Source organism: Poromitra crassiceps (assembly GCF_964638095.1).
Source record: "Poromitra crassiceps genome assembly, chromosome: 8".
NCBI classification, from domain to species: domain Eukaryota; kingdom Metazoa; phylum Chordata; class Actinopteri; order Beryciformes; family Melamphaidae; genus Poromitra; species Poromitra crassiceps.
Genome location: NC_139629.1, coordinates 54,190,661 through 54,262,749, shown reverse-complemented (window position 1 = coordinate 54,262,749; position 72,089 = coordinate 54,190,661). Strand labels below are relative to the sequence as shown.

At 42.7% G+C, this 72,089-nt stretch overlaps 1 protein-coding gene across 1 annotated transcript; it reads right to left on the bottom strand.

The window, feature by feature from the left end:
• Positions 1-31,798: 31,798 nt before the first annotated feature.
• Positions 31,799-60,767, bottom strand: LOC310781611 (uncharacterized protein; the record flags this gene model as incomplete). Its single annotated transcript, XM_083642215.1, has 5 exons — positions 31,799-31,827; positions 56,698-56,989; positions 57,154-57,226; positions 58,914-59,502; positions 60,716-60,767. The coding sequence occupies 5 exons, from the start codon at positions 60,765-60,767 to the stop codon at positions 31,799-31,801; spliced, it is 1,035 nt and encodes a 344-aa protein (XP_083498341.1).
• Between the last annotated feature and the right edge of the window lie 11,322 nt (positions 60,768-72,089).

The following is a 72,089-nucleotide window of genomic DNA, read 5'->3' as shown; positions in this document are numbered from 1 at the left end:
GGCGGAGTGACCATGGGAGTGACGGACGGACATATGGACGGACCGGACCCGGACCGGATTCAGCGTCGGACAAGATGGCGGCCAGCTAATAATACCAATTCCCGATTCATCACGCTATTGTTTACAACTGTAATTGACCAACAACAGAAGACGCTGTATGAATGAATGATATTACCACGAATATATCAACAGGAGACGAGGCTCCGTTTAGCACTGAGAGAGGAAGAAGAAGCTCGTCTCTCTTGGACTCAGATGAACGGTTTGGTTAGCTGTGAAGCTAATGGAGCTAACGTTTGTTTGAGCTTTGAAGAACAACTTTTGCCAGTAAAACGTTCAGGAGGAAAAGTTCCCGTGTCACTGTATGCCTGTATGGAAATGTCTAATGTCCAAAACCGGACAGGTTTGGTGAATTATCTTAGCGACTAACTGTGGCTGTTGAAGAGATATTTGAGCTGTTTGAAAGAAGATAGCAGTACAAGGAGGAAGCTTCTCTGTCTGAGTCCAGATCTTCAGATCTTCCCACTCCACTGATTTGACTGCTTCTGAAGAAGAAATGGAGTGTAACAAGTTAACAATTCAGTCTGATATCAGGCTAGAATCTTCTTCCAAAAAGAACAAGCAACAACGAAAGCTGTTTGACACGGTTTTAAATCCTGTAGTGCGGTTACATAGAATAGACGTACGTCCAGACTTCCAGCAGCGTTTGGAAGAAGTTCCTCCTGAACTGCAGAAGTGGAGCCCCAGTCTGGACCAGGAGGACCCAGAGCCCCCACACATTAAAGAGGAACAGGAGGAACTCTGTACGAGTCGGGAGGGAGAGCAGCTTCAGGAGGACCCAGAGCCCACACACATTAAAGAGGAACAGGAGGAACTCTGTACGAGTCGGGAGGGAGAGCAGCTTCAGGAGGACCCAGAGCACGCACACATTAAAGAAGAACTCTGGACCAGTCGGGGTGGAGAGCAGCTTCAGGAGGGCCCAGAGCCCCCACACATTAAAGAGGAACAGGAGGAACTCTGGACCAGTCGGGGGGGAGAGCAGTTTCAGGAGGACCCAGAACCCCCACACATTAAAGAGGAACTCTGGAGCAGTCAGGAGGGAGAGCAGCTTCAAGAGGACCCAGAACCCCCACACATTAAAGAGGAACAGGAGGAACTCTGGAGCAGTCAGGAGGGAGAGCAGCTTCAAGAGGACCCAGAGACTGCACACACTAGAGGAACAGAGAAGAGCAGAACATATGGAGCTAAGTAAGTGGTTGTGTTCACACACACACACACACACACACACACACACACACACACACACACACACACACACACACAGGTGAAAGTGGACCACCACAACAACACTTAAGCCCTTTTCCCACATGCGCTTTGTACCGCTAAATGACCGGAACGTGGTCTAATGCCTGCATGTGAGAAAGTCGTCGTGCCGGTATAAGCGCGAGCCCGTCATCGCGGAGATTTCACCAGTTTCGAGGCAGTCAGAACAGCGTTATGCGCGATAGCGGACTTAAGTGTAGAACGGGTCCAGTCATTTCCCGCGACACTCATGGGCGAGGTGTACACACGTTGCTTAATGTTCCAGCGGGCATAATCTAATCATTCGCGCACATTAAAGCAAACTGGCGAAATGATCTTGTGATAATAATGTGTGGGCGTGCTGATTTTCCCCTCTCTCCTCTCCTCTCTGCTGCCTGCTCGCTCTCTCTGGCCACAGTCCGTCCTCCTCCTTCAGTCACAGCCCGACAGGGACACAGACGAAGCAAATGCACGAAGCGAAATGTGGAAGTATTTTGCTTACGTTGCCGACAGCGAAGGCAAGCCCGGACACATCAAACGAAGCCAGTCTGTAAAAAGTGCTTCAACGCGACGCAGGTGAACGGATAAACAAGCAAACTTATTTCACCATTCGGAGTTTTGCCGACACGTCACTCCCCACCCGCTCTGTAGTCCCGCCCCGCCCCCCAACATACAGGCAAATTCGCTGATAGATTCCCACATGCGCGAGCCGAAGTGTAAAGGGAAATGTCCGATATTGACTTACAGGTAATTTTCCGGTACGCATGTGGGAAAACGGCTTTACTGTAATGCAGCCTTTAGAACCAGGAAAAGACAACATTTGTGCCATATCGCCATATTACCATATCCAAAATCTAAGACCATATATCAGGCATGTCCAAAGTCCAGCCACATGCGGGCCATGGCTCATCTCTCAAAATATACTACAGTACTGTTTCAGGAAGCAAGTTCAGTTTGACAGCACTATTATACAGTTTGTAGACAAGCACCAAGTAGGAACAATGCAGGCAAAACTAATGTTTTCAGACCGTAAACTAAATCCTTAGAGAACAGTTGTAGGTGTGTTCGGAAATAGCACTCCGAGCGCCCAGAGCGCACACTGGACCGTTTGTAAATAGGGAGCACCATTATAATGTAATGTACCTTCACGCTCTTATTTCAGTGTAGAGCGTCAAGAGTGGATTTACGAACGCACCCTGTATTGTATTTTTTTTTATAACCCATATGAAGCGAAAAGTAGCTGGCCCCCAGATATTTTCACATTATCAAATCTGGCCCCCATTCAAAAGGTTTGGACAGCCTTGCCATATATAGTCTCATATCACAATATTGATATAAAATTGATATACTGCCCCCCCGTTAATATTGAGTCCCAGAATCAACCTCCCAATGATGCAATTTGCAGACAAACATTCGATTTCATTGATTATCAATCACTGCTTTCAATGTCTTTCTGGTGTAAATGTTTTATTTTTACAACCAGATCACCCTATTAAATAAACAGTGTCATGACTCAATAACGTTACTTGGCAGAGGGTTGCTGAGCACATTTCCTTGTGAAAATGTTTGCTTGTCACAAAATAACACTCGTTTGACGACTTATTTGATGGAATGTGATTATGTTATCGATCACATCCGCTAACCTGTTGCTCTTTGAAGTCGGGATGTTTCTCTGCGTTTAGTCAGCTGAGCTCCCTTCACCTCTGCACTTTTAAACATCATTTACAGACAGGCTATGTAGTGTCCGTCCCCTTAGTGTCAGCAACGTAACGTAAGCAAAAATAATTCCATATTTCGCTCTCTGTGCATTGTTGTGTTGTTGTGTTAAAGCTCTGAATGAGTGAAAGAGAGGAGGGGGGGACGCCCGCGGCTGGGAGTTAAATCAGAGCACCACTTGGAGCACTCGGCGCACCCCCCCCCCCCCCCACGGACACACTGTCACATGATGCATGTAAGGTTACATTATTTCTCTTAAAAGCATGCACATTATTTTTAATTCAGCGTAAATGAACGTCATGAAAACATATCTATTCACATCGAAAAAATAACACATTTAAGTTGATACCAATCTACCAAATTCCAGCGATACAACCAACACCTCATTTCCCGTTTTTCTAACCATCCACACCACTGGGCCAATTCCTGAAATTTGGCCCAATGAACAGATGAGCCTCTTCAGGGGCAATAGGCTTGAACCCCTGGTATTGCCGCTTGCGGCTATATTTCTGATTAGTATTGTTGTTTTTGTGGGTGTTCCCTGTCTTACCTTCTGTCTCTGTTTGATGATGTCAGAGCTGTCTTACCTTCTGTCTCTGTTTGATGATGTCAGAGCTGAACGGCTGTCTTACCTTCTGTCTCTGTTTGATGATGTCAGAGCTGAACGGCGGGAGGAGAGACATCTGGCAGAGGAGGTGAGGAACGCTGTCAAGATGACTTCTTCAGAGGAGGTGAAGAAATATCACTGTTGTTGTTGTCGCACTGATGTTGCAACACAAACACACACACACACACACACACACACACACACACACACACACACACACACAGTCCTGATTCTTTCTTTATATCTTTCTCCATGGTAACAGGGAGACACCAGCGTACCCAGACATCACCGCTGTGATCAGTGTGACAAAACATTCACAAGACTTCACAACTTAAAGCAACATCAGAGTGTTCACTCAGGGGAGAAGCCTTACTCCTGTCAGGAGTGTGGAAGCTGTTTCAAACGGTCAGGTCCCCTAAGAAACCACCAACGCATTCACAGTGGAGAGAAGCCCCACTGCTGTGAAGAATGTGGGAGCAGGTTCAGTCGGTTAAATTCCCTAAAAATACATAAACGCATCCACACTGGAGCTAAACCCTACAGCTGTGACCAATGTGGGAACAGGTTCAGTGAGTTATCTAACCTAAAAAAACATAAACGCATCCACACTGGAGCTAAACCCTACAGCTGTGAGGAATGTGGGAGCAGGTTCAGTCAGTTAAGTAACCTAACAACACATAAACGCATTCACACTGGAGTTAAACCCTACAGCTGTGACCAATGTGAGAGCAGGTTCTGTCATTTAGGTGCCCTAACAACACATAAACGCATTCACACTGGAGTTAAACCCTACAGCTGTGACCAATGTGGGAGCAGGTTCAGTCAGTTAGGTAGCCTAACAACACATAAACACATTCACACTGGAGTTAAACCCTCCAGCTGTGACCAATGTGGGAGCAGGTTCAGTCTGTTAACTTCCCTAAAAATACATAAACGAATCCACACTGGAGCTAAACCCTACAGCTGTGACCAATGTGGGAGCAGGTTCAGTCTGTTAAATTCCCTAAAAACACATAAACGAATCCACACTGGAATTAAACCCTACAGCTGTGGCCGCTGTAACAAAGTGTTCAGACACTTAAATACTCTGAAGAAACACCGCTGCATCTAACTTGCTGAAGAGCGCCTCCACTGTCTGCAGCGGGAACAAGCTCCTCTCTGTCAAATAGGACATGCAGTATATACTATACACCAAGGTTATATAAGGTTTTCATTCGTTTTTATTTTTATTAGTTTAGACTTGTTTTCCATTTCAGTTAAGTTTTAATTAATTTTTAAAGCCTGTTTGCTAGTTTAGTTTAGTTTTAATATTTTGAAAATGCATGGTTTCTATGAGTTTTAGTGTTTTCACTTTTGTTTTTTCTTTCTTGTAATGTGATATTTGTCAGGGGTGAGAATTCAAAAATGTTAAAAAAAAGTATTGTGTAATACAAATTCAACAAAACATACCGTACTATAAAGATTTCTTCACTTATCTTTACAGAACAATGACTGGGAGTAGACCAGGGTAAACCAGGCTTTTCTTTGGCTATTACAGAGAGTGTGTGTAGCTACATTGCCACTAGGTGGCTTTAGAGTGGCACAAATTGTGATGCTTTTGGAAGCTATAGAACGTGGAACGTCACTTCCTGCTTCAGCACTGTACCAGAAATTTTCGTCCGCCATTTATTTTCCCATAGACATTTTGTAAAGTGCTTATAAAAATAGTTGTACTTGTTCAAACTAAACAGTTCAGATATATTTAGAAACAGGAGAGATTGCATAACATTTAACTCGTTTAACTAAAATGTTAAAAAAAATATGGGTTTCATTTTTTATTTAATTTTTATTTTTGGTCTGAGTGAAATGTTCTATGGTCTCTCCCAATTCTAAATAAGCATTTTACGCAATGTCTATGGGGAAATGAATGGTGGAAGAAAATCTCTGGTACAGTGCTGAAGCAGGAAGTAACGTTCACTTTGCCTCTCTATTGTATTCAGAAGCCCTAACAAAGGTCATTCTAGAAAGGAAACCAATGAAGAAAGATGCATTTTATTTGAAACTCTGGTCAACAGGCAGGAAGCCCCTCACCCCACACACACACGCACAAGACATGACGATTTCTCGACAATATTCCTATGATATAATATTCCTATATTATAGGCTAGATACTGAAAGCTTTATTTAACTTCCAGGCAGAGATGGGGACTTGGACTACTTAAGTCCTCAAAGACTTGAGTCTTGACTTGGATTTGAGACTTGTGAACACTCCTTATTTTTGTATGTATTAACATTAAGGAATGGTCTAATCAAAATAATGTCAACTAATCAATGCTGATACTGTATTCTAATAGGTAAGGAGCAGTGTTGGGCAAGTTACTTTCAAAATCTAATATACTACATATTACTAGTTACTTTAATTTGAAAGTAATCAGGTACTTTACAATATTACTGTCTGTGTAGAGTACAAAAGTACAATACTTTTGCATTACTTTCACCAAAATAACTGCAGTAGCAGAATGACATCGCTGTCCCAGAACCATCCTGAAATATAATTTAAACCATCAGTGTAAACCATCCAAAATTCTAAATGTCATCCTTTTTCTTTATTGTCATCTATAGTGGTTAATTGCATAAAAACACAATTTCATTAGGAAATGATTGTATCTTCATTTTTAAATAGTGCTTTGAAAATGTAACTCAATTTGTAACTTGTGTTACTTGACAAAGTAACTGGTATAATATTACTGAAGTCCTATTGGTAATAAGTTATATTACTCAGTTACTGCTAAAAGTAATATATCACATGTAATATATTACTTTTGTAATGAGTTACCCGCAACACTGATAAGGAGTGAGGATAATACAGTACATGCTTTGAATTCCTTAGTTTTAGCTATGCAGTGTTCTAAGCAGATCGGATAGCATGCAGCAGATGATAAAACCTAGTTAAATTTCATATGAAAAGTCATAGGTTTTGTTTGGCATACCTGACTGGTTCCACTTCCTGTAGTCTTCCTCATGTACTGTGACATGTCCTATGGCTATGTTTGTGTTTAAAAAGGCTAAGACTCAATACACTTTGTTAGTTTGTTTTTGTATCTCTGATGTCTGTCAAATGTTTTTTTTATCATGTAGGTGATTGTTGTTAATACGACTTGTATTACATTTTGATATTACATTGCATAAAATGTTCACCTATATACTATATTCGTCATGTACATGTCTGTTCTCAATTAGACTTGACAGGTATTAAAGTAATGATTTCATAACCAAATGGTTCAAATTTCACCAGCTCACAATTTAAACTGCATAATTTTGGTGAGGACCAGTTGGTGCTTTATTCTGTTAATAAGGTGATACTCAACTTGACTTTAGACACAAAAATGGTAACTAATGGTAAGATAATCATGAAGTAGCGATGCATACCATGAACAACTCTAGTGGTTATTTGTCAGTTAGGACGTGATGTCCCTCTGCTTGCTGGTGGTTGGGGTCGTTATGGTGATGAGTGCACCTGGGTGTACTCCTTGTCTTTAAAGGCTTTCAGACATTCAGCAGTGTCTCTCCCTCCTCACCCCCCATACGTTACAACCCAGCTCAAGGAAGTAACAAAAAAATCACGTTTAAATAAAAGTTCAAACAATCATTTATGAACTAAAACTAAGGGGAAATATAAACTAGACGACAAAAAATGACATTAAACAAAAGAACAGGTCAAAAGGTGCATCGGTGAGGAGGGAGAGAGACTGAATGGTATGAAGTTCTTCTGGGCCCAGGTGCACCCAATCAGCCTAACAACTCACAGGGTCATCACAAGGGTGATGCTTACTTGAGGGGGACACAAAGATGGTAACTGATGGTAAGAGAATCACAAAATAAGGATACATTCTTAGTAGCAACTCAGTATGATGCACTACTTAAGGCTACTCAGTATGATGCACTACTTCAGGCTACTCAGTATGATGCACTACTTCAGGCTACTCAGTATGATGCACTACTTCAGGCTACTCAGTATGATGCACTACTTCAGGCTACTCAGTATGATGCACTACTTCAGGCTACTCAGTATGATGCACTACTTCAGGCTACTCGAGACAAAAATAGTAACTAATATGGGCTCAACAAGGAAGTAATGATTACATGCTACTTAGTATCTTATTCAGAGCTAATCATGAATGATACATTGAGTAAGTGGCCATTATAGCATTCAGATATCCAGGAAGTAATCGTTAGATACTGGTATCAATACTGCTATGTAATAGTCTGTTCATAATGTCAGTACGTATAATGTCATTACGTAGCCAACTATCATAGGTCTACTTGATTTCAGTCATTCAGGAAATCCCGGTTAACTATTCATTACAGTTCATTGCTGATTTGTTGCTTACTCGTTCCTTGGTAACTAAGCACATTTTTGTGGAACCTTATTGTAAAGTGTTAGCACACTTTGTTATGACTTTTGATCGTCGTGGAGATTATAATTATCCTTTGTGTGTTTACATAAATACAACACAGGAAAGGAAAGGAAAGGAAAGATGGGCTTGTGAACCTTTAAGAAAAGCTCCCCCACACCCACATATCCAACATCTATGAACAACGTTCTCCTGTGTCCTGTGCATCTCCTGAATGAACCTTATGTGTTATCAATGGCCTACTTCACCCTGTCTCCTCTCCATCTCTGCAGAGCTGCAGCCAGCTGCTTGCTTAGCTGGCTGTCTGGATGACTGGCTGAGGTAGGACAGCAGCAGATGATGATGATGATGATGTGTGTATTATCTGTATGATCCATCCACACTCATTAGATCACAGGATCTCTCCCCAGGTGATAGGCTGTCTGTATGAGAAGGACATGGAGGATCAAATGGTCTGTTCCTGCTCCGTGCCAACACATGTTATCATCCACAGCTGATATAATACAAACACATAGAGGCTACATTCAATGTGTTAGCTTCACTCTCATCTTTCAGCTAATAAAGGTTTTGAAACCCAGGGGGAATCTCTGGTAATTTATCTTAATTTATCCCAAATCAGGGGTGTTGGGGGGCAGGGGGGACTCTTTTCAACACTTTTTTATGCAGGTTTTTGATATTTTACATTCCACCAGTGGCCTGCACAGCTGGACCTTTCTCCACTCTTGCTCTCAATGCCCCACCTTGTGGCCAAATTCTGACGCTGCATATCTTATTTGACTCAGAGACAGAGAAGACTGGCTTGCAATCACTGGTGGGCAGATGAGTGCCATAATACATCATCACATGAACAGCTCCAGAAACCAATTCAGACTGTTCCTTCCACTCACTGTATTGATATGAGCTCCATGGGCATTTCATATTTTCAATAGCCTATCTAACATTTTTGAGCACCCATTGTGTGAAAAGCATAATTGCATGCATGAATTCAAACTTCTGTAGCTAGAATGATCACTTTTACCCACCACCACCACCGAAGAAAAAACAATCCACACTTACCAGAGCATCCGTGACAAAGACAAAGGAACTGGTTGTGGACCTGAGGAGCCAGGAGGGCCAAGTCACCACGGTGACCTGGTTGTGGACCTGAGGAGCCAGGAGGGCCAAGTCACCACGGTGACCCCTGTCTCCATCCATCATGGGGTGGACATTGTGGAGGACTACATTACCTGGAAGTGTACATTGATAATAAACTGGACTGAGCAAAGAACACTGAAGCCCCGCCTCTAGAAGAAGGGACGAAGCTACTTTCTACTTTCTGAGAAGGCTGAGGTCCTTCAACATCTGCCGGACACAATGAGGATGTTTTATGAGTCTGTGCTGATCAGTGCTTTCCTGTTTGCTGTTGTTGTATGCTGGGGCAGCAGGAGGAGGGCAGTGGATCCCAACAGACTCAAACTGATCCACAAGGCCAGGGACGTTGTGGGGCTGGAGCTGGGCTCTCTGATCATTGTTGACGTTGTCCATCATGGACAACGTCTCCCACCCACTCCATGATGAGCTGGTCGAACACAGCTAGGAGCACTTTCAGGGCAAGACTGATTCCACAGATGCACACAGAGCACCACAGGAAGGCCTGTGGCCATCAAACTCTTTAACTCCTCCCTCAGAGCGTCAGACTCTCCACCCGTCCACAAATCAAAAACCGACTTTTGATCATCTGATTGTGAAATACAACTCAATGTGCAATAAGTGCTAAATACTGCAATTTGGGAAATAATCAAATTATCCAGACTGTTATTGTTCATGTCACTGCTCATTTTACTGATCGACCTAATCCACCTTACTCTTTATTATTATTATTATTATTAATTACTATCACTCACACTGCTGTATTTAAGAAAATATTATGCACCTGTATAAGAAGATATTACATAGGCCTACCTCATATTTCACCTTTTGCTAAATGGTAGGCTACTTGATAAGGATTGTAGGAGAAGGCACATAGCCTATTTGTGACACTTTATATACAGTATAGCTACATAACTTCTATTTTATTGTTTTATGGTATATGTGTAGGCCTCTATATGCCTCTGATAATGTTTCAATGTTTATATTTCCCTAGTACCAAGTTTGAGTAGCCTGGTAGCCTATTACTGTAGCATGACTCAATTTTCCCTCTGGGATCAATAAAGTTTAAAAAAAATGGGGAAGAGTTTTCCATCAGTGTTCAAGATGCAAAATTCTAACCCATTTATCCTATTAAATATAAATATAAGTCTATTGTTATAATGGGTGGTGCATGCCCTTTTAAAAGGACAGATCACATAGTAACTTAACTTCCACCTAAATAAACCTAGTTTATGAAATAAATAAATTGCATTAAAAGAGAGGTACCGCACAGGATGCCAGATAGTCGCAGTGTTGTGCGTCTTTTCACAGATAAACTTGTAAACAGCTTGTTTGATTGGCCGCTGGCGCACACGTGAAAGGAATTCCATGCTAACGATGCGTGAGCTGAGTAGGACCAAAGATTGGGGGCGGAGTGACCATGGGAGTGACGGACGGACCTATGGACGGACCGGACCCGGACCGGATTCAGCGTCGGACAAGATGGCGGCCAGCTAATAATACCGATTCCCACCTTTTACCACGCTATTGTTTACAACTGTAATTGACCAACAACAGAAGAAGACGCTGTATGTATGAATGATATTACCACGAATATATCAACAGGAGACGAGGCTCCGTTTAGCACTGAGAGAGGAAGAAGAAGCTCGTCTCTCTTGGACTCAGATGAACGGTTTGGTTAGCTGTGAAGCTAATGGAGCTAACTTTTGTTTGAGCTTTGAAGAACAACTTTTGCCAGTAAAACGTTCAGGAGGAAAAGTTCCCGTGTCACTGTATGCCTGTATGGAAATGTCTAATGTCCAAAACCGGACAGGTTTGGTGAATTATCTTAGCGACTAACTGTGGCTGTTGAAGAGATATTTGAGCTGTTTGAAAGAAGATAGCAGTACAAGGAGGAAGCTTCTCTGTCTGAGTCCAGATCTTCAGATCTTCCCACTCCACTGATTTGACTGCTTCTGAAGAAGAAATGGAGTGTAACAAGTTAACAATTCAGTCTGATATCAGGCTAGAATCTTCTTCCAAAAAGAACAAGCAACAACGAAAGCTGTTTGACACGGTTTTAAATCCTGTAGTGCGGTTACATAGAATAGACGTACGTCCAGACTTCCAGCAGCGTTTGGAAGAAGTTCCTCCTGAACTGCAGAAGTGGAGCCCCAGTCTGGACCAGGAGGACCCAGAGCCCCCACACATTAAAGAGGAACAGGAGGAACTCTGTACGAGTCGGGAGGGAGAGCAGCTTCAGGAGGACCCAGAGCCCACACACATTAAAGAGGAACAGGAGGAACTCTGTACGAGTCGGGAGGGAGAGCAGCTTCAGGAGGACCCAGAGCACGCACACATTAAAGAAGAACTCTGGACCAGTCGGGAGGGAGAGCAGCTTCAGGAGGACCCAGAGCCCCCACACATTAAAGAGGAACAGGAGGAACTCTGGACCAGTCGGGGTGGAGAGCAGCTTCAGGAGGGCCCAGAGCCCCCACACATTAAAGAGGAACAGGAGGAACTCTGGACCAGTCGGGGGGGAGAGCAGTTTCAGGAGGACCCAGAACCCCCACACATTAAAGAGGAACTCTGGAGCAGTCAGGAGGGAGAGCAGCTTCAAGAGGACCCAGAACCCCCACACATTAAAGAGGAACAGGAGGAACTCTGGAGCAGTCAGGAGGGAGAGCAGCTTCAAGAGGACCCAGAGACTGCACACACTAGAGGAACAGAGAAGAGCAGAACATATGGAGCTAAGTAAGTGGTTGTGTTCACACACACACACACACACACACACACACACACACACACACACACAGGTGACAGTGGACCACCACAACAACACTTAAGCCCTTTTCCCACATGCGCTTTGTACCGCTAAATGACCGGAACGTGGTCTAATGCCTGCATGTGAGAAAGTCGTCGTGCCGGTATAAGCGCGAGCCCGTCATCGCGGAGATTTCACCAGTTTCGAGGCAGTCAGAACAGCGTTATGCGCGATAGCGGACTTAAGTGTAGAACGGGTCCAGTCATTTCCCGCGACACTCATGGGCGAGGTGTACACATGTTGCTTAATGTTCCAGCGGGCATAATCTAATCATTCGCGCACATTAAAGCAAACTGGCGAAATGATCTTGTGATAATAATGTGTGGGCGTGCTGATTTTCCCCTCTCTCCTCTCCTCTCTGCTGCCTGCTCGCTCTCTCTGGCCACAGTCCGTCCTCCTCCTTCAGTCACAGCCCGACAGGGACACAGACGAAGCAAATGCACGAAGCGAAATGTGGAAGTATTTTGCTTACGTTGCCGACAGCGAAGGCAAGCCCGGACACATCAAACGAAGCCAGTCTGTAAAAAGTGCTTCAACGCGACGCAGGTGAACGGATAAACAAGCAAACTTATTTCACCATTCGGAGTTTTGCCGACACGTCACTCCCCACCCGCTCTGTAGTCCCGCCCCGCCCCCCAACATACAGGCAAATTCGCTGATAGATTCCCACATGCGCGAGCCGAAGTGTAAAGGGAAATGTCCGATATTGACTTACAGGTAATTTTCCGGTACGCATGTGGGAAAACGGCTTTACTGTAATGCAGCCTTTAGAACCAGGAAAAGACAACATTTGTGCCGTATCGCCATATTACCATATCCAAAATCTAAGACCATATATCAGGCATGTCCAAAGTCCAGCCACATGCGGGCCATGGCTCATCTCTCAAAATATACTACAGTACTGTTTCAGGAAGCAAGTTCAGTTTGACAGCACTATTATACAGTTTGTAGACAAGCACCAAGTAGGAACAATGCAGGCAAAACTAATGTTTTCAGACCGTAAACTAAATCCTTAGAGAACAGTTGTAGGTGTGTTCGGAAATAGCACTCCGAGCGCCCAGAGCGCACACTGGGCCGTTTGTAAATAGGGAGCACCATTATAATGTAATGTACCTTCACGCTCTTATTTCAGTGTAGAGCGTCAAGAGTGGATTTACGAACGCACCCTGTATTGTATTTTTTTTTATAACCCATATGAAGCGAAAAGTAGCTGGCCCCCAGATATTTTCACATTATCAAATCTGGCCCCCATTCAAAAGGTTTGGACAGCCTTGCCATATATAGTCTCATATCACAATATTGATATAAAATTGATATACTGCCCCCCCGTTAATATTGAGTCCCAGAATCAACCTCCCAATGATGCAATTTGCAGACAAACATTCGATTTCATTGATTATCAATCACTGCTTTCAATGTCTTTCTGGTGTAAATGTTTTATTTTTACAACCAGATCACCCTATTAAATAAACAGTGTCATGACTCAATAACGTTACTTGGCAGAGGGTTGCTGAGCACATTTCCTTGTGAAAATGTTTGCTTGTCACAAAATAACTCGTTTGACGACTTATTTGATGGAATGTGATTATGTTATCGATCACATCCGCTAACCTGTTGCTCTTTGAAGTCGGGATGTTTCTCTGCGTTTAGTCAGCTGAGCTCCCTTCACCTCTGCACTTTTAAACATCATTTACAGACAGGCTATGTAGTGTCCGTCCCCTTAGTGTCAGCAACGTAACGTAAGCAAAAATAATTCCATATTTCGCTCTCTGTGCATTGTTGTGTTGTTGTGTTAAAGCTCTGAATGAGTGAAAGAGAGGAGGGGGGGACGCCCGCGGCTGGGAGTTAAATCAGAGCACCACTTGGAGCACTCGGCGCACCCCCCCCCCCCCCCCCCCCCCACGGACACACTGTCACATGATGCATGTAAGGTTACATTATTTCTCTTAAAAGCATGCACATTATTTTTAATTTAATGAACGTCATGAAAACATATCTATTTTTTTTGTCATTTAAGTTTTTTATTTGCCATTTTTAAACATAACAAAGACAATAACCGAAAAGAAAAAACATTACAGGACAAGACAATAAAAACTAAAACTAAAACTAAATAACAAAAAATAAAATAAAAAGGATAGTGGTTGGGATGGGGATGGGGGGGGGGGGGGGGGGGGGGTGATGCAGGGGTGTCAACCTGAGCCCGTCATATTATACAATAGGTATTTGTACAACAAAAATGCCACAGATATTAGACATGGGATTCATTACCAGTAAAGGACATTATAATGAAAAAAAGATACAGAGCAGAATAACACAAAAAAAAAAGAGAATCAAGTTAGGAACTTGCGAACAATATCCCAGTGGTCGTCCTCTAAACCCTTATCAAAGTCCTTTAACAAACAGGCTGCACGCTCCATATTTAGTAAGTCCAAGTATTCCTCCAACCATGAGTCCCTGGAGAAGCAGGTTGGTTTACGTTCCTTCCAATTTAAAAGGATTAGTCTCTTAGTGGTTAAACAAGCCAGTGTCCAGAGTCGGTCGACAGAAACGTTATTATTGCCTGTTTTTAAGCCCAACAAACATTCCTTAGGACATACAGAGAAAGGAAAATTAAGAAACTTCGACATTAGGGCTATTACATCTGACCATAATGTTTTTACAGCTGGGCAGTCCCAAAGCAAGTGTAGTAATGAACCTCGATTGCCACAGTTATGCCAGCATAAGTCTTGACATTTATCATCCATTTTTGATATTCTAACAGGAGTGATATATGCTCTACAAAGTATCTTAAATTGTATAATCCTGAATCTAACACATTTAGACGATCTTAGAGCTGATTTCCAAATTGTACTCCACTGAGGAGCAGTCAAGCATACATTGAGGTCGTGCTCCCAGGCCTGCTGAACAGGAGAATATGCATCAGGGGTGGCCCTGGACAATAAACTATAAATATTTGAGACCACACCTCTTTTCAGTGTTGTGTTCTTGAAGAGCTGGTCCCACTCTGAGCAAGAGGCTGGCATGACTCCCTCCCCACATTTCTTGTTTATGATAGAACATAATTGTGCGTATATTAGAAAGGAGGAGTCAGTAAGGCTAAATTGAATTTTAAGGTCTTGGAATGAAAGCAAATTATCTTTAAAAATCTGACCAACTGTTGTGATGCCAAGCCTCTGCCAGGTTTTATTACTTAAAGTACCACCTCCTGCTGAGAAGATGGGGTTACTCCAAATGGGGCAGGATGGGAGAGCAAGCCCCACAATGTTAAATCTCCTATGCAGCTGCTTTACCACAGAACAAGAAAACCTGATGATGATATTGTCTAATGGAGGTGGACTAGGACAGTACCACAGTGATGCCAAGGAAATTGTTTTACATTTAGACATGATGGATTTCTCCAACCAGTCCCAGCTACCTACCACAGAGTCGGGTTTGTAGGCCCACATCAAAGGATACTTTGCATTATATGAAAGATAATACTGGAATACATCAGGGACTCCCAGTCCTCCCCTCGATCTTGGTATATTTAGTTTCTTGTAAGCAATTCTGGGTTTTTGGCTATTCCAAAGGAAATTAATAAAAAGAGATTTGACATCTTTAAACCAGTTCTGCGGAATTCTAAGGGGAATAGATGAAATTATATGCGTAAGTCTTGGTAAAACATTCATCTTCAATATCTCCACTCTGCCCCATAAAGACAGTGGCAATACTGTCCATCTGTTAATGTCATCTTTGATAGATTGAAGCGTACCAGGACCATTAAGGCTGAATATTTTAGTAATAGGCGAAATTATATTGATTCCAAGGTACCTCATTCCATTTGTTTTCCAAATGAAAGGAGCATCCTTTAGATCTGATTTAAATGTATAAGAGTTAAGAGGGATTGCCTCACTCTTGTTCCAATTGATCTTATAGCCTGAAAATTTTCCAAATAAATTAATCAAATTAAGAATGGCAGGAATAGAGATAGCTGGGTTGCTTAGGGTGAGCAAGATGTCATCAGCATACATATTCAATTTAAAATTATGACCATGAAAGTTCACACCGTGTATATTGCCACTAGCGCGTATTGCACACGCTAGTGGTTCTAGGGCGACGATGAAGAGTAAAGGACTGACAGGACATCCCTGTCTCACGCCACGTTGTAACAGGAAGGAGTCTGAAATTAAACCATTAGTTCTAACTGAGGAGGATGGGGAGTTATAGAGAGCTTTTATCCAGCTGGTAAATTTAGGGCCAAAACCAAATTTTTTAAATGTATAAAATAAATAAGACCATTCTATCTGGTCAAACGCTTTTTCAGCATCTAAAGATGCTGCAATGACTGGTGACTTACTGGAACTTGCTTCTAGCATAACCTGGAAAACCCTCCGCATGTTATTTGAGGAGAGACGGCCTGGGATGAAACCCACTTGGTCTATATGTACAATAGATGGGACAACTTTCTCTAATCTAAGAGCTAAAATCTTGGCCAAAATCTTATAATCACAATTTAACAAACTTAAAGGACGATAATTACTCAGCTGCGCCTGATCTTTGCCTGGTTTTGGCAACAGAGAGATGATGGCCCTGCACATGGAAGGAGGCATAGATTCAAATTTAAGTATTTCATTAAATAACAACAAAATATAAGGAGAAAGTTGTTCCTTGAAACATTTGTAGAATTCAATACTCAGGCCGTCATCCCCTGGAGTTTTTCCTGAGGCCATCTTTAAAATTGCACTCTCAATCTCAGCCCGTGTAACAGGAGCCTCCATCAGATCCTTGTCAGCTAAACTAATTGTGGGAAGGTTGAAACTTTTAAAGAAACTCTCTAATTCAGATTCATTTGCGTTGCTTACTGTACTATAAAGTTTAGAGTAATACTTTTTAAAAGATTGATTAATTGCAGATGCATCACATTGTAACACCCCGTTCTCATCTCTAATTGGTGGAATTGCCTGTCTATTTTCTATTTGCTTTAATCTATGAGCTAACATCTTCCCTGCCTTATCTCCAGTTTCAAAATATGACCTACGCAAACGAAAAAGGGAGAAAGCTGTCTCCTCATGAATGAGCCTCTGTAAATCTGCCCTGGTGGTCAGGAGGGAGTTCCTCAGTTCTAAGTTGGAGGGGTTCAGCATGTGCAGCTCCTCTAAGTTCTTGAGTTTGAGGTTTAGCTTAACTTTAACCTCGCCACGTTTTTTCTTCTCTGCTGAGGCGAAGCTGATAAGCCAGCCCCTGCACGTAGCCTTAAAAGCCTCCCAGACCGTGGCCACACGTGATACCGAATTTAAATTTAACTCAAAAAATTCAACAATTTGACTTCTTATACGGAGGGTAAAATTTGTATTTTTAAGAAGAGATGTGTTGAGTCGCCACAGTTTGGATTTACAGGGATTGGCCAGAGGAAAGAATTTTACAGAGACTGCAGCATGGTCACTTATAAAGATACTCTTCATCTTGACCTCCAGAACATTTTGGATCAAATTTGTCGACATCATAATATAATCTATTCTAGAGTAAGAATTATGTGCACCTGAGTAAAAGGAATACTCTCGGGCGTCTGGATTGATTAAGCGCCACACATCTGTTACAGCAAGCTGAGATTGAAATTCCCTCATGGCCACCGATATACGTTTATCTGAAGGGAGGGGGGGGCTGGATCGATCCCATGTAGGATCACAAACAGAGTTGAAATCACCTCCTATAAGGAGAGGACCTACCATGGACTGAGTTATCATGGGGCACAGAGCAGACAAGAATTTAGACTGTGATGTATTTGGGGCATACAAGTTCACAAGTGTCATGGTTTCATTTTCTAACCTGCCTGAGACAATTACATATCTTCCATCATGGTCAGAATGCACACTTGTAGATATAAAAGACATGTTCTTAGAAATTAGAATACTGACGCCTCTGCTTCCTTTATCACCAGGGGAGGAAAATACCTGCCCTACCCATCTCTGTCTTAACTTTTTAGAATCTGTAGAGTTCAAATGAGTCTCCTGTAGCATGGCTATATCACATTTAAGGGATTGTAAGTACACCAATATTTTATATCTTTTAATTGGATTCTGAATTCCGTTTACATTCAAGCTAACCAGAGTTATGCTATTCAACCGTGTATCCATCTGCCAAAGAAAAATGTATTCTTATAAATCAAAATGTCGGTTGAGCAGCGTGTCACTGGGGGGCGACCCAACACCAAGCACGCGCTGACCACAGCAACTGGGCCAGCGACAGGCAGTTGGCAGGGTGCCCCTCGGGAGACGCATGCCCAAAACCAGCCACAGGAGAGAACATATGAAGATGAACTCAGGAAGGATGACACCCCTGCATCAGGGCGGGAAGGGAAAAACATATAAACATCATTTAAAAAAGGGTAGAAGATAAAAAACAAAAACATGAACATAGACACAACGGCCCTCTGGCCTATTCTGGCCAAAAAGCCAGTTACTGGGATAGAAATTCCCATATATCCGCGATGATACGGCGTAAACACAGCTAGAACCTAGGTTTCCCCTTGTAAATGAATCCAGTGAAACTGGGATGAGATTCCCCTCATAAATTGCACCCCTGTGTAGTATAAATATAATTTCCCCCTTCCCCTCATAACGATTATCAATCATGTCAGCATATTATCATTATCAGCAGTAATGGAAATACCATTCATTATCATTGATACGCCATATCAACAAAACTGAAAACAATGAAAACATATATACACACTCATTCGCACGTACCATATACTATACAATATAGGCTACTATACAAATCTGCATACCCACACAAACACTCACTCACACACACACAGCCTATATGCACGTGCACACATACAGTGCATGTATGTATGCACGACACATCATTCATATATAAACAAGCCCATGGGAGCATCTGTATATCATGAAATATCCATCTCAAACAAGAGAGAAATGGCGCGCGAGAGAAGAGAGGGGGAAAAAATAAAAAATAAAAAAAATGAAAAATGAAACAGGAGAAACAAAATAGGGGTGCCTGTATAGCTTAATCTGACAGCCTCAATAATAGCAGGATCAGTCATCTTGAGAAAACGAAAAGAAGAAGAAGAGAGAAAAAAATATATATATATATATCTATACATATATATGCATATATGCACACATACATACACATACACACACACATGCACACACACATACACGCACACACATACATAAGTAGCCTATAGGCTTATATAATTGCAATCATTGTACTTCGTCCTGAAATGCAAAATCAAAGGAAAGTTTAGTTATCCAACCTGAACTAGTGTGTCAGGTGCACTAAGTACACACGAACACAGTAGAATCAACCTTGCCCGAAAGCAGTCGGGAGACGTTTTTTCAGGTCTTCCTCTGCATCTTTAGGTGAGATATAGGTGAGCTTCTCCCCGTCAATGGTGACGATGAGGGTACCGGGGTAGATTATTCCAAACCGCACCCCGGCTTTGTGGAGCTGCTTCTTCACGTTGTTGAATTGGGCGCGTCTCCTTGACTCCTCTGCAGAAAAGTCTTGATAGACGGAGAAGCGCTGGCCCTCCCAGGTTAGCTGTTTACCGATGGCTGATCGGATGATGTCCTGCTTATCTCTCCACCGCAGTAGACGAAGGATGATAGGACGGGGAGGCTGGTCTGGATTTGGCAGCGGTCTCGGTGCGCGATGTGCGCGGTCAATCTCTGGGGCCCGCTGGTCGCTTGGTCGGTTCAGAATATAGCATAGGATCTTGTCCAGCACAGTGTATAAATCACCCGCCTCGATACCTTCTTTCAGCCCCACGAGCCTTATGTTGTTTCTGCGGCTTCTGTTCTCCATATCATCAACTTTTTGCTGTAGGGACTGAATTTGCTTGGTGGCTTGGGAGAGCACAGTAGCGGAGCTCCCCGCCTGGTCTTCCAGCGTCCCAATCCGGTGTTCCGCGTTGCCCAGCCTATTAAGCATGGCTCTGGTGTCTTTGTTGAGAGTGGAGATTGACTCAGCCATACTGTCCATTTTCGTGCCGAAGTCCATTCTAATCTCTTTGAGCTGTAAGGTCATATTTCTGGCCCATTTGGGGGCAGCTGCTGACTCGTCTTCCTCCACCTGTTGTTGCACAGCGGAGGAGTCTTTAGAGGAAGCGCCGGACGCCATGTTGCACGCTGTGCCTGATATGTTGGAGTTGATATTCTTCTTACTGCTTCTCGTATCTCGTTTAGGTTTTGTCATTCCCGGATGTAACAATCAATATATTAAAGGGCCCATATTTTGCTAATATAATGTATTATTATTTTATTGTTGGCCTCCAGTAGAGTAACTTATTGCATCAGTCATAGTTTAAAAAACTCATTGTTTATCTTGTACTGGCTCTCACTGCCCCCTTCAGTTCACCCTCTGTCTGAAACGCTCTGTTTTTAGGTCCTGTCCCTGAACCCCCACCCTCCGGAAAATACTCCAGGTGGGCAGCGCGAGGAGTTTTTGCGTTTGCAAACTTCTGCCCAGAGAGCTATCGCTGTAGAAGCGAGACTGTCTGTCTGACTATCTATCTATCTATCTATCTAGATAAGATAGATAGATAGATAGATAGATAGATAGATAGATAGATAGATAGATAGATAGTCATGCATAACAGAAACAGACAGGCGATCTCTGCTATGGCTACTAAATTTGGTAGTTGTAAAACAATTATATCAACGAGCAACTGATTGTCAAAACGAATTTGACCATCGATGAAAAACGTGACTTGGACATAAAGCAAGCTATCAATTGATTTATCAACATCCCCCTAGCTATCTACAGCTCCGCTAGGCCGGGCTGCACCCGGACATTTCCTTCAGTGGCTGGCCAAGCAGGGATTCTATTACCACGGCCTGCCATAACGTTACACCGGGAGCTTCACACTAGCTAATGTAGCTAGTTAGCTAACTTCCCAAATGCTTGTGACTATAGTGTGCCTCTCCTAGCAAAGGCTACACGGACCAAACCAAAATGAGGACTTGGAGAAGTCAGCAAGTTGGACTAACGTTACAAGTTCTGAAAATATGTGCCTTTCGTCATTCATCGGTTGTTCATGTCTATAAGGCAGCTGTGCTGCTAGGCTAAATAGCAAGTGCTAACGTTACCCAGGCGGTAAGTAACGTTAGCGCTTCCTAGCAGCACATTGGACCGATGCTGGAATGAGACACATATTTTCAGAACTTACCACTTCAGTCCTACATCCTGGCTCACTTCCATGTCGTCTCCTTGTTTTTGCGGTCTGGAATCCGTTATTCCATGAGACTACTACTGTTGTGTTAGTCCCAGACAGCCAGGCTAGAGAGAGCCTGGTGAGTGGTGACGCCGCCGCGGGTTACTGAAACACAGAACAGGGAAGAGAGGGGAAGGGTGGGAGCTAGCGTGCGCGCGCTGCGCGCCGGCCGGCGGCAACGCTTTGTTGCCAGGGTAACAAGTCCTTACTGACGTCACAAAAATTATGGTTCTCGCACAAAATCGCCATAAATCCATGTCATCTCGTCTACGAGAGTTCATAGGCGCGAGGGGTGGTTCATGGGGGTAACATTAAAACACTTTCACATATTTATTTGAAGCTTAGCCCATGTTTAATATGACCATCCAAGATTGTAACAACATATATATGATACAAAATTAAGAAATGCATAATATGGCCCCTTTAAGGAATTCCGGAAAACAAGACTGAATTCACTGGTTATTTTAAGCAAAAAACATTAAATGGGGGGAGCCGGTCTGGCGTCTAGCGTGCCATGCTCGCCTGTCACATCACGTGACTTTTGAAAACATATCTATTCACATCGAAAAAATAACACATTTAAGTTGATACCAATCTACCAAATTCCAGCGATACAACCAACACCTCATTTCCCGTTTTTCTAACCATCCACACCACTGGGCCAATTCCTGAAATTTGGCCCAATGACAAATAAGCCTCTTCAGGGGCAATAGGCTTGAACCCCTGGTATTGCCGCTTGCGGCTATATTTCTGATTAGTATTGTTGTTTTTGTGGGTGTTCCCTGTCTTACCTTCTGTCTCTGTTTGATGATGTCAGAGCTGTCTTACCTTCTGTCTCTGTTTGATGATGTCAGAGCTGAACGGCTGTCTTACCTTCTGTCTCTGTTTGATGATGTCAGAGCTGAACGGCGGGAGGATAGACATCTGGCAGAGGAGGAGAGGAACGCTGTCAAGATGACTTCTTCAGAGGAGGTGAAGAAATATCACTGTTGTTGTTGTCGCACTGATGTTGCAACACAAACACACACACACACACACACACACACACACACACAGTCCTGATTCTTTCTTTATATCTTTCTCCATGGTAACAGGGAGACACCAGCGTACCCAGACATCACCGCTGTGATCAGTGTGACAAAACATTCACAAGACTTCACAACTTAAAGCAACATCAGAGTGTTCACTCAGGGGAGAAGCCTTACTCCTGTCAGGAGTGTGGAAGCTGTTTCAAACGGTCAGGTCCCCTAAGAAACCACCAACGCATTCACAGTGGAGAGAAGCCCCACTGCTGTGAAGAATGTGGGAGCAGGTTCAGTCGGTTAAATTCCCTAAAAATACATAAACGCATCCACACTGGAGCTAAACCCTACAGCTGTGACCAATGTGGGAACAGGTTCAGTGAGTTATCTAACCTAAAAAAACATAAACGCATCCACACTGGAGCTAAACCCTACAGCTGTGAGGAATGTGGGAGCAGGTTCAGTCAGTTAAGTAACCTAACAACACATAAACGCATTCACACTGGAGTTAAACCCTACAGCTGTGACCAATGTGAGAGCAGGTTCAGTCATTTAGGTGCCCTAACAACACATAAACGCATTCACACTGGAGTTAAACCCTACAGCTGTGACCAATGTGGGAGCAGGTTCAGTCAGTTAGGTAGCCTAACAACACATAAACACATTCACACTGGAGTTAAACCCTACAGCTGTGACCAATGTGGGAGCAGGTTCAGTCTGTTAACTTCCCTAAAAAGACATAAACGAATCCACACTGGAGCTAAACCCTACAGCTGTGACCAATGTGGGAGCAGGTTCAGTCTGTTAAATTCCCTAAAAACACATAAACGAATCCACACTGGAATTAAACCCTACAGCTGTGGCCGCTGTAACAAAGTGTTCAGACACTTAAATACTCTGAAGAAACACCGCTGCATCTAACTTGCTGAAGAGCGCCTCCACTGTCTGCAGCGGGAACAAGCTCCTCTCTGTCAAATAGGACATGCAGTATATACTATACACCAAGGTTATATAAGGTTTTCATTCGTTTTTATTTTTATTAGTTTAGACTTGTTTTCCATTTCAGTTAAGTTTTAATTAATTTTTAAAGCCAATTTGCTAGTTTAGTTTAGTTTTAATATTTTGAAAATGCATGGTTTCTATGAGTTTTAGTGTTTTCACTTTTGTTTTTTCTTTCTTGTAATGTGGTATTTGTCAGGGGTGAGAATTCAAAAATGTTAAAAAAAAGTATTGTGTAATACAAATTCAACAAAACATACCGTACTATAAAGATTTCTTCACTTATCTTTACAGAACAATGACTGGGAGTAGACCAGGGTAAACCAGGCTTTTCTTTGGCTATTACAGAGAGTGTGTGTAGCTACATTGCCACTAGGTGGCTTTAGAGTGGCACAAATTGTGATGCTTTTGGAAGCTATAGAACGTGGAACGTCACTTCCTGCTTCAGCACTGTACCAGAAATTTTCGTCCGCCATTTATTTTCCCATAGACATTTTGTAAAGTGCTTATAAAAATAGTTGTACTTGTTCAAACTAAACAGTTCAGATATATTTAGAAACAGGAGAGATTGCATAACATTTAACTCGTTTAACTAAAATGTTAAAAAAAATATGGGTTTAATTTTTTATTTAATTTTTATTTTTGGTCTGAGTGAAATGTTCTATGGTCTCTCCCAATTCTAAATAAGCATTTTACGCAATGTCTATGGGGAAATGAATGGTGGAAGAAAATCTCTGGTACAGTGCTGAAGCAGGAAGTAACGTTCACTTTGCCTCTCTATTGTATTCAGAAGCCCTAACAAAGGTCATTCTAGAAAGGAAACCAATGAAGAAAGATGCATTTTATTTGAAACTCTGGTCAACAGGCAGGAAGCCCCTCACCCCACACACACACACACACAAGACATGACGATTTCTCGACAATATTCCTATGATATAATATTCCTATATTATAGGCTAGATACTGAAAGCTTTATTTAACTTCCAGGCAGAGATGGGGACTTGGACTACTTAAGTCCTCAAAGACTTGCGTCTTGACTTGGATTTGAGACTTGTGAACACTCCTTATTTTTGTATGTATTAACATCTAAGGAAAGGTCTAATCAAAATAATGTCAACTAATCAATGCTGATACTGTATTCTAATAGGTAAGGAGCAGTGTTGGGCAAGTTACTTTCAAAATCTAATATACTACATATTACTAGTTACTTTAATTTGAAAGTAATCAGGTACTTTACAATATTACTGTCTGTGTAGAGTACAAAAGTACAATACTTTTGCATTACTTTCACCAAAATAACTGCAGTAGCAGAATGACATCGCTGTCCCAGAACCATCCTGAAATATAATTTAAACCATCAGTGTAAACCATCCAAAATTCTAAATGTCATCCTTTTTCTTTATTGTCATCTATAGTGGTTAATTGCATAAAAACACAATTTCATTAGGAAATGATTGTATCTTCATTTTTAAATAGTGCTTTGAAAATGTAACTCAATTTGTAACTTGTGTTACTTGACAAAGTAACTGGTATAATATTACTGAAGTCCTATTGGTAATAAGTTATATTACTCAGTTACTGCTAAAAGTAATATATCACATGTAATATATTACTTTTGTAATGAGTTACCCGCAACACTGATAAGGAGTGAGGATAATACAGTACATGCTTTGAATTCCTTAGTTTTAGCTATGCAGTGTTCTAAGCAGATCGGATAGCATGCAGCAGATGATAAAACCTAGTTAAATTTCATATGAAAAGTCATAGGTTTTGTTTGGCATACCTGACTGGTTCCACTTCCTGTAGTCTTCCTCATGTACTGTGACATGTCCTATGGCTATGTTTGTGTTTAAAAAGGCTAAGACTCAATACACTTTGTTAGTTTGTTTTTGTATCTCTGATGTCTGTAAAATGTTTTTTTTATCATGTAGGTGATTGTTGTTAATACGACTTGTATTACATTTTGATATTACATTGCATAAAATGTTCACCTATATACTATATTCGTCATGTACATGTCTGTTCTCAGTTAGACTTGACAGGTTGAATTGAATTGAATTGAATTTTTATTAGGAATTTCATAAAAGTATCACATTTTCAAAATAACACAATCATTTAAAAAAAATGACACCACAAATTAAAAAAATCCCAGAGGATAGCACTTAAAGCATTAATTAAAACACTTATTTCCAAAGTGGTCCTCGATGGTACCTATACAAAGACACAACATACAGAAAACAAAAATACATAGGCCTACACTATAAAAACCTAATCGCCTTAAATAAAGTAAAAATGAAAATGAAAAATATCCTTACCTAGGAATCAGACCCATTAATTCTCCCAACAGATGTACTTTTACTTTGGTTTTGAAGACGGCTTTTGATCGGCTCTATTTAATATTCAAGGGTAACTGGTTCCATAATGGAATGCCAGTATAGAAAAATGAGCTCCTAGCTAGTTTACCCTTAACTGATGGAACGCTGCATGACATGATACTAGCTCTGGTGTTATAGTCATGTTGAGTTCTCACCATATTTACATTGCTGTTCATGTACGCTGGGGCCCTATCATGAACTATATCAAACATATGGTTGAGTTTTAGTTGTTTCACTCTATCTTCTACTGGTAGAATTCCTGCCTTTTTCATTTCTGTTGGTCCTATGTGTGTCCTAGGAGGAGCATTAAGCAGGTATCTGATTACATTGTGCTGTGCTACCTGCATTTTGTTCTTCAATTTTTGGGAAAGTCCGCTGTACCATGCTGAGCAAGCATAATCAAAATGACACTGGATTAAAGATGATGTCAGCAGTTTTTTCACCTTAAAATTCATACAACGAGTATATCGGTATAGAAATTTCAGCTTTTTTGAAATCTTAGATAGAGCTGTGGCTGCAATTTCCTCCCCAGAAACAGTCTGGTCCAGATAGACTCCTAGGTATTTAATATTGGATTTAGAGTCAATATTATTACCTTCGCACTCCACATTGATTGTGTTGTTTCCCTTAAGCTTACGTTTGGTTCCAAATAAAATCGACTCTGTCTTTCCCAGGTTTAACGAAAGTTTGTTGTCTACCAACCAGTCTTTCACGAGAGACAGTTCACTGCTGAGACGTTGTTCAATTATTTGTGTGTCTTTACCTGAAACAAGCAAAGTGGAATCGTCTGCATAAATCATCATTCTGGATGTCACTGCAGTTGGCATGTCATTAATATAAACTAAAAATAACAGTGGTCCTAAGATGGATCCTTGTGGTACTCCACATGTGACCTTCATGACTGTGGACACCGCCTCTCCTACTTTACACACCTGCTCTCTGTCTGATAAATAGGATCTGAACCAATTTACAGCTACATCTTTTAGTCCAATGCATTCTAATTTCATCAAAAGGATATTATGATCTACCGTATCGAATGCCTTCTGTAGATCAAGCATCACCATGCCAGTGTAGTTCCCTTTTTCACTCTCCATTTTGATATAGTCAAACAAATCTATTAGACATGTGTCTGTAGAATGAGCTGTTCTGAAACCTGACTGATATTTGAAAAGTATTTTGTGTTTGGTGATATAGTCTTCCATTTGATTGTGTATCAGTCGTTCAAAGACCTTGGACAGTACATTTAGGATTGATACAGGCCTATAGTTACTGGCCTGACTTTTACTACCTTTTTTATGCAGGGGGACAACTCTAGCTGATTTCAGGTCATTTGGGAACTTCCCAGTTTCTATTGAGAGATTTACAATATGTGTCAGGATTTTAGCTGTTATACTGGCACTATCCTTTATGAATCTAGCAGGCAAGTTGTCCAGCCCTGTCGCTTTGGATGTGTTCATTTTATTGAGAATGTTTAAGACGTCATTCTCTGTTACCGTACCAAGTTCGAAACTGTTGTTTGCTATGTTGAGGCTATGATAAAAGTTTTGAACAAATGGAAAACCATATTGTCCTTTGCCAGCATCTAGCTTCTTCACCAGGGATGAGGCTACTGTGGTGAAAAAATCATTAAAGTGATTAGCTATTTTTGTTTTCTCTTGGCAGATGGCTCCATCAATTTCTAGACTGATATTCTGAGACTTGGCTTTACTAGAAGATGTGGATCCAATATCCTTTAAGACTGACCACAATTTCTGAGGCTGTTTTAGGTTTTCATTAACAGCAGTTTCATAGTATTGTGATTTTGTTTTATTAATTTTATATTTAGCTTGGTTCCTTAGTCGAACATATTCATCAAAGTCATGCTGCTGGTTTGTCTTTTTAAACTTGGCTAGTGTGCTATCTCTATTCCTAATTATCTCCAATATCTCATGGGTAATCCATTTAGCTGTACTTTGCTTGACTCTTATGTGCTTGACTGGGGCCAATGAATCCAGAACAGACAAAAACTTTCCTTTAAAAAGACTCCATGCCTCATCTACATCAGTACTGTTTAGTATGTCGGCCCAGTTTATAGTACTCAGGGATTCCACAAAACGTTCCTTTGAATACTGTTTTGTTGTCCTTGTTTTTACGAAATCACTTTGCGTGTGGGGAACTTTGGTGCGTTTGCGAGTACAGTATGTAACCATGTGATCACTAACACCATATGCTAGAACTCCTGACTGACTAATTTTTTCAGAATCGGACACCAAGATCAAATCCAGTATTGTTTTACTGTTGCCACATATACGTGTTGGTTCTTTAATTAGTTGTTTCAGACCATGCATTTTTCCGAGTCTATTCAGTTTATCTACTAGGCTACTCTGTTTAGGTTTTTTCTGCACATCAGTGTTAAAATCCCCAACAAGAATACCCTCGTTTTTAGCCAGATTAATCTCACTGCAAAGTGTTTAAAAAAAATCATAGAAGTGTTGCTGTTTCGGGGGTCTATAGCATACTCCCACTAGTATGGGTCGGGTTTTGGGTAAGATTATGTCTACACAGACCATCTCTAATTCCACCTTCTCTAGCTCTGTCCGGTGATTGAAGTGTAGATCATCCCGGACATACAAACAGACACCTCCCCCATTGCGGTTTCTGTCTCGTCTGATGATAGTGTAGCTCGGAATATTAACTTCCTTATCCTCTACTGTGTCATCCAACCACGTTTCTGTCACCCCCAGGGCCGCTGGTCTTGTCTTAACACATTAAGTGCCAGAGACGACCTAACTCGTCTTACATAATCCAGCGCTTAAGTGCCAAGGACGAGCTAACTCGTCTTACATAAACATTTTTTTTTTTTTGACGGTGGTACATCAATCAACAACTTTTACATCTTCGAGATCACTATTGGAGCAAGATAATGTGTATAATCTATTTTACCGACCCACTAAGTGTTGACAGTGCTCCCCCAGACGACCGAAATCAAAGAAAAAACTGCCGCGGGACCAAGCCGTTCAAGGAAATGCCGTGGCGATTTCACAGTAATCCATTCAAGACTTGTCTTGCCTGAGAGCGGCCGCGCACCGGCAGCAGCACACAGAGAGCGGAGAGCGATTTGCAAAATAGATCATAGGTGAAACACACTTTGAAACACCTCAGAAAGGCCAGAATCAACATCTGCCCATCGCCCACGCATTCCCCGGCCCATCTTGACTCGCACAAGGAGCGTCTGCACGCAGGCAAGCAGGCAGGCAGGCACACAGGCAGGCAGCAGCAAAAGCGCTTCTGACACGCCCGCTGTACAGCCAGGAGGACACAAGACACACGGAGGGAGGAGTTTGAATGAGAGGGGTGTTTCCTGTTGTTATGGAGGAAATTACTGTTCAAAACTATTGTTTAGAATGTCTGACGGTCTTACTGATGCCAAAAATGAATGGTTAAAGTGACTGTTTCACAAAAAGCCATTTATCTCTGAATAAATTTCCAGACGCTGAAACCATGCTGTACTCAACGGCTAATATCTACATAACTACTAACTCTGCAAACTAACTCTTTTAGACAGAGAAAGCACACATTCTATTAGTTATTTTTAGATGATTGGTGTTCATGAATTCTTAACAGAAAAGAATCCTCGTCTGTTTCTAAAATGAGCCAGAATCGTCAAAAACACCCCTGGCACAACTTACCTACAGGAATGAAAACATGGCTGGCATTCAATGTGTTAAATAAAAGCAGCTTTACGTCCTCTATTTTTGGTAATAGGCTACGTGCATTCAGGTGCATAATATGCAGGCCTCTTTTGGTAAAACAATCTAAATTGACTTGATCCAGTCCATGCACTATTTCATCTTGCTCTGTAGTGAGTACATCCTTATCAAAGCTTTCATCAATTAATCCTACATTTGGCACAGCCTGGAGACAACAGACATTGCATACAAGAGGAATATCATTTTGTAATTTAACAGCCTTGTTATATGTATAACCTGATATGTTCCCGCATTTTATGTGTACAAAATTATCACATATGTCACAAGCAACAGCCTTTGCATTTGATCGTACAGTTTTCGCACAGTTTGGGCATAGTTTAGAGCTCAAGCTTGGGCTATCAGACTCAGTAACTTCCAATTCGGTTCCTTCTCCAAACCTCTTAATTTCTCCGGTAACGTTACGTAGTTGGCTGTCTCTCCTCTCTCGATTTCCACCAGTTACTTTGGTTGTAGTCTCTCCAGCTCGCCGCCTGCCGTCTTTCCGTCGTCCGCGGGTCCCTGCAGGTGTCCAGACATCCAGGCCTCCTCCACCACTTGCCGCTTCTCCCCCGCCTCCGAGTAGATGGTCTTCTCCAGCACTCCCCTCGGTCTTGGGTCTATCCGTGGCTCCCGGACCGGTGTAGAGAGGAGGATTAGTATGACGAAATTCAACCACGGGGACACTGCTGATATTTGTACATACCTGCAAGACAGGTATGTTGCTCCTGTCCGCACAGCTGCCTCGTCTCCCCCGACCTCCACCAGCCACTCTCGTCACAGTCTCTCCAGCTCGTGGCCTGCTGTCTTTTCGACGTCTGCGGGTCCCCGCAGACGTCGTGGTATCCAGCAGACATCCTCCGCCACTCGTTGTTTCTTCCCCACCTCCGAGTAGGCCGAGTCTGTCTGTGGCTCCCGGACAGTCGGCGTAGAGAGGAAGATTAGGAAGGCGAAATTCAATCACTGGAACACTGCTGCTGATAGGCTGCACAACCGATGCTTTGTTCCCGTCCATGCTGCTGGTTCTTTCGCTGTTCAAAACGCAGGTCTTCAAGCCCGGTGTCAGACCAGGACCAGGGCATTGGTGTATGTCTCCACACATCAGCAAACATGTCAAAATTATTAAATGTTCTCCGTCGATTTTACGCTTGTTTCCAGACTTACGCGATTTGTTTGTCGGATTGTGCCAGTCTGGATACAAAAACGTAATGAGCAGGGCGGTCTTGCCATAGCCGAAATGTTTGGTTCCATTTTGCGAATTGTCCACTAAATAAAAACTTCCTCCCCCTTTATCAAATAAACGGTGGTCATCTAAAATGTTATCTTTTAAAATAACCGGCCCAATGTCAATAAAATTCACTAAAAACGTGTAAATTAAAAGTGCTGTCAGCACTCCTGACTTTCCTGCTGCTGCCATCTGATGGTGGTAGCTGGGCTGCTGTAGCCTGGTGGTAGCTGGGCTGCTGTAGCCTGGAGCCGGCTTGGTGTTAGCTGGGCTGCTGTAGCCTGGGGCTGGCCTGGAGGTAGCTGGGCTGCTGTAGCCTGGAGCCGGCCTGGTGGTAGCTGGGCTGCTGGAGCCTGGGGCTGGCCAGGTGTTAGCTGGGCTGCTGCAGCCTGGGGCTAGCCTGGAGGTAGCTGGGCTGCTGTAGCCTGGAGCCGGCCTGGTGGTAGCTGGGCTGCTGGAGCCTGGGGCCGGCCAGGTGTTAGCTGGGCTGCTGTGGCCTAGGGCCGGCCTGGTGGTAGCTGGGCTGCTGAAGCCTGGCCTGGCAATAGTTGGAATTACTGGTGCGTAGATCCGGTTTTAGTCACAGATATTACTTCAGTGTGGTAAAAAGAGACTTTAAAACCACCCGTGAAGCTTTTCATGTGAGAAATATTTGAGGATTAAGATGATATTCTGCAGATTGTTCTCAATAGGTTTCACAGTGCAGCACCACTGTCAGCCATCTTGGGAGTTGATGTGATTAAAGTAATGATTTCATAACCAAATGGTTCAAATTTCACCAGCTCACAATTTAAACTGCATAATTTTGGTGAGGACCAGTTGGTGCTTTATTCTGTTAATAAGGTGATACTCAACTTGACTTTAGACACAAAAATGGTAACTAATGGTACGATAATCATGAAGTAGCGATGCATGCCATGAACAACTCTAGTGGTTATTTATTTGTCAGTTAGGACGTGATGACCCTCTACTTGCTGGTGGTTGGGGTCGTTATGGTGATGAGTGCACCTGGGTGTACTCCTTGTCTTTAAAGGCTTTCAGACATTCAGCAGCGTCTCTCTCCCTCCTCACCCCCATATGTTACAACCCGGCTCAAGGAAGTAACAAAAAAATCACGTTTAAATAAAAGTTCAAACAATCATTTATGAACTAAAACTAAGGGAAAATAACTATACAACAAAAAACGACAAACAAAAGAACAGATCAAAAGGTGCATCGGTGAGGAGGGAGAGAGACTGAATGGTATGAAGTTCTTCTGGGCCTAGGTGCACCCAATCAGCCTAACAACTCACAGGGTCATCACAAGGGTGATGCTTACTTGAGGGGGACACAAAGATGGTAACTGATGGTAAGAGAATCACAAAATAAGGATACATTCTTAGTAGCAACTCAGTATGATGCACTACTTCAGGCTACTCAGTATGATGCACTACTTCAGGCTACTCAGTATGATGCACTACTTCAGGCTACTCAGTATGATGCACTACTTCAGGCTACTCAGTATGATGCACTACTTCAGGCTACTCAGTATGATGCACTACTTCAGGCTACTCAGTATGATGCACTACTTCAGGCTACTCAGTATGATGCACTACTTCAGGCTACTCAGTATGATGCACTACTTCAGGCTACTCAGTATGATGCACTACTTCAGGCTACTCAGTATGATGCACTACTTCGGGCTACTCAGTATGATGCACTACTTCAGGCTACTTGAGACAAAAATAGTAACTAATATGGGCTCAACAAGGAAGTAATGATTACATGCTACTTAGTATCTTATTCAGAGCTAATCATGAATGATACATTGAGTAAGTGGCCATTATAGCATTCAGATATCCAGGAAGTAATCGTTAGATACTGGTATCAATACTGCTATGTAATAGTCTGTTCATAATGTCAGTACGTATAATGTCATTATGTAGCCAACTATCATAGGTCTACTTGATTTCAGTCATTCAGGAAATCCCTGTTAACTATTCATTACAGTTCATTCCTGATTTGTTCCTTACTCCTTCTTTGGTAACTAAGCACATTTTTGTGGAACCTTATTGTAAAGTGTTAGCACACTTTGTTATGACTTTTGATTGTCGTGGAGATTATAATTATCCTTTGTGTGTTTACATAAATACAACACAGGAAAGGAAAGATGGGCTTGTGATCCTTTAAGAAAAGCTCCCCCACACCCACATATCCAACATCTATGAACAACGTTCTCCTGTGTCCTGTGCATCTCCTGAATTAACCTTATGTGTTATCAATGGCCTACTTCACCCTGTCTCCTCTCCATCTCTGCAGAGCTCCAGCCAGCTGCTTGCTTAGCTGGCTGGCTGGATGACTGGCTGAGGTAGGACAGCAGCAGATGATGATGATGTGTGTATTATCTGTATGATCCATCCACACTCATTAGATCACAGGATCTCTCCCCAGGTGATAGGCTGTCTGTATGATAGATCACAGGATCTCTCCCCAGGTGATAGGCTGTCTGTATGAGAAGGACATGGAGGATCAAATGGTCTGTTCCTGCTCCGTGCCAACACATGTTATCCAGGCACGAGTCTGAAAGGTGGATTAGCTGATCAGGTGTGTGTGTGTGGGGGGGTCATCCTCTCTGCTCACAGCTGATATAATACAAACACATAGAGGCTACATTCAATGTGTTAGCTTCACTCTCATCTTTCAGCTAATAAAGGTTTTGAAACCCAGGGGGAATCTCTGGTAATTTATCTTAATTTATCCCAAATCAGGGGTGTTGGGGGGCAGGGGGGAGTCTTTTCAACACTTTTTTATGCAGGTTTTTGATATTTTACATTCCACCAGTGGCCTGCACAGCTGGACCTTTCTCCACTCTTGCTCTCAATGCCCCACCTTGTGGCCAAATTCTGACGCTGCATATCTTATTTGACTCAGAGACAGAGAAGACTGGCTTGCAATCACTGGTGGGCAGATGAGTGCCATAATACATCATCACATGAACAGCTCCAGAAACCAATTCAGACTGTTCCTTCCACTCACTGTATTGATATGAGCTCCATGTATGCTGGGGCAGCAGGAGGAGGGCAGTGGATCCCAACAGACTCAACAAACTGATCCACAAGGCCAGGGACGTTGTGGGGCTGGAGCTGGGCTCTCTGATCATTGTTGACGTTGTCCATCATGGACAACGTCTCCCACCCACTCCATGATGAGCTGGTCGAACACAGCTAGGAGCACTTTCAGGGCAAGACCGATTCCACAGATGCACACAGAGCACCACAGGAAGGCCTGTGGCCATCAAACTCTTTAACTCCTCCCTCAGAGCGTCAGACTCTCTTCAGTCAGCCAATAATATAGCCTGGGACTCTCTCCACCCGTCCACAAATCAAAAACCGACTTTTGATCATCTGATTGTGAAATACAACTCAATGTGCAATAAGTGCTAAATACTACAATTTGGGCAATAATCAATTTATCCAGACTGTTATTGTTCATGTCACTGCTCATTTTACTGATCGACCTAATCCACCTTACTCTTTATTATTATAATAATAATAATAATTATTATTATTAATTACTATCACTCACACTGCTGTATTTAAGAAAATATTATGCACCTGTATAAGAAGATATTACATATAGGCCTACCTCATATTTGACCTTTTGCTAAATGGTAGGCTAATTGATAAGGATTGTAGGAGAAGGCACATAGCCTATTTGTGACACTTTATATACAGTACAGTAGCTACATAACTTATATTTTATTGTTTTATGGTAGGCTATACGTGTAGGCCTCTATATGCCTCTGATAATGTTTCAATGTTTATATTTCCCTACCAAGTTTGAGTAGCCTGGTAGCCTAGTGTAGCATGCCTCAATTTCCCCTCTGGGATCAATAAAGTAAAAAAAAAATGTGGGGAGAAAAATGAACATGAATCTCAGAGGAGAGGAGATGCGTTGCCCCAGAGTTAGCTGTTTCCATCAGTGTTCAAGATGCAAAATTCTAACCCATTTTGCCTATTAAATAGAAATAGGCTATAAGACAGTCTATTATTATAATGGGTGCATGCCCTTTTAAAAGGACATATCTACACGTAGTAACTTAACTTCCACCTAAATAAACCTAGTTTATACCTTCTATGAAATAAATAAATAGCATTAAAAGAGAGGTACCGCACATTTGAATTTTAATTTTCTTTATTTTTAATACAGGGACAGTGTACAAGAACATTAACCCTATAAAATAGGGAGAGATGCATCGTACCAGGTTATAGCAGAAATGCTATTTTCCACCCGTAGTGATGCCAGATAGTCGCAGTGTTGTGCGTCTTTTCACAGATAAACTTGTAAACAGCTTGTTTGATTGGCCGCTGGCGCACACGTGAAAGGAATTCCATGTTAACGATGCGGGAGCTGAGTAGGACCAAAGATTGGGGGCGGAGTGACCATGGGAGTGACGGACGGACCTATGGACGGACTGGACCCGGACCGGATTCAGCGTCGGACAAGATGGCGGCCAGCTAATAATACCAATTCCCGATTCATCACGCTATTGTTTACAACTGTAATTGACCAACAGAAGACGCTGTATGTATGAATGATATTACCACGAATATATCAACAGGAGACGAGGCTCCGTTTAGCACTGAGAGAGGAAGAAGAAGCTCGTCTCTCTTGGACTCAGATGAACGGGTTGGTTAGCTGTGAAGCTAATGGAGCTAACGTTTATTTGAGCTTTGAAGAACGTTTGCCAGTAAAACGTTCAGGAGGAAAAGTTCCCGTGTCACTGTATGCCTGTATGGAAATGTATGATAATGTCCAAAACCGGACAGGTTTGGTGAATTATCTTAGCGACTAACTGTGGCTGTTGAAGAGATATTTGAGCTGTTTGAAAGAAGATAGCAGTACAAGGAGGAAGCTTCTCTGCCTGAGTCCAGATCTTCAGATCTTTCCACTCCACTGAGTTGACTGCTTCTGAAGAAGAAATGGAGTGTAACAAGTTAACAATTCAGTCTGATATCAGGCTAGAATCTTCCAAAAAGAACAAGCAACAACGAAAGCTGTTTGACACGGTTTTAAATCCTGTATTGCGGTTACATAGAATAGACGTACGTCCAGACTTCCAGCAGCGTTTGGAAGAAGTTCCTCCTGAACTGCAGGAGTGGAGCCCCAGTCTGGACCAGGAGGGCCCAGAGCCCCCACACATTAAAGAGGAACAGGAGGAACTCTGTACGAGTCGGGAGGGAGAGCAGCTTCAGGAGGACCCAGAGCCCCCACACATTAAAGAGGAACAGGAGGAACTCTGTACGAGTCGGGAGGGAGAGCAGCTTCAGGAGGACCCAGAGCACGCACACATTAAAGAAGAACTCTGGACCAGTCGGGAGGGAGAGCAGCTTCAGGAGGACCCAGAGCCCCCACACATTAAAGAGGAACAGGAGGAACTCTGGACCAGTCGGGGGGAAGAGCAGTTTCAGGAGGACCCAGAACCCCCACACATTAAAGAGGAACAGGAGGAACTCTGGAGCAGTCAGGAGGGAGAGCTGCTTCTGGAGGACCCCGTTTTAAATCCTGTAGTGCCGTTACATAGAATAGCCGTACCTCCAGATTTCCAGCAGCGGTTGGAAGAAGTTCCCCCTGAACTGCAGGAGTGGAGCCCCAGTCTGGACCAGGAGGGCCCAGAACCCCCACACATTAAAGAGCAACAGGAGGAACTCTGGAGCAGTCAGGAGGGAGAGCAGCTTCAAGAGGACCCAGAGACCGCACACACTAGAGGAACAGAGAAGAGCAGAACATATGGAGCTAAGTAAGTGGTTGTGTTCTCACACACACACACACACACACACACACAGGTGAAAGTGGACCACCACAACAACACTTACTGTAATGCAGCCTTTAGAACCAGGAAAAGACAACATTTGTGCCGTATCGCCATATTACCATATCCAAAATCTAAGACCATATATCAGGCATGTCCAAAGTCCAGCCACATGCGGGCCATGGCCCATCTCTCAAAATATACTACAGTACTGTTTCAGGAAGCAAGTTCAGTTTGACAGCACTATTATACAGTTTGTAGACAAGCACCAAGTAGGAACAATGCAGGCAAAACTAATGTTTTCAGACCGTAAACTAAATCCTTAGAGAACAGTTGTAGGTGCGTTCGGAAATAGCACTCCCAGAGCGCACACTGGACCGTTTGTAAATAGGGAGCACCATTATAATGTACTGTACCTTCACGCTCTCATTTCAGTGTAGAGCGTCAAGAGTGGATTTACGAATGCACCCTGTATTGTATTTTTTTTATATAACCCATATGAAGCGAAAAGTAGCTGGCCCCCAGATATTTTCACATGATCAAATCTGGCCCCCATTCAAAAAGGTTTGGACAGCCTTGCCATATATAGTCTCATATCACAATATTGATATAAAATTGATATACTGCCCCCCCCCCCCCCCCCCCCGTTAACACGTTCACTGCCATTGACGAGATATCTCGGCTTACAGAATCCAACGGTTCACTGCCAATGACGAGTTATCTCGGCTTAATTTTTTTTTTTTTTTTTTGACGGTGGGACGTGGATCAACGCTCCCCACGTCTCCTATAAAAATATTGAAGCCAGCGAACGTGTACAACCCATTCCACGGACCCACTAAGTGGCGACAGTGCTCTCCCAGACTAGAGGAAGGCAAGCAAAAAGCATGTGTGAGGAAGCCATTCTCATGAAAATGGATGGGGGAAAACGCTTTCGTTTTCGCGCTGATTGCTGGCGGTGCGGGATTGCAAATTTGCATAATAGATTACGGGTGGAACACACTTTGAAACACGCAGCATAAATAAGACCAGAATCGCAAAAGCTTCATCAAAGCTCTCAACACAAACCACAAGAAACGAGCGAGCCGATCCAGACCTGCACAGCGGCCGCCAGGCAGACAGGCAGACAGGCACAGCAGCAGCAAAGCAGTGAGCTGGTGACGCGAGGTTACAGACACGCTCGCTGCAGCCAAGAACACACACGGAGGGAGGAGTTTGAAGGAAAGGGGTGTTTCCTGCTGTTATGGAGGAAATTACTGTTCAAAACTATTGTTTAGATGTCTGACGTCTTACTGATGCCAAAAATGAATGGTTAAAGTGACTGTTCTATCGAATTTCACAAAAAGCCGTTTATCTCAAAATAATTTTTCAGACGCTGAAACCATGCTGTATTCAACTGCTAATGCTTACATAACTACTAACTCTACAAACTAACTCTTTTAGACAGAGAAAGCACACATTCTATTAGTTCTTTTGAGATATTGTGTGTTCACAAAATCTTAGCAGAAAAGAATCCTCGGGTCTTGAAAGATGAGCCAGAATCCTCAAAAAAACCCTCTGGCAGAACCTACCTACAGTAAAAAAAAAACGGCTGGCAGTGAATGTGTTAATATTGAGTGCCAGAATCAACCTCCCAATGATGGAATTTGCAGAAAAACATTAGATTTCATTGATTATCAATCACTGCTTTCAACGTCTTTCTGGTTTAAATGTTTTATTTTTACAACCAGATCACCCTATTAAATAAACAGTGTCATGACTCAATAACGTTACTTGGCAGAGGGTTGCTGAGCACATTTCCTTGTGAAAAATGTTTGCTTGTCACAAAATAACTAGTTTGGCGACTTATTTGATGGAATGTGATTATGTTATCGATCACATCCGCTAACCTGTTGCTCTTTGAAGTCGGGATGTTTCTCTGCGTTTAGTCAGCTGAGCTCCCTTCACCTCTGCACTTTTAAACATCATTTACAGACAGGCTATGTAGTGTCCGTCCCCTTAGTGTCAGCAACGTAACGTAAGCAAAAATAATTCCATATTTCGCTCTCTGTGCATTGTTGTGTTGTTGTGTTGAAGTTCTGAATGAGTGAAAGAGAGGAGGGGGGGACGCCCGTGGCTGGGAGTTAAATCAGAGCACCACTTGGAGCACTCGGCGCACCCCCCCCCCCCCCCCCCCCCCCCACGGACACACTGTCACATGATGCATATAAGGTTACATTATTTCTCTTAAAAGCATGCACATTATTTTTAATTCAGCGTAAATGAACGTCATGAAAACATATCTATTCACATCGAAAAAATAACACATTTAAGTTGATACCAATCTACCAAATTCCAGCGATACAACCAACACCTCATTTCCTGTTTTTCTAACCATCCACACCACTGGGCCAATTCCTGAAATTTGGCCCAATGACAAATAACCCTCTTCAGGGGCAATAGGCTTGAACCCCTGGTATTGCCGCTTGCGGCTATATTTCTGATTAGTATTGTTGTTTTTGTGGGTGTTCCCTGTCTTACCTTCTGTCTCTGTTTGATGATGTCAGAGCTGTCTTACCTTCTGTCTCTGTTTGATGATGTCAGAGCTGTACTGTCTTACCTTCTGTCTCTGTTTGATGATGTCAGAGCTGAACGGCTGTCTTACCTTCTGTCTCTGTTTGATGATGTCAGAGCTGAACGGCGGGAGGAGAGACATCTGGCAGAGGAGGAGAGGAACGCTGTCAAGATGACTTCTTCAGAAGAGGTGAAAAAATATCACTGTTGTTGGTGCACTGATGTTGCAACACAAACAAACACACACACACACACACACACACACACACACAGTCTCTCTGTCCTGATTCTTTCTTTATATCTTTCTCCATGGTAACAGGGAGACACCAGCGTACCCAGACATCACCGCTGTGATCAGTGTGACAAAACATTCACAAGACTTCAGCACTTAAAGCGACATCAGAGTGTTCACTCAGGGGAGAAGCCTTACTCCTGTCAGGAGTGTGGAAGCTGTTTCAAATGGTCAGATCACCTAAGAAGACACCAACTCATTCACACTGGAGTTAAACCCTACAGCTGTGACCAATGTGGGAGCAGGTTCAGTCGGTTAACTTCCCTAAAAATACATAAACGCATCCACACTGGAGCTAAACCCTACAGCTGTGACCAATGCGGGAACAGGTTCAGTGAGTTATCTTCCCTAAAAAATCATAAACGCATCCACACTGGAGCTAAACCCTACAGCTGTGAGGAATGTGAGAGCAAGTTCAGTCGGTTAGGTACCCTAGAAACACACAAACGCATTCACACTGGAGCTAAACCCTACAGCTGTGACCAATGTGGGAGCAGGTTCAGTGAGTTAGGTAGCCTAACTAGACATAAACTCATCCATACTGGAGCTAAACCCTACAGCTGTGACCAATGTGGGAGCAGGTTCAGTGAGTTAGGTAGCCTAAAAACACATAAACGCATTCACACTGGAGTTAAACCCTACAGCTGTGACCAATGTGGGAGCAGGTTCAGTCGGTTAGGTAACCTAACATCACATAAACGCATTCACACTGGAGTTAAACCCTACAGCTGTGACCAATGTGGGAGCAAGTTCAGTCGGTTAGGTACCCTAGAAACACATAAACACATTCACACTGGAGTTAAACCCTACAGCTGTGTCCGCTGTAAGAAAGTGTTCAGACACTCAAGTACTCTGAAGAAACACCGCTGCATCTAACTTGCTGAAGAGCGCCTCCAGGACATGCAGTATATACTATACACCAAGGTTATAATGGTTTGAGATTTTTTTCATAATTTTTTAATTTTTATTAGTTTGGACTTGTTTTCCATTTCAGTTAAAGGAACACTCTGCCCATTTTCAACCAGCTTTGTATCATTAGAACATCAGTAGTATATCAGAAAACTGTAAACTGTTTTGAAGTCTGTCATTTAATTTGACAGTTATTGAGTGTTAAAGTGTGGACCAGTGACATCACTGGTCCACACTAACTCAAATGAATAACTCATTAACTCAAATCAACTCTAAATAACTGTCAAACTAGATCAGGGGTGCCCACACTTTTTCAGCTTGGGAGCTACTTTTAAAATGACCAAGTCAAAGTGATCTACCAAACATATTTATTTATATATATACAGTATACACTGAGTATACAGTGGAAAACAGTGGAACAGTGGAAAAACAGTGGAAACACAGTTTTTAGCTCTTTTTGCAACTGCTGCACCTGTTGCTTAACTCATTGAGTGCCAGCCACTTTTGGAGAACGGACGCTCCCAGTGCCAGAGTTTCAGAGCGTTTTCAGTGATTTCTCGAGGCCCACAGAATATTGTGTGATATTACTATGTAAACACCGAACACGCACAAAGAACGATGAGACCATTGTATCAGCAGCAAAAAAAAGTTTATTGATATCATTTTCCGTTCTTTAGTTATCAGCCGGAGAAGATAGGTCAAAAACAGCAAAAACAGGCGTTTCCATCTAGAAGCTGAGATATTGAGCCTTTTGTGAAATGAAGCATTTCAAGCAAATCACTGACTCTGAAACTAATGTTTTCTGACCTGAAACATCTGAACAGTAATTTTCTTCAATAAACAGCACCCACACCCCCCTCAACTCCAAACTCCTCCTCCGTGGGAGTGTCTCTGGTGTCTCTGCTCGCTGTGCTGGCTGCTGCGTGTGTCAGGCGAGTCTCTGCTGCCTGCTATGGCAGGCTCTGCTGCCTCACGGATCCACGTTCAGATGGCGGCTGCTCGTCGGGGGAGTCTGGATGGGGCTCGCGTTCGTCTGCGTTTCTGGGGTTTCGGTTGTGAGCTGGGATGAAGCTGCGTCCGATTATAGGCTTTCTGCTGCGCGTTTCAAAGTGCGCTGCACCCAGTCTATTTTCGGAGCGCTCAGCCTTGTGGCCCGGCTCCCAGCGCGACACTGAAAAGCCAAACCATTCTCATGAGAATGGTTTGGCTTTGGTTTTATTTTCTGGCGGCTAATCGTGTGGAGAAGCTATGCAGCAGAGACAGAGACATTTGTGGGAGCGGATTGACTGCTGTTCGCAGCTAACGTTGGCTCCAGGCAGCCAGAGCAATCTGTGCCGCTCTGGCTCATGCATCGGTTTCTCTTTCATCACAGGGCTTTTTCTGCTTTTTTTTCCTCAACTTTCTCTAATCTGGAGAGCACTGTCGCCACCTAATGGGTCTGTAAAATAGGTTATACACATTCAATAGCTCCCATATTTTTATAGGAGATGTAAGAGGCTTTGATCCACGTCCCACCGTCAAAAAACGCAATTGACGAACATACTCGTCCTTGGCACTCTACGTTAGTATTTGAATTGACGAACATACTCGTCCTTGGCACTCAATGAGTTAATGCACTTTTCATACTCTTTTTTTTTTTAAAGTTTTGTTGTGATGCTTTTAAATGTCCATTTTATTCTCTTCTTTTATTCTTTTATTTTCCTGTCAACCATTTTATGTGAAGCACTTTGAATTGCCTCTGTGTATGAAATGTGCTATACAAATAGACTTGACTTGACTAGACTAGAGTGGGACAAATTGTGATGCTTTTGGAAGCTATAGAGAGCCAAAGTGGAACGTCACTTCCTGCTTCAGCACTGTACCAGAAATTTTCGTCCGCCATTTATTTTCCCATAGACATTTTGTAAAATGCTTATAAAAATAGTTGTACTTGTTCAAACCAAACAGTTCAGATATATTTAGAAACAGGAGAGATTGCATAACATTTAACTCGTTTAACTAAAATGAAAAAAAAAATGTGTTTAATTTTTTATTTTATTTTTATTTTTGGTCTGAGTGAAATGTTCTATGGTCTCCCGTTTCTAAATAAGCATTTTACGCTTATTTAGAAACGGGAGACCCCCCCCCCCCCCCACACACACACACACGCACAAGACATGACGATTTCTCGACAATATTCCTATAATATAATATTCCTATATTATAGGCTAGATACTGAAAGCTTTATTTAACTTCCAGGCAGAGATGGGGACTTGGACTACTTAAGTCCTCAAAGACTTGAGACTTGTGAACACTTTATTTTTGTATGTATTAACATTTAAGGAAAGGTCTAATAAAAATAATGTGAACTAATCAATGCTGATACTGTATTCTAATAGGTAAGGAGCAGTGTTGGGCAAGTTACTTTCAAAATGTAATATACTACATATTACTAGTTACTTTAATTTGAAAGTAGGAGTGAGGATAATACAGTACATGCTTTGAATTCCTTAGTTTTAGCTAGGCAGTGTTCTAAGCAGATCGGATAGCATGCAGCAGATGATAAAACGTAATTAAATTGCATATGAAAAGTCATAGGTTTTGTTTTGGCATACCTGACTGTTTCCACTTCCTGCAGTCTTCCTCATAGACGTCATGTGATGTACTGTGACATGTCCTATTGCTGGCTTATGTAGGTTTGGCCATTCACCTTGTTGGCCGGTAGTTAATGGAGGACTGAATCCCAGGTATGAGACAACACCAGAAAGAATGTGAAAAGGAAACATCTGGAGCATGCACATGTGCAAAAACACAGAAAGCAGACAGGAGGATCTGAAATGAGCCATCTCGGATCAGTGTGAAAAGGAAAATCACATCATGGACTGGGAAAAGGCCATGGTCGTTCCATCGGAAAGCAACAGATCCCACCGTTAGATCAGGGATGCATTAGAGTCCTGGAAACGTTCCCACAGGACTGTACACCGGGATGAGGGGGGGCCTCCATGTTGTCTGATAGCTGGGATGCAGTCCTCCTTAAACTACTGGCCAACAGGGGGCATGGTCATCTCACCTATCCAGGTGGGATGACCAAACCTACATAAACCAACCAGAGGACAGTAACATCACGTGACATCTCTGAGGAAGACTGCAGGAAGTCAGCAGTCGAAACTGTCGGGTACAAACAAAACCTACGTCTTTTCATATGAACATTTAACCACTATTAGTATTAGTATAAAGTTAGACAATATGAAAACACACACGCACACACAAAGTCCTACTGACACACACCAAGTTTCAGATTTTTGAATCAGCATTGCTTCAAGTTGGATCTACTTTGATTTGTTGGAGTGTGTGAGAGAGAGGGAGGGAGAAAGTGTGTGTGTGTGCCAAGTAGCATACTGTAGTTTACCAATTCATCAATTTGTTGGGGACTCTGTGGAACCTCCTCAAGGACCATTGGTGCTCCTCTGACCCCAGGTTGAGAACCACTAACTACTGTAAGTCACAAGCCATCCTCATCATCTCAAAGGTCATCACCTCCTCTCCTCCCCTCCCTCCATCTAGAGCAGTGAGGCACTGGCTCTATCATTCTGACAGCAGCCTTCCTCTCTTCTGCTCGTGTGCCATCCCTGCCGTAATACATTCTACTCACCCTGTCTGTCGCCAGGCGGATTAGTGAAAAAGTCCTGTTCTTTTAGGGGATTCCTTTATAAGTAGGTCAACATTTTAACATCTGTATCTGCTGCAGACATTTGAACTGTGCAAATGTTCTGCATGATGACAGTTCAGTTTATGGCTGTTTGCATGATGGCACATTGTGTACATGTTGTCATGTTTGTGTTTAAAAAGGCTAAGACTCAATACACTTTGTCAGTTTATTTGTGTATCTCTGATGTCTGTAAAATGTTTTTTTTTTATCATGTAGGTGATTGTTGTTAATACGACTTGTATTACATTTTGATATTACATTGCATAAAATGTTCACCTATATACCATATTAGTCATGTACATGTCTGTTCTCAATTAGACTTGACAATTGATTAAAGTAATGATTTCATAACCAAATGGTTCAAATTTAATTTTGGTGAGGACCAGTTGGTGCTTTATTCTGTTAATAAGGTGATACTCAACTTGACTTTAGACACAAAAATGGTAACTAATGGTAAGATAATCATGAAGTAGCGATGCATACCATGAACAACTCTAGTGGTTATTTGTCAGTTAGGACGCGATGACCCTCTGCTTGCTGGTGGTTGGGGTCGTTATGGTGATGAGTGCACCTGGGTGTACTCCTTGTCTTTAAAGACTTTAAGACATTCAGCAGCGTCTCTCTCCCTCCTCACCCCCCATATGTTACAACCCAGCTCAAGGAAGTAACAAAAAAATCACGTTGAAATAAAAGTTCAAACAATCATTTATGAACTAAAACTAAGGGAAAATAACTATACAACAAAAAACGACATTAAACAAAAGAACAGATCAAAAGGTGCATCGGTGAGGAGGGAGAGAGACTGAATGGTATGAAGTTCTTCTGGACCCAGGTGCACCCAATCAGCCTAACAACTCACAGGGTCATCACAAGGGTGATGCTTACTTGAGGGGGACACAAAGATAGTAACTGATGGTAAGAGAATCAGAAAATAAGGATACATTCTTAGTAGCAACTCAGTATGATGCACTACTTCAGGCTACTCAGTATGATGCACTACTTCAGGCTACTCAGTATGATGCACTACTTCAGGCTACTCCGTATGATGCACTACTTCAGGCTACTCAGTATGATGCACTACTTCAGGCTACTCAGTATGATGCACTACTTCAGGCTACTCCGTATGATGCACTACTTCAGGCTACTCAGTATGATGCACTACTTCAGGCTACTCAGTATGATGCACTACTTCAGGCTACTCAGTATGATGCACTACTTCAGGCTACTCAGTATGATGCACTACTTCAGGCTACTCGAGACAAAAATAGTAACTAATATGGGCTCAACAAGGAAGTAATGATTACATGCTACTTAGTATCTTATTCAGAGCTAATCATGAATGATACATTGAGTAAGTGGCCATTATAGCATTCAGATATCCAGGAAGTAATCGTTAGATACTGGTATCAATACTGCTATGTAATAGTCTGTTCATAATGTCAGTACGTATAATGTCATTACGTAGCCAACTATCATAGATCTACTTGATTTCAGTCATTCAGGAAATCCCTGTTAACTATTCATTACAGTTCATTCCTGATTTGTTCCTTACTCCTTCTTTGGTAACTAAGCACATTTTTGTGGAACCTTATTGTAAAGTGTTAGCACACTTTGTTATGACTTTTGATCGTCGTGGAGATTATAATTATCCTTTGTGTGTTTACATAAATACAACACAGGAAAGGAAAGGAAAGGAAAGATGGGCTTGTGATCCTTTAAGAAAAGCTCCCCCACACCCACATATCCAACATCTATGAACAACGTTCTCCTGTGTCCTGTGCATCTCCTGAATGAACCTTATGTGTTATCAATGGCCTACTTCACCCTGTCTCCTCTCCATCTCTGCAGAGCTGCAGCCAGCTGCTTGCTTAGCTGGCTGGCTGGATGACTGGCTGAGGTAGGACAGCAGCAGATGATGATGATGATGTGTGTATTATCTGTATGATCCATCCACACTCATTAGATCACAGGATCTCTCCCCAGGTGATAGGCTGTCTGTATGATAGATCACAGGATCTCTCCCCAGGTGATAGGCTGTCTGTATGAGAAGGACATGGAGGATCAAATGGTCTGTTCCTGCTTCGTGCCAACACATGTTATCATCCAGGCACGAGTCTGAAAGGTGGATTAGCTGATCAGGTGTGTGTGTGTGTGTGTGTGTGGGGGGGTCATCCTCTCTGCTCACAGCTGATATAATACAAACATAGAGCTTCACTCTCATCTTTCAGCTAATAAAGGATTTGAAACCTAGGTGGAATATCTGGCAATTTATCTTAATTTATCCCAAATCAGGGGTGTTGGGGGGCAGGGGGGACTCTTTTCAACACTTTTTTATGCATGTATTTGATATTTTACATTCCACCAGTGGCCTGCACAGCTGGATCTTTCTCCACTCTTGCTCTCAATGCCCCACCTTGTGGCCAAATTCTGATGCTGCATATCTTATTTGACTCAGAGACAGAGAAGACTGGCTTGCAATCACTGGTGGGCAGATGAGTGCCATAATACATCATCACATGAACAGCTCCAGAAACCAATTCAGACTGTTCCTTCCACTCACTGTATTGATATGAGCTCCATGTATGCTGGGGCAGCAGGAGGAGGGCAGTGGATCCCAACAGACTCAACAAACTGATCCACAAGGCCAGGGACGTTGTGGGGCTGGAGCTGGGCTCTCTGATCATTGTTGACGTTGTCCATCATGGACAACGTCTCCCACCCACTCCATGATGAGCTGGTCAAACACAGCTAGGAGCACTTTCAGGGCAAGACCGATTCCACAGATGCACACAGAGCACCACAGGAAGGCCTGTGGCCATCAAACTCTTTAACTCCTCCCTCAGAGCGTCAGACTCTCTTCAGTCAGCCAATAATATAGCCTGGGACTCTCTCCACCCGTCCACAAATCAAAAACCGACTTTTGATCATCTGATTGTGAAATACAACTCAATGTGCAATAAGTGCTAAATACTGCAATTTGGGCAATAATCAAATTATCCAGACTGTTATTGTTCATGTCACTGCTCATTTTACTGATCGACCTAATCCACCTTACTCTTTATTATTATTATTATTAATTACTATCACTCACACTGCTGAATTTAAGAAAATATTATGCACCTGTATAAGAAGATATTACATAGGCCTACCTCATATTTCACCTTTTGTTAAATGGTAGGCTACTTGATAAGGATTGTAGGAGAAGGCACATAGCCTATTTGTGACACTTTATATAGCCTAATATAATGTATCGTTAATTTCAAGCTCAATTCTTACCCAGAGAAAAGGTACAGCACTGGAAATGTAACAAGCAATAGTTTTTTAAACATCTTTATTTTAAAAGATGAAAAACCCCAGGTGCTTTTAATAGTCCTGTAGTGGCTATCTTCAGACTTTGATTTCTTCTTTGCTTAGACTTATATTTCTATAACCACATAAAATGACGACGTGAGACTGTTTATACGCGTTGAGCAGGGTCGAAACAACACCAACCGGCAACGGTAAAATAACCGTGTTGCTCATAGGTGTAGTCCCGGCAGAACGCGTGGGAACGGCGTTCCCATACTTCTCCAAGCAGTGTTTTGTGTGTGTCAATGTGTGTGTGTATGTGGAGCCAATAAAACGAGTGAATCTGGACAAAGTTGTCATTCGTCTATATTTAAGGTGGGCTGAATGATTCACATGGCATCAACTCGTGGCTTGAAGGAAGAAGGAAACATTCCACCTTAACTAATATTTAAGGTGGGCTGAATGATTCGCATGGTATCAACTCGTGGCTTGAAGGAAGAGGGAAACACTCCACCGGTCCACCTTAACTATAGCTAGTAGTGGCATTTTCAGCATCAAAATGTTTTTTTTCTCCCAGTACCTGACGAGATAACAAGTAAAGATGAAAAGGCAGCCAAACATCCTTTCATTTTTCGGACCAGTTGCGAAAAAGGTACGTTTACAATCATTTAGAAAAGCTGTTTTGGCAATCATATCGTTCCTAACAGTAAATGGGTGGGCCAAATCAGCTACACACGGAAGCACACCGGTCCGGTTTCTCAGTTTCTGCACATGCGCAAGCGTTGTACATTTTACTATGGAGTGCACGTTACATTACCGAGATTTATTTTCAATTAACGCTAATCAAAAGTTAGCGTTAATCACCAGATTGCAATTTGCATCGCCAGAATTCGCCACAAAATGGTAAGTTACTTGCTAAAAATGCCAGCCGCCGTGCCAAATGATCAATTATGCAGCCTTGTGCAACTTGTGTGATGCTTGAGACTTGTTTAGCTTAGCTGTTTGTGATAACTGACTCTGTCATGGGCTACTTCTGCAGTGTCTAGAGGACACAAATAAATTATGTGTGTGTCAGTGTAGTGTGTGTGCGTGCGGGGGGACCTGTGCGTGTGCTGGGGGAGGGGGGTGTTCCGCAAATAGGTGCGTTCCCTCACTTCTCAAGATAGCACTACACCTCTGGTGTTGCTCCGCCGTCTCGTTTATTCACACTGACAGTTTTACAACAAAATCACTTTCTGTTCTAACTTGACAGATAATTACGGTGGCCGCAATGGGACAACTCCTCACAGTGGTCAAATATAAGTAACCACAGAAATACTTAGCAATATTATCAAAATTAAACTGAAATATATTCCTTCAATGTAAACCAACAAGTTATACCATAAAACAAAAAATCTAAAATTATAACTTATAAATGGCGCTTACAAGTCCCAAGCTTCAATGCTCCTGGCCAATCCCGGCGCCACAGGGCGTGGTTATTGCTTATCCTATGTGTTCGGGTACCAATCCAGAGCTCCGGTTTCTCCGAGTTGACGTCATAGCCACATCAAAATGGCTACTTGCATCGTTAATCATAATCACAGAATTATTATAAAGACGTTTGTTGACATTTTAACACACAAGTTGAGTTCTTAATTATGTAATGTTAACGTTTCATATGTGTTTGTATCATCTGTGTTTCGCTCTGTGTGAAATTCAGCATTCAGCATGTTCGGTTAGCATTGTTCGCTAGTAGGTAGCTACCATGCTAACGCGGGTTGCTATAGCAACAGTTTGGGCTTTCCCCCCGCGCGGGAGGTGCAGCGTGGACGCAATCTGTCCAGGGCGGAGGTTCCGTGTTGAAACCTCCGGCGGCCGAGTTGTCATGAATGCGGTCCAGTTTCCTCTAAAAATGAAAATATAGCCCTATACCCCACATTCCCTGAATTCAACTGAAATAGTTATTTAAAATCCATCTTAATGCGAATGCGATTGCTCTCCAATCTGTTCACTCCGCCGCCCCCAATCTTTTGTCCTACTCAGCTCCCGCATCGCGTTAGCATTGAATTCCTTTCACCTGTGCGCCAGCGGCCAAGCAAACAAGCTGTTTACAAGTTTATCTGTGAAAAGACGCACGACACTGCGACTATCTGGCATCCACAGGATTACTCCTGTGGAATTAGAAACACCATAAACGGTCATATTTCCGACCAGTGAGAGGCAGCAATGTGCCGTAAGGCATCTAGTCTGCCGGAAAGCTATCAGAAGAAGAAGAAGACTACCTGGCATCATGTGTGGTAGGCTACCTATTTATCCACTTGTGCTTTTAATGCAATTAATTTATTTCATAGACCGTATAAACTAGCCTAAAACTCCATTCTTTATACTCATGCATGCGGAAAATGTTTAAGTTACTAGGTGTAGATTTGTCCTTTTAAAAGGGCATGCACCCATTATAATAATAGGCCTATATTTCTATTTAATAGGCTAAATGGGTAGGATTTTGCATCTTGAACACTGCTGGAAACCGCTAACTCTGGGCCAACGCATCTCCTCTCATTAATTGAGATTTATGTTAATCTTTCTCTCTCCCTATTTTTTTCATTTATTTTCCCATTGCTGAATCAGAATCAGAACCAGTGCCACCAAGTACTGGTACTGCATGGTATCCACCAAGATACCATCACCTCGGAATGAGATGTTTGGAGCGGGGGAGTCTGGTGCAGCGCACAGGTCGTAGACCTGGTAAGACGAGGGAGGAGCCCGGCCAGGTGGCAACCCACAGAGCCCGGTCCCTCTACGTACCAGAGCCCTTCTCCCCCCCCGGTCCCGGCAGAGTAGTTCAGGAGCAGCGGATTGAGTGGCCCTGACCGCGTGACCACCTTCGACCCTTCCTGGAGGGCTGACCGTGGGTAGCTACTGGGACGTAAGTTGGGGCTTGGCCAGCCCCAGCTGGGTCACCTGGGCGAGGGTGTATGATGTTGACAGACCCGAAACATCCTATGACCCCAGGGTACATCACTGAGGATACGTCCCAGTTATGCATCCATGCAATGTTTTTTCTTTATTATTGATCCCTGAGGGGAAATTGAGTCATGCTACAGTGATAGTCAAACTTGGTAGTGAAATATAAACATTGAAACATTATCAGAGGCATATGTACGTATACCCTAAAACAATAAAATAGAAATGACATAGCCTAGCTAGAGCCTACAATAAAGTGTCACAAAATCCTTACCTATTAGAATACAGTATCAGCATTGATTAGTTGACATTATTTTGATTAGACCTTTCCTTAGATGTTAATACATACAAAAATAAAGAGTGTTCACAAGTCTCAAATCCAAGTCAAGACTCAAGTCTTTGAGGACTTAAGTAGTCCAAGTCCCCATCTCTGCCTGGAAGTTAAAAAAAGCTTTCAGTATCTAGCCTATAATATAGGAATATTATATCATAGGAATATTGTCGAGAAATTGTCATGTCTCGTGTGTGTGTGTGTGTGTGTGTGTGTCTGTGTGTGTGTGTGTGTGTGTGTGTGTGGGGTGAGGGGCTTCCTGCCTGTTGAACACAGTTTCAAATAAAATGCATCTTTTTTGATTGGTTTCCTTTCTAGAATGACCTTTGTTAGGGCTTCTGAATACTATAGCTTCCAAAAGCATCACAATTTGTGCCACTCTAAAGCCACCTAGTGGCAATGTAGCTACACGCACTCTCTGTAATAGCCAAAGAAAAGCCTGGTTTACCCTGGTCTACTCCCAGCCAGTGTTCTGTAAAGATAAGTGAAGACATTTTTATAGTACGGTATGTTTTGTTGAATTTGTATTACACAATACTTTTTTGACATTTTTGAATTCTCACCCCTGACAAATACCACATTACAAGAAAGAAAAAACAAAAGCGAAAACACTAAAACTCATAGAAACTATGCATTTTCAAAAAATAAAAAATAAACTAAACTAGCAAACAGGCTTTAAAAATTAATTAAAACTTAACTGAAATGGAAAACAAGTCTAAACTAATAAAAATAAAAAGTAATGGAAAAGAAAATCCCAAACCATTATAACCTTGGTGTGTATAGTATACTGCATGTCCTATTGGACAGAGAGGAGCTTGTTCCCGGTGCGGACAGTGGAGGCGCTATTCAGCAAGTTAGCTGCAGCTGTGTTTTTTCAGAGTACTTGAGTGTCTGAACACTTTGTTACAGCGGCCACAGCTCTAGGGTTTAACTCCAGTGTGAATGCGTTTGTGTGTTTTTAGGGTACCTGACGGAACCTGCTCCCACATTGGCCACAGCTGTAGGGTTTAACTCCAGTGTGAATGCGTTGGTGTTTTTCTAGGCTACCTAACTCACTGAACCTGCTCCGACATTGGTCACAGCTGTAGGGTTTAGGTCCAGTGTGGATGTGTTGTTATAGCTACCTATTATCCACTTGTGCTTTTAATGCAATTCATTTATTTCATAGACCGTATAAACTAGCCTAAAACTCCATTCTTTATACTCATGCATGCGGAAAATGTTTAAGTTACTAGGTGTAGATTTGTCCTTTTAAAAGGGCATGCACCCATTATAATAATAGGCCTATATTTCTATTTAATAGGCTAAATGGGTAGGATTTTGCATCTTGAACACTGCTGGAAACCGCTAACTCTGGGCCAACGCATCTCCTCTCATTAATTGAGATTTATGTTAATCTTTCTCTCTCCCAATTTTTTTCATTTATTTTCCCATTGCTGAATCAGAATCAGAACCAGTGCCACCAAGTACTGGTACTGCATGGTATCCACCAAGATACCATCACCTCGGAATGAGATGTTTGGAGCGGGGGAGCCTGATGCAGCGCACAGGTCGTAGACCTGGTAAGACGAGGGAGGAGCCCGGCCAGGTGGCAACCCACAGAGCCCGGTCCCTCTACGTACCAGAGCCCTTCTCCCCCCCCGGTCCCGGCAGAGTAGTTCCGGAGCAGCGGATTGAGTGGCCCTGACCGCGTGACCACCTTCGACCCTTCCTGGAGGGCTGACCGTGGATAGCTACTGGGACGTAAGTTGGGGCTTGGCCAGCCCCGGCTGGGTCACCTGGGCGAGGGTGTATGATGTTGCGAGACCCGAAACATCCTATGACCCCAGGGTACATCACTGAGGATACGTCCCAGTTATGCATCCATGCAATGTTTTTTCTTTATTATTGATCCCTGAGGGGAAATTGAGTCATGCTACAGTGATAGTCAAACTTGGTAGTGAAATATAAACATCGAAACATTATCAGAGGCATATGTACGTATACCCTAAAACAATAAAATAGAAATGACATAGCCTAGCTAGAGCCTACAATAAAGTGTCACAAAATCCTTACCTATTAGAATACAGTATCAGCATTGATTAGTTGACATGATCTTTATTAGACCTTTCCTTAGATGTTAATACATACAAAAATAAAGAGTGTTCACAAGTCTCAAATCCAAGTCAAGACTCAAGTCTTTGAGGACTTAAGTAGTCCAAGTCCCCATCTCTGCCTGGAAGTTAAAAAAAGCTTTCAGTATCTAGCCTATAATATAGGAATATTATATCATAGGAATATTGTCGAGAAATTGTCATGTCTCGTGTGTGTGTGTGTGTGTGTGTGTGTCAGTGTGTGTGTGTGTGTGTGTGTGTGTGTGTGTGTGTGGGGTGAGGGGCTTCCTGCCTGTTGAACACAGTTTCAAATAAAATGCATCTTTTTTGATTGGTTTCCTTTCTAGAATGACCTTTGTTAGGGTTTCTGAATACTATAGCTTCCAAAAGCATCACAATTTGTGCCACTCTAAAGCCACCTAGTGGCAATGTAGCTACACACACTCTCTGTAATAGCCAAAGAAAAGTCTGGTTCACACTGGTCTACTCCCAGTCATTGTTCTGTAAAGATAAGTGAAGACATTTTTATAGTACTGTATGTTTTGTTGAATGTATTACACAATACTTTTTTGACATTTTTGAATTCTCACCCCTGACAAATACCACATTACAAGAAAGAAAAAACAAAAGCGAAAAAACTAAAACTCATAGAAACTATGCATTTTCAAAAAATAAAAAATAAACTAAACTAGCAAACAGGCTTTAAAAATTAATTAAAACTTAACTGAAATGGAAAACAAGTCTAAACTAATAAAAATAAAAAGTAATGGAAAAGAAAATCCCAAACCATTATAACCTTGGTGTGTATAGTATACTGCATGTCCTATTGGACAGAGAGGAGCTTGTTCCCGGTGCGGACAGTGGAGGCGCTATTCAGCAAGTTAGCTGCAGCTGTGTTTTTTCAGAGTACTTGAGTGTCTGAACACTTTGTTACAGCGGCCACAGCTCTGGGGTTTAACTCCAGTGTGAATGCGTTTGTGTGTTTTTAGGGTACCTGACGGAACCTGCTCCCACATTGGCCACAGCTGTAGGGTTTAACTCCAGTGTGAATGCGTTGGTGTTTTTCTAGGCTACCTAACTCACTGAACCTGCTCCGACATTGGTCACAGCTGTAGGGTTTAGGTCCAGTGTGGATGTGTTGTTATAGCTACCTATTATCCACTTGTGCTTTTAATGCAATTCATTTATTTCATAGACCGTATAAACTAGCCTAAAACTCCATTCTTTATACTCATGCATGCGGAAAATGTTTAAGTTACTAGGTGTAGATTTGTCCTTTTAAAAGGGCATGCACCCATTATAATAATAGGCCTATATTTCTATTTAATAGGCTAAATGGGTAGGATTTTGCATCTTGAACACTGCTGGAAACCGCTAACTCTGGGCCAACGCATCTCCTCTCATTAATTGAGATTTATGTTAATCTTTCTCTCTCCCTATTTTTTTCATTTATTTTCCCATTGCTGAATCAGAATCAGAACCAGTGCCACCAAGTACTGGTACTGCATGGTATCCACCAAGATACCATCACCTCGGAATGAGATGTTTGGAGCGGGGGAGTCTGGTGCAGCGCACAGGTCGTAGACCTGGTAAGACGAGGGAGGAACCCGGCCAGGTGGCAACCCACAGAGCCCGGTCCCTCTACGTACCAGAGCCCTTCTCCCCCCCCGGTCCCGGCAGAGTAGTTCCGGAGCAGCGGATTGAGTGGCCCTGACCGCGTGACCACCTTCGACCCTTCCTGGAGGGCTGACCGTGGGTAGCTACTGGGACGTAAGTTGGGGCTTGGCCAGCCCCGGCTGGGTCACCTGGGCGAGGGTGTATGATGTTGCGAGACCCGAAACATCCTATGACCCCAGGGTACATCACTGAGGAATGAGGATACGTCCCAGTTATGCATCCATGCAATGTTTTTTCTTTATTATTGATCCCTGAGGGGAAATTGAGTCATGCTACAGTGATAGTCAAACTTGGTAGTGAAATATAAACATCGAAACATTATCAGAGGCATATGTACGTATACCCTAAAACAATAAAATAGAAATGACATAGCCTAGCTAGAGCCTACAATAAAGTGTCACAAAATCCTTACCTATTAGAATACAGTATCAGCATTGATTAGTTGACATGATCTTTATTAGACCTTTCCTTAGATGTTAATACATACAAAAATAAAGAGTGTTCACAAGTCTCAAATCCAAGTCAAGACTCAAGTCTTTGAGGACTTAAGTAGTCCAAGTCCCCATCTCTGCCTGGAAGTTAAAAAAAGCTTTCAGTATCTAGCCTATAATATAGGAATATTATATCATAGGAATATTGTCGAGAAATTGTCATGTCTCGTGCGTGTGGTGTGTGTGTGTGTGTGTGTGTGTGTGTGTGTGTGTGTGTGTGTGTGTGTGTGTGTGTGTGTGTGTGTGGGTGAGGGGCTTCCTGCCTGTTGAACACAGTTTCAAATGAAATGCATCTTTTTTGATTGGTTTCCTTTCTAGAATGACCTTTGTTAGGGCTTCTGAATACTATAGCTTCCAAAAGCATCACAATTTGTGCCACTCTAAAGCCACCTACTGGCAATGTAGCTACACACACTCTCTGTAAGAGCCAAAGAAAAGTCTGGTTTACCCTGGTCTACTCCCAGTCATTGTTCTGTAAAGATAAGTGAAGACATTTTTATAGTACCGTCTGTATGTTTTGTTGAATGTATTACACAATACTTTTTTGACATTTTTGAATTCTCACCCCTGACAAATACCACATTACAAGAAAGAAAAAACAAAAGCGAAAACACTAAAACTCATAGAAACTATGCATTTTTAAAAAATAAAAAATAAACTAAACTAGCAAACCGGCTTTAAAAATGAATGAAAACTTAACTGAAATGGAAAACAAGTCTAAACTAATAAAAATAAAAACTAATGAAAACCTTATATAACCTTGCTGTATAGCAGTGATCCTCACTATTTCTTCGATGAGAGCCGCACTGGCAGGACAAGTCAATAGGAGAGCCACTTTTACCGCAAAACACCAAAAGCCACCCCAACCAAGCAAATCTGCCTACCATTTTTTTGTGTTTTATTGTTTTACACACACACACACACACACACACAGTATATATATATATATATATATATATGCTTTCAGGCCTGGAGGGATTTCGAAACGTACCCGACCGCAACGGTTGGGGCCGTCGCTGGCGACGCTAAAGTTTTGGCTAACCTGTTCGCATCTATGTTCGCAATGGCATCCCAAGTATCATCATACTATTATGGGATGCGATGCAAACAGTTGTATTATGGGATGTGCGTTTCCCAGGCAACGACACACGTTGACATGTTTTGGAACAGCGCTGCACGCTGGCACAAAAAAGCAAAATGCTTATTGTTTTGAATGATTTGGCACCTTCTATTACTGTCAACACCAGTATTGTTGTATTGTAATAATATGCCATAAAGGTTTATTGAAAGTTTGGGGAGAGCAGGGGGGGAAATCTTAAAAAAAGAAATAATTTTTTTTTGCAATTTCTTAGAGCCGCCAACTAAAGGTTCGAGAGCCGCCAGCGTCTCACGAGCCGTGCAATGAGGAACTAGGGGGTATAGTATACTGCAAGTCCTATTGGACAGAGAGGAGCTTGTTCCCGCTGTGGACAGTGGAGGCGCTCTTAAGCAAGTTAGATGCAGCGGTGTTTCTTCAGAGTATTTGAGTGTCTGAACACTTTGTTACAGCGGACACAGCTGTAGGGTTTAGCTCCAGTGTGGATGTTTTCATGTCTTTTTAGGCTACCTAACCTACTGAACCTGCTCCCACATTGGTCACAGCTGTAGGGTTTAGCTCCAGTGTGGATGTGTTGATGTGTTGTTAGGGCACCTAACCCACTGAACCTGCTCCCACATTGGTCACAGCTGTAGGGTTTAGCTCCAGTGTGGATGCGTTCATGTATTTTTAGGCTACCTAACCTACTGAACCTGCTCCCACATTGGTCACAGCTGTAGGGTTTAGCTCCAGTGTGGATGCGTTCATGTATTTTTAGGTAAGTTAACAGACTGAACCTGCTCCCACATTGGTCACAGCTGTAGGGTTTAGCTCCAGTGTGGATGTTTTCATGTCTTTTTAGGCTACCTAACCTACTGAACCTGCTCCCACATTGGTCACAGCTGTAGCGTTTAGCTCCAGTGTGGATGCGTTCATGTATTTTTAGGTAAGTTAACAGACTGAACCTGCTCCCACATTGGTCACAGCTGTAGGGTTTAGCTCCAGTGTGGATGCGTTTATGTCTAGTTAGGTTACCTAACCGACTGAACCTGCTCCCACATTGGTCACAGCTGTAGGGTTTAGCTCCAGTGTGGATGTGTTTATGTCTAGTTAGGGTACCGAACTGACTGAACCTGCTCCCACATTCCTTACAGCAGTGGGGCTTCTCTCCAGTGTGAATGCGTTGATGTGATTTTAGGGAACTTGACCGGTTGAAACAGCTTCCACACTCCTGACAGGAGTAAGGCTTCTCCCCTGAGTGAACACTCTGATGTCGCTTTAAGTGCTGAAGTCTTGTGAATGTTTTGTCACACTGATCACAGCGGTGATGTCTGGGTACGCTGGTGTCTCCCTGTTACCATGGAGAAAGATATAAAGAAAGAATCAGGACAGAGAGACTGTGTGTGTGTGTGTGTGTGTGTGTGTGTGTGTGTGTGTGTGTGTGTGTTTGTTTGTGTTTGTTTGTGTTGCAACATCAGTGCGGCGACAACAACAACAACAGTGATATTTCTTCACCTCCTCTGAAGAAGTCATCTTGACAGCGTTCCTCTCCTCCTCTGCCAGATGTCTCTCCTCCCACCGTTCAGCTCTGACATCATCAAACAGAGACAGAAGGTAAGACAGTTCAGCTCTGACATCATCAAACAGAGACAGAAGGTAAGACAGCTCTGACATCATCAAACAGAGACAGAAGGTAAGACAGGGAACACCCACAAAAACAACAATACTAATGAGAAATATAGCTGCAAGCGGCAATACCAGGGGTTCAAGCCTATTGCCCCTGAAGAGGGTTATTTGTCATTGGGCCAAATTTCAGGAATTGGCCCAGTGGTATGGATGGTTAGAAAAACAGGAAATGAGGTGTTGGTGTTTGCATGTTCTCCCCATGCTCCTTTGGGATTTCCTCCATATAACATCATTATGGGCCCACACAAGTAAAAACATGCAGAAGATCCTCATCTGACCAGCGGTGGGTGGAAGAAGTTGGTCTTCAGGCGCTTCACTGCAGCTGCCCACCGGTCCTGGCTTGACCATGGAGGAGGACGAGCCAGGATGGGTCAAACCAGGCCTGCAAGTGCATGTGTGTGTGTGTGTAGTGGCTGCCATGCATGTGTGGTGTGTTGACTGTGACAAAATAAAAGACAGGGTTTGTCCGTCCGGTTTCTCTTTTCTCCTGACTCTCAAACAGACGCCAGCCGTTGGCGGAGGTAAAAACTGCTTTCATGCTGTTCATCTTGAGAATGTGCATTTGCACATGAAAACAAGATAACCGAGATAAAACGTATTTTTTATATATTAATATTTTAGTTAGCCTATTTATTTATCTAGAAATAACTTATTTTATTTTAATTTATTTCCTTGTTTTTCCCTTAAATAATATTTAAAGTTCAAAGACATCCAGCATTAAAAAGACACATTTTGCAAATGCAAAAAGTCAATGAGTAATCACGTTAAATAATCGTGATTATGATTTTTGCCATAATCGAGCAGCCCTAATGAGCACATCACCAATAACCGTCCCTCAGTATCCGTTCCCCCCAGACCGACTCACCTCACATTGCCAAGTGTAGCTCACGCTGCAGCTACACTGACCGTGGGAAAATAAGATTACTTTTTCTTCTTTTTGTGATCCATTTAACGACAAAAAGAAACTCTTATTGGAGTCCTTGTACTGCTTAACTATATTAATACACATTCCTAGATCTTACTAATATTTTTCATGTCATTGTGCTATAAACAACCAAAATGATGTTTAGTGACTAGTGAGTACATTGTAGAAGGGAGACACATGCGAAGGAAAACAGGTTTCACCTAAATGTGTCACCGACGCAGCAATTTCATTGAGCATGAAGTAATGTAATTACAATTTAAAAATAGTGGTGTGATCTGAGAAGAATAACAAGTCAATAGCCAAACATTAACTTGGAATGACTTGAAAATAGATGTCATAACAACCTGCTGGCATAAAGCAGTAGGATTTTGTGACAACAGGTAATGTCAATGTCCTGCCCCTCTATAGAGAAAAGCAGATTGCAGGCAGCCTGCAGGAGAAGGGCGGTGGGGAAAGTGTTTCTTCATAAAACTATTGCTGGAACTATGAAAGGACTTGCATGGTTTCATGAAGGCACACAAAGTGTAAGTCCACTTCACACTGCACAGCCAATTAACGACATGTGCTCCGGATGCCTGCCGCATGCAATGTCCATGCTGGATCTGTGTGTGTGTGTGTGTGTGTGTGTGTGTGTGTGTGTGTGTGTGTGAACACAACCACTTACTTAGCCCCATATGTTCTGCTGTTCTCCGTTCCTCTAGTGTGTGCGGTCTCTGGGTCCTCTTGAAGCTGCTCTCCCTCCTGACTGCTCCAGAGTTCCTCCTGTTCCTCTTTAATGTGTGGGGGTTCTGGGTCCTCCTGGTCCAGACTGGGGCTCCACTCCTGCAGTTCAGGAGGAACTTCTTCCAACCGCTGCTGGAAGTCTGGAGGTACGGCTACTCTATGTAACCGCACTACAGGATTTAAAACGGGGTCCTCCAGAAGCTGTTCTCCCTCCCGACTGGTCCAGAGTTCCTCCTGTTCCTCTTTAATGTGTGGGGGTTCTGGGCCCTCCTGGTCCAGACTGGGGCTCCACTCCTGCAGTTCAGGAGGAACTTCTTCCGAACGCTGCTGGAAGTCTGGAGGTACGGCTACTCTATGTAACCGCACTACAGGATTTAAAACAGGGTCGTCCAGAAGCTGCTCTCCCTCCCGACTGGTCCAGAGTTCCTCCTGTTTCTCTTTAATGTAAGGGGGTTCTGGGCCTTCCTGGTCCAGACTGGGGCTCCACTCCTGCAGTTCAGGAGGAACTTCTTCCAACCGCTGCTGGAAATCTGGAGGTACGGCTATTCTATGTAACCGCACTACAGGATTTAAAACAGGGTCCTCCAGAAGCTGCTCTCCCTCCTGACTGCTCCAGAGTTCCTCCTGTTCCTCTTTAATGTGTGGGGGTTCTGGGCCCTCCTGGTCCAGACTGGGGCTCCACTCCTGCAGTTCAGGAGGAACTTCTTCCAACCGCTGCTGGAAATCTGGAGGTACGGCTATTCTATGTAACCGCACTACAGGATTTAAAACAGGGTCCTCCAGAAGCTGCTCTCCCTCGTGACTGCTCCAGAGTTCCCCCTGTTCCTCTTTAATGTGTGGGGGTTCTGGGCCCTCCTGGTCCAGACTAGGGCTCCACTCCTGCAGTTCAGGAGGAACTTCTTCCAACCGCTGCTGGAAATCTGGAGGTACGGCTATTCTATGTAACCGCACTACAGGATTTAAAACAGGGTCCTCCAGAAGCTGCTCTCCCTCCTGACTGCTCCAGAGTTCCTCCTGTTCCTCTTTAATGTGTGGGGGTTCTGGGCCCTCCTGGTCCAGAATGGGGCTCCACTCCTGCAGTTCAGGAGGAACTTCTTCCGAACGCTGCTGGAAGTCTGGAGGTACGGCTATTCTATGTAACCGCACTACAGGATTTAAAACAGGGTCCAACAGCTTTCGTTGTTGCTTGTTCTTTTTGGAAGAAGATTCTAGCCTGATATCAGACTGAATTGTTAACTTGATACACTCCATTTCTTCTTCAGAAGCAGTCAAGTCAGTGGAGTGGGAAGATCTGAAGATCTGGACTCAGACAGAGAAGCTTCCTCCTTGTACTGCTATCTTCTTTCAAACAGCTCAAATATCTCTTCAACAGCCACAGTTAGTCGCTAAGATAATTCACCAAACCTGTCCGGTTTTGGACATTAGACATTTCCATACAGGCATACAGTGACACGGGAACTTTTCCTCCTGAACGTTTTACTGGCAAAAGTTGTTCTTCAAAGCTCAAATAAACGTTAGCTCCATTAGCTTCACAGCTAACCAACCCGTTCATCTGAGTCCAAGAGAGACGAGCTTCTTCTTCCTCTCTCAGTGCTAAACGGAGCCTCGTCTCCTGTTGATATATTCGTGGTAATATCATTCATACATACAGCGTCTTCTTCTGTTGTTGGTCAATTACAGTTGTAAACAATAGCGTGATGAATCGGGAATCGGTATTATTAGCTGGCCGCCATCTTGTCCGACGCTGAATCCGGTCCGGGTCCGGTCCGTCCATATGTCCGTCCGTCACTCCCATGGTCACTCCGCCCCCAATCTTTGGTCCTACTCAGCTCCCGCATCGTTAACATGGAATTCCTTTCACGTGTGCGCCAGCGGCCAATCAAACAAGCTGTTTACAAGTTTATCTGTGAAAAGACGCACAACACTGCGACTATCTGGCATCATGTGCGGTACCTCTCTTTTAATGCAATTTATTTATTTCATAGACCGTATAAACTAGGTTTATTTAGGTGGAAGTTAAAGCTCCCTTCTTTATACTCATGCATGCGGACAATGTTTAAGTTACTACTGTAGATCTGTCATTTTAAAAGGGCATGCAGCCATTTTAATAGGCCTATATTTCTATTTAATAGACTAAATTAGTGTCCTCTAGAGAGAGATACGGCTCTGGGCTAAATCATGGGGTAGGATGGGTTGTAACATATGGGGGGTGAGGAGGGAGAGACACTGCTGAATGTCTGAGTCTTTAAAGACAAGGAGTACACCCAGGTGCACTCATCACCATAACGACCCCAACCACCAGCAAGCAGAGGGACATCACGTCCTAACTGACAAATAACCACTAGAGTTGTTCATGGTATGCATCGCTACTTCATGATTATCTTTACCATTTGTGTGTCTAAAGTCAAGTTGAGTATCACCTTATTAACAGAATAAAGCACCAACTGGTCCTCACCAAAATTAAATTTGAAGCATTTGGTTGTGAAATAATTACTTTAATACCAATCGTCAAGTCTAATTGAGAACAGACATGTACATGACTAATATAGTATATAGGTGAACATTTTATGCAATGTAATATCAAATCGTATTAACAACAATCACCTACACAATAAAAAAAAAACATTGTACAGACATCAGAGATACACAAACAAACTGACAGTGTATTGAGTCTTAGCCTTTTTAAACACAAACATAACAACATGTACACAACACACGCAGCTCGAGTGCTATATTGCTTTTATAAAACGGTTTCCAAGTATGATAATATAATAATAATAATAATACTATAAGTCCGACTGGCATGGCATTCTGATAGAGTCAGTTGAAACACTACTGTAAGGCGGGACCTCTAGCAAGAAGATAGACGTGTGGGTGATTTGATTGGATCGTTCTGGAGACTGAAGTTGACATTGGCCAATCCTGGCGCTTGCTGAGAAGCTGAGAGCTTTCTGCAAAGCCTGACACCAACTAACGTTACATCTTATTAAGAAATGCGGGGTTAACAGCCTTTTTTTTGCAAAGAAGACATTAGCCCGCGTCTATTCTTGTACAAAACATAATTTTCTGCTAAGTATTAGTAAAGTTATAAGCGAAGATCGATTCACAAGGATCTGACAGCTGTCTCTGCCATTTTGTTTTTTCTACATTGTCATTTGAGGTAACCAAAGCCTTTTAGTAAGAGAGTTGCGCCATCATGCGTCATGGCTCTTCAAATAATAATCAATGGCCATGGGTTATGAGAGTGGTATACGGTATTTATACCATGGCTGTGAACCAATCAGATTGCTTGATTTGAGAGAGCCGTTTTATAAACAGCCATAAACTGAACTGTCATCATGCAGAACATTTGCACAGTTCAAATGTCTGCAGCAGATACACATGTTAAAATGTTGACCTACTTATAAAGGAATCCCCTAAAAGAACAGGACTTTTTCACTAATCCGCCTGGCGACAGACAGGGTGAGTAGAATGTATTACGGCAGGGATGGCACACAAGCAGAAGAGAGGAAGGCTGCTGTCAGAATGATAGAGCCAGTGCCTCACTGCTCTAGATGGAGGGAGGAGAGGAGGTGATGACCTTTGAGATGATGAGGATGGCTTATGACTTACAGCAGTTAGTGGTTCTCAACCTGTGGTCTGGGGACCACCCATGGTCCTTGAGGAGGTTCCACAGAGTCCCCAACAAATTGATGAATTGGTAAACTGCAATATGCTACTTGGCACACACACAAACTCTTTCTGTCTTTCTCCCTCCCTCTCTCAGACACACTTCAACGAATCAAAAGTAGATCAAACTTGAAGCAATGCTCATTCAAAAATCTGAAACTTGGTGTGTGTCAGTAGGACTTTGTGTGTGCTCATATTGTCTAACTTTATACTAATACTAATAGTGGTTAAATGTTCACATGAAAAGACGTAGGTGTCACGGGTGTGTGCGTGACTGTAAATGAGATGAGATTCTACTGGGGAGTGGTGCTGGCCCAAACAGCATACACAGACAAAGATGGAACGTTGGAACAAGGAGTTTTTATTACTAAAATATAAAAAGAGAAAATGTGCCTATTTAAAAGAGTCCAGCATCCGTGGGACAACGTCCAGCCTCTGCTAGTCCCTGCTAGTCCTGAGCAACTGCGTTGTCTCCCTCTCGTCCAGTTCCCCGTCCTCTCCTGACGTCTCCAGCTGACGAAGAGGGTATAGAGCAGAGCAGGCTTTAATGCTTAATTCCCCCAGAGAAATGACAGTTCAGCAATGGTAGGATAACTCACTAGGACTGGTATCTTGGATGAGCCAAGTTAAATAGTGGATAAATGCACTGCAACCCAATTCACTGCAACCAAGTTAATCCCGAACAAATGCAATACGTCTATTGCAAGTAAATCACTCGAACTGAATGTGCACGACACGCCTTAAGGGCTCCTCCTCGTTCCATGTCGTAGTAAGCTCTAGTAGTTCCACTGAGCGTTCTTGTTACTGTCGAAATGTCTGGGGTTAGGCTTGCGGGCAGACCCGCGTCGTCTGTCCACGGAGCTGGTCACAATCAAAGATAAAACAATAAAAATGGAGCGGGACTTAACTGAAGGAGGGGAGAAGCGAACCTCCACCCCTCCGCTTTCACACGACGTGTCTCCCGCTGTCGCTCCTGTCCTCTCTCCCTCGCAGCTCGTGCGAGATGGGGTCGCAGCGTTCCCCTGGCTCTTCCCACGCTTCCTAGGCGGCTTCGTCCCTCCGCCTCTCAGGTCTCAGGTCGGCTCGCTCTCGGGTCTCAGGTCGGCTCGACCGCTCTCGTCCGTGCCCTCGTGTTCTCTGGCGTCCGTCACAAGCACAGCTGGCACACTGACTCGCTCGGCTCGTCTGGAGGAGGAATGGCAGCTGAAACAGAAAGAGACTGGGGAGCTCTCACCCCACCTGCGGCTCACAGTTCATGGTGGAGCGACTTCCGGGGCCTTCACCCCCTCTCCCTCTCACCCGTGCATCAGCCACGGTGCGACCTTAGGTACGCAGGGAGAGGAGGTAGCTTGGCCATCCCAGCCGAAGCCGCTCCCACCAATCTTACCTAAACCGCAGGCAGGGCTGAATACTGCTCCCCAGCTCCGCCATTCCTCCTCTCGACTCGTGCACGTCAGTCCTCCATGTTGTCCGTATCACGGCTGGCTTGCAGGCTCTTCTGTCTGCCTCTGTGTGTTTGTCTCTGTCCCTCACACCAGCTCTGCATCTCCTAATTAACAGTCGGGGGTAATTGAGGGAACCAGCCATTTTGCCCAGAATAATTAAGAAAGTTTTGCGAAATAGAGAACCTCCCCCTACAGACAGTGCCACCCCCAGGTTAACCATGGCACCCACCTTTCTGCCACACACCAATACATCGACCCTGTGACATAGGTTTTGTTTGTCATACCGAAGGGAGCTGGAAGGTGGGTGCTGAGGGTGCTGCAGCACCCCCTGGTGGCAAGATATGGGATTTTTGAAATTGTTGGATTTGGCTGTCTTGTGTTTATACCACCAACAAAATGCATTAAAAAACAGTTTGTGCTTCCCAGCTCTAATCTTATTTCATACGCTCTCTCTTCAAAAGTGTTTGATTTTCATCATAATCTGGTTTTCCATAATAATAATAATAAGTTCAGTGTTTATGCCTGTGTTGCTGTTGTAGTGTAAAACGACTAAAGGGAGAGCAGGTACTTACATGAAAGTGAGTGAGAAAAGGAGAAGATACTGAATAATGACATCACAACAGTATAATCCTAATGTTAATTTAAAATTAAATATTCTTCTAAATATGGATGAAAGTCCAAAAAACGTCAAAATCTTCTTTGGTGCCCCTTCCTTACAGCACCCCCTACCTAAAAGTACTTCCAGCGCCACTGCACCAGACAGTTTCAACTGCTGACTTCCTGCAGTCTTCCTCAGAGATGTCACGTGATGTTACTGTCCTCTGGTTGGTTTATGTAGGTTTGGTCATCCCACCTGGATAGGTGAGATGACCATGCCCCCTGTTGGCCAGTAGTTAAAGGAGGACTGCATCCCAGCTATGAGACAACATGGAGGCCCCCCTCATCCCGGTGTACAGTCCTGTGGGAACGTTTCCGGATCTCTAATGCATCCCTGATCTAACGGTGGGATCTGATGCTTTCCGATGGAATGACCATGGCCTTTTTCCAGTCCATGATGTGATTTTCCCTTTCACACTGATCCGAGATGGCTCATTTCAGATCCTCCTGTCTGCTTTCTGTGTTTTTGCACATGTGCATGCTCCAGATGTTTCCTTTTCACATTCTTTCTGGTGTTGTCTCATACCTGGGATTCAGTCCTCCATTAACTACCGGCCAACAAGGTGAATGGCCAAACCTACATAAACCAGCCATAGGACATGTCACAGAACATCACATGACGTCTATGAGGAAGACTGCAGGAAGTGGAAACAGTCAGGTATGCCAAACAAAACCTATGACTTTTCATATGAAATTTAATTACGTTTTATCATCTGCTGCATGCTATCCGATCTGCTTAGAACACTGCATAGCTAAAACTAAGGAATTCAAAGCATGTACTGTATTATCCTCACTCCTACTTTCAAATTAAAGTAACTAGTAATATGTAGTATATTACATTTTGAAAGTAACTTGCCCAACACTGCTCCTTATCTATTAGAATACAGTATCAGCATTGATTAGTTGACATTATTTTGATTAGACCTTGCCTTAGATGTTAATACATACAAAAATAAAGAGTGTTCACAAGTCTCAAATCCAAGTCAAGACTCAAGTCTTTGAGGACTTAAGTAGTCCAAGTCCCCATCTCTGCCTGGAAGTTAAAAAAAAAAAGCTTTCAGTATCTAGCCTATAATATAGGAATATTATATCATAGGAATATTGTCGAGAAATCGCCATGTCTTGTGCGTGTGTGTGCGTGTGTGTGTGGGGGGGGGGAGGGCACACTGCAAAGGCATTGATGAATTCTATTGGCTTCCTGCATGTTGACCAGAGTTCCAAATAAAATGCATCTTCTTCATTGGTTTCCTTTCTAGAATGACCTTTGTTAGGGCTTCTGAATACAATAAAGAGGCAAAGTGAATGTCACTTCCTGCTTCAGCACTGTACCAGAGATTTTCTTCCACCATTCATTTCCCCATAGACATTACGTAAAATGCTTATTTAGAATCGGGAGAGACCATAGAACATTTCACTCAGACCAAAAATAAAAATTAAATAAAAAATTAAACACATTTTTTTTTTTTTTTACATTTTAGTTAAATGAGTTAAATGTTATGCAATCTCTCCTGTTTCTAAATATATCTGAACTGTTTGGTTTGAACAAGTACAACTATTTTTATAAGCATTTTACAAAATGTCTATGGGAAAATAAATGGCGGACGAAAATTTCTGGTACAGTGCTGAAGCAGGAAGTGACGTTCCACTTTGGCTCTCTATAGCTTCCAAAAGCATCACAATTTGTCCCACTCTAGTCAAGTCAAGTCAAGTCAAGTCTATTTGTATAGCACATTTCATACACAGAGGCAATTCAAAGTGCTTCACATAAAATGGTTGACAGGAAAATAAAAGAATAAAAGAAGAGAATAAAATGGACATTTAAAAGCATCACAACAAAACTTTAAAAAAACTAGAACGACCGCAACGCGGACTTATGCCTCCGCCATTAGTTCATTCTTGAGTCCAAATCGCCATTTGAGGCAAATTGGAAGCAATTCCGTCAAGGTGCTCCTGAGATGTTGCATTACATAGTTTGGAAAATGGGTGTGTGAGATCACAGTTACCTTGACCTTTGACCTTTGATAACCAAAATGGAATCAGTTAATCCTTGAGCCTAAGTGAATGTTTAAGGCGAATCTGATGAAATTCCGTCCAGGCGTTCCTCAGATATCGCGTTCACAAGCTTGAAAATGGCGTTTGAGAGGTCACAGTGACCTTGACCTTTGACCACCAAAATCTAATCAGATCATCCTTGAGCCTAAGTGAATGTTTAAGGCGAATCTGATGAAATTCCGTCCAGGCGTTCCTCAGATATCGCGTTAAAAAGCTTGAAAATGGCGTTTGAGAGGTCACAGTGACCTTGACCTTTGACCACCAAAATGTAATCAGATCATCCTTGAGCCTAAGTGAATGTTTAAGGCGAATCTGATGAAATTCCGTCCAGGCGTTCCTCAGATATGGCGTTAACAAGCTTGAAAATGGCGTTTGAGAGGTGACAGTGACCTTGACCTTTGACCACCAAAATCTAATCAGATCATCCTTGAGCCTAAGTGAATGTTTAAGGCGAATCTGATGAGATTCCATCCAGGCGTTCCTCAGATATGGCGTTAACAAGCTTGAAAATGGCGTTTGAGAGGTCACAGTGACCTTGACCTTTGACCTTTGACCACCAAAATCTAATCAGATCATCCATGAGCCTAAGTGAATGTTTAAGGCGAATCTGATGAAATTCCGTTCAGGCGTTCCTCAGATATCGCGTTAACAAGCTTGAAAATGGCGTTTGAGAGGTCACAGTGACCCTGACCTTTGACCACCAAAATCTAATCAGATCATCCTTGAGCCTAAGTGAATGTTTAAGGCGAATCTGATGAAATTCCGTCCAGGCGTTCCTCAGATATCGCGTTAACAAGCTTGAAAATGGCATTTGAGAGGTCACAGTGACCCTGACCTTTGACCTTTGACCACCAAAATCTAATCAGATCATCCTTGAGCCTAAGTGAATGTTAAAGGCGAATCTGATGAAATTCCGTCCAGGCGTTCCTCAGATATCGCGTTAACAAGCTTGAAAATGGCGTTCGAGAGGTCACAGTGACCTTGACCTTTGACCACCAAAATCTAATCAGATCATCCTTGAGCCTAAGTGAATGTTTAAGGCGAATCTGATGAAATTCCGTCCAGGCGTTCCTCAGATATCGCGTTAACAAGCTTGAAAATGGCATTTGAGAGGTCACAGTGACCCTGACCTTTGACCTTTGACCACCAAAATCTAATCAGATCATCCTTGAGCCTAAGTGAATGTTAAAGGCGAATCTGATGAAATTCCGTCCAGGCGTTCCTCAGATATCGCGTTAACAAGCTTGAAAATGGCGTTCGAGAGGTCACAGTGACCTTGACCTTTGACCACCAAAATCTAATCAGATCATCCTTGAGCCTAAGTGAATGTTTAAGGCGAATCTGATGAAATTCCGTCCAGGCGTTCCTCAGATATCGCGTTAACAAACATCGTACGGACAGCCGTACGGACGGACAGCCGGACAGCCGTACGGACGGACAACCCGGATCCATAATGCCTCCGGCCTGGCTATCGCCGGCGGAGGCATAAAAAAAAGAGTATGAAAAGTGCATTAAGGCTTAACTCATTCAGTTAAGCCTGTTGCTTAACTGTTAAGCAACAGGCGCAGCAGTTGCAAAAAGAGCTAAAAACGTATAGAGGACTCATTGGGTTTGCATAATAGAATAAATCAATTTATCTATTTTGAGTCCCCTGACATCATGACCATATAAGAAACATGACTACACCCACATACAACTCATAAAACTCAGGTCTGGGTACGGTGTCCTCTTTTCCTCTATACTGCAGTTTGGACGCAAAGCATAATAAAGCCACCTAGTGGCAATGTAGCTACACACACTCTCTGTAATAGCCAAAGAAAAGTCTGGTTTACCCTGGTCTACTCCCAGTCAGTGTTCTGTAAAGATAAGTGAAGACATTTTTATAGTACGGTATGTTTTGTTGAATGTATTACACAATACTTTTTTTTTACATTTTTTAATTCTCACCCCTGACAAATACCACATTACAAGAAAGGAAAAACAAAAGCGAAAACACAAAAACCCATAGAAACTATGCATTTTCAAAAAATAAAAAATAAACTAAACTAGCAAACCGGCTTTAACAATTAATTAAAACTTAAAGGAACACTCCGCCCATTTTCAACCAGCTTTGTATCATTAGAACATCAGTAGTATATCAGAAAACTGTAAACGGTTTTGAAGTCTGTCATTTAATTTGACAGTTATTGAGTGTTAAAGTGTGGACCAGTGACATCACTGGTCCACACTAACTCAAATTAATAACTCATTAACTCAAATCAACTCTCAATAACTGTCAAACTATTCATCATTCATCTAGTTTGACAGTTATTGGGAGTTGATTTGAGTTAATGAGTTATTAATTTGAGTTAGTGTGGACCAGTGATATCACTGGTCCACACTTTAACACTCAATAACTGTCAAATTAAATGACAGACTTCAAAACAGTTTACAGTTTTCTGATATACTACTGATGTTCTAATGATACAAAGCTGGTTGAAAATGGGCGGAGTGTTCCTTTAACTGAAATGGAAAACAAGTCCAAACTAATAAAAAAAAAAGAAAATGTGAAAAAAATCTCAACCCATTATAACCTTGGTGTATAGTATATACTGCATGTCCTGGAGGCGCTCTTCAGCAAGTTAGATGCAGCGGTGTTTCTTCAGAGTACTTGAGTGTCTGAACACTTTCTTACAGCGGACACAGCTGTAGGGTTTAACTCCAGTGTGAATGCGTTTATGTGTTGTTAGGTTACTTAAGTCACTGAACCTGCTCCCACATTGGTCACAGCTGTAGGGTTTAGCTCCAGTGTGAATGCGTTTATGTTTTTTTAGGGAAGATAATCCACTGAACCTGTTCCCACATTGGTCACAGCTGTAGGGTTTAACTCCAGTGTGAATGTGTTTATGTGTTGTTAGGGCACCTAAATGACTGAACCTGCTCCCACATTGGTCACAGCTGTAGGGTTTAACTCCAGTGTGAATGCGTTTATGTGATGTTAGGTTACTTAAGTGACTGAACCTGCTCCCACATTGGTCACAGCTGTAGGGTTTAGCTCCAGTGTGAATGCGTTTATGTGTTTTTAGGCTACCTAACCGACTGAACTTGCTCTCACATTCCTCACAGCTGTAGGGTTTAGCTCCAGTGTGGATGTGTTTATGATCTTTTAGGGAAGATAACTCACTGAACCTGTTCCCACATTGGTCACAGCTGTAGGGTTTAACTCCAGTGTGAATGCGTTTATGTGTTTTTAGGGAAGTTAACTGACTGAACCTGCTCCCACATTGGTCACAGCTGTAGGGTTTAACTCCAGTGTGAATGAGTTGGTGTCTTCTTAGGTGACCTGACCGTTTGAAACAGCTTCCACACTCCTGACAGGAGTAAGGCTTCTCCCCTGAGTGAACACTCTGATGTCGCTTTAAGTGCTTAAGTCTTGTGAATGTTTTGTCACACTGATCACAGCGGTGATGTCTGGGTACGCTGGTGTCTCCCTGTTACCATGGAGAAAGATATAAAGAAAGAATCAGAGAGACTGTATGTGTGTGCGTGTGTGTTTGTGTTGCAACAACAACAGTGATATTTTTTCACCTCCTCTGAAGAAGTCATCTTGACAGCGTTCCTCTCCTCCTCTGCCAGATGTCTCTCCTCCCGCCGTTCAGCTCTGACATCATCAAACAGAGACAGAAGGTAAGACAGTTCAGCTCTGACATCATCAAACAGAGACAGAAGGTAAGACAGTTCAGCTCTGACATCATCAAACAGAGACAGAAGGTAAGACAGGGAACACCCACAAAAACAACAATACTAATAAGAAATATAGCCGCAAGCGGCGATGCGGGGTCCAAGCTTCCGGTGACTTGGGGGGTATATATCAGATAGTGCACATTTATTCAGACTTGGTATGTGCACAAGTAAACAAAGTTTGGTTGAGATCCGGTGACCTGACGGTTTCCAAGCAGTACTAGTAGTAGTAGTAGTAGCAGTAGTAGTAATAGTAGTAGTAGTAGTGTTGGTAGTAGTGGGAGTGGTAGCAATAGTAGCAGCAGAAGTACTAAGAATAGTAGTAGTAGTAGTAGCAGCAGCGGCAGTAGTAGTGGTGGTTGGCTGTTATAGCGCCACCATCTGGTGGATTGGTGTAATTTTTTCCTCTGAGTAGTGGGTGATGTCTTGAAACTATGTAGAAAGGTGGGTGATGTGGGGCGTATGGTTTCTGAGATCCACACACTTTTAGGGCAGGAAAAGAACAAAAGCAAATACACACAAGTTTAGACATTTATCATTTCAAAACGGTTTCAAGTATCCAAAATCCTTTAACAACTTTAGGTCGGGGTAGTCCATAGATAACCCAGAAAAAGTTTCGTGTGATTTGGCCAAACAGTCTAGGAGGAGCTCGCAAAAGTAGGTTTTTGATCAAATTCAAAATGGCGGAAAATCTACCACACAGAAATGGGCGTGGCCTAGTGGGTTAGATACATGATGCTCCAGGGAAACCAGTAGATGTGGAATTTTGATTCTACAGCTCGCAGTTCAGAAGTTATGGACCAACAAACGTGAAATTGGCTGTTATAGCGCCACCATCTGGTGGATTGGTGTAATTTTTTTACTCTGAGTAGTGGGTGATGTCGTGAACCTGTGTGGAAAGTTTGGGTGATGGGGGGTGTATGGTTTCTGAGATCCACACACTTTTAGGGCAGGAAAAGAACAAAAGTAAATACACAAAAGTTTAAACATTTATCATTTCAAAACGGTTTCACGTATCTAAATGAATTCCATAACTTTAGGTCGGGTAAGTCCAGAGATGCCACAGAAAAAGTTTGGGCTCATTCAGGCAAATGGCCTGGGAGGAGATAGCAAAAATAGGTTATAGACCAAATCAGCGGGATGTTTACATTTACTTCCGGGTACCCCTGAGGTCCACACATTATAATGGCGGTGGACGGCACAAACTGACGTGTTGAAGACAAAAACAGACAAAGAAGACAAAAATGGTTCGTCCGTGTTGTGTTATTGTTTAATATCATTCATAACAACACTTTCACTAACGTTAGTGGAGACCAGACTAGCTAATTTACCTGTTGGACCAGACCAGAGTAGACTTGACGCTAAATTAAATTAACGTGGCGTCAGTAGCTCTGTTTGTAACGTTAACGTAACCTCGCGTCACCAGGCTCTTCTACGTTAACGAGTCTGCAAAACAGCGAGTTTGACAGACAAACAAACGTTATTAGCTAGCTAACACTACATAAAACAAACACAGAAGAAAGGCTAGATACGTCGGACAAGCATGTTTACCAACCGTTTAACCATTTAAATTG